Below are 72089 nucleotides of genomic sequence, written 5' to 3'. Positions count from 1 at the left end.
GAATTTCATTGTCTAAAGATATTTGTGCAATAATGCTTCAATAACTTTTCTTTTCTTGTTTATAAGATTTTTGTTATTTTATAATTGATCAAATGATTGACATTCAGTAAATTTCTTTGTTTCAATAAAATGCATTACATTGAGTTAGCTTCTTATAACCTTTGTCAAAGTTTTATCTTTTGAGTAAATTTATTTTCGCCAAAAAAAAAATTATAGAATAAAATGAACTTGAGTTTGTAAAAAACTTTAGCTTTTGGATAAAGTTGTTTTTGGTAGTAAGTAATTGATATTGTTTAGATGCAATCATTTGGAAAACATTAAAAAGCATACCATAATACCCAATAAACAATTACTTTAAAATAAAAGGAAGTTCAATAAATTGAAAAAAAAAAAACAATTTTAATTTCCGATTATTATCGTTCATTCCAAATCTATATATATATGAAAAAGAGTAGCGTTACTGACTGATAGAATCATGAAATTTTGACAGTAGATGTGTTTTTGGTTATCTACTAAGGAGGGATTTTTGAAAATTTGTATATTTAGGGGTAAAAAAGGTGAAGAAATGGGTAAAACAGGCTTTCTTAATTATCTTACCTAATATTAGTGATACAAGAAAAATTTTAAATGCACCTGTATCTACTCTTGAAATAAGCAGATGGGTGTCTGGTACTTTTTTTAAATTCGTACTTTTAAGGGGTGAAAATGTGTAACAAATGTGATTTTGGTACCTTTATAACTTTTTAACTAATAAACAAAATAAAATGTTTTTAAATATTTTAAATATATCTGACAAAATTAGGAGACACCTATTTCGTACTTTTTTAAAATTCAGTCCTTTTTAGGTGTAAAAGGAAAAAAACTGTATTTTTGTTACTTTTTTTTTAGCACATTAAGAAAACTTTTTCGATTTATAGAAGTATTCCTATTGAATTGCGGACTAACTCTATAATATTTATTTCACTGTAGAAAAAAGTACCAAAAAGGGGGAAAACGGGAAATTTAATTTTATTCAAACTCATTGAGCCAATTTTTATAAAATTTAAAAAAGTATTGGTATATTATTTTGGAATTCGAGTACTAATGCCTATATAGGACCAAATTCGAGTATATTGTTTGGTACTTTTTGAAAGCACAATTTTTTGGGAACAAATAAATGCAGATTTGAATCGTTTGAGTTTTATCTGTGATATATAGATTTAAATACGGAACATTTTGCAAAATTAATTCTCAAAAAAGTATATTTCTAAGCGAAAGGGGGAAAAATTGTACTTCATATTTTTATTAGTACTTTCCACTAAGGTACAATTTATTCCACTTTTGGTACTATTTCTTTCTTCAAATGATACTCTTTGTATGTTCTATAATATGATTTCAAAACACATGATTATTAAACATACACTGTCCTCATTGAATAAGATTCTTTAATGGTACTTTTTGAATTTTTTAAAATATTCAACCTGGGAACATAAATTTTAACATACTGAATAATATTCTGTAAGTGGAAACTCATTGGTACTTTTCAATTCTTCAAATGGTACCTTTTGGATTCTCTATAATGGTTAACCGGAGCACATGACACACGGCCCTTATTAAATGAGAATTTAATTGTACTTTTTCGTTTTTCCGATGGTACTTTTTGATATTTTTACGATTTTGAACATAAAAATATAAAATTTAAAATGTAGGGACTTTAGTGAATTACAATCTACTAAAAGGAACTTTTGGTACTTTTTCATTCATCAAATTATATATTTTAAATTGTATATAATATTGAACACAGAATTTTTGATTAAATGAGATTGTATAAGAGATATTTTAGAGTAAATTTTTTTTAAATAGTATTTTCGAAATTTTCTATAATTTGGAAGCTAAACGAATGAAACTAAAAATACAAGCTTCTTCCTGAATTCGAATTTATTTATACTATATGTACATGAAATCTGCTAATCGAATTATATATACATAAATATTATCTACTATGGTTTACGAGTTATTTGACCAACCAAATATCTCCTGATTTTTTTTGAAACCTTGTCACGATCAAAAGATATGGGTATATTGATTCTCTCATTCTATTTATAACACATCGAAATATTGGTCATATACTTACGAAAGTATATACATATATAAAAGCTCTGAATCTTTTATTAGATTCTAATAAAATCTATTTAGGTCCGTCTGTCTGTTGAAAATACGATAAGTTTTATGTTGTAGAAGGTCCCCTTCAAAATATGACTTTAGCGTTCCTAACTGACTTAAACATACAAGTAAACTGATGAAATTTGATATGTACAAGTTTTTTATTATATGAACCAAAATCTCTCTAACATTTTATAAGGTTCGGCCCATAGGTTACCCTATTCGCGATATAACCACTCTTTCAGAAAACGACTTTATTGTCAATAAATCGTTTAAAAATCAAGATATTAAAGATAATTGGATAAAAAAATTGTTGTTATTAGGAATTTGTCACTTTCTCAAATTCCGAAGACTTTGGACCATAATTTTCCTAAGTCACTATAAAAGGACCTTCTTCTAAAAATTACCCTGATCCTTATCACAACAATCGCAACCTTAACTGGGTAAAACTTAATCTTTCTTTACTAATTGGACTATCGACTATCGCATATACATACATACATGTACATATGCAAACGTACATATGTATTTATATGGACAATTTCGTGTCAAGTGACCATACTTTTAAAATCGCTGTCTTTCGACTTTGATGATATTTGTACCAACGTTAGTACTATTGAATAGTAGGTCAGAAACAAGTTTTCAGCTCTATCGGTCAAGTACTGGCGGACTTAGAGGGGGTTAAATTTGGACATTTTGGTCATCCACGGTTTTATTGAAATTAGTTTAACTTTTCACCTATTGGTCCTACCGAAAGGCTGAATTTGTTTCTAGCCTACTATCCAATAGTACTAACCTTGGTGTATATTTCATCTAAATCGATTTTTTGAGTTGGGTCACATGACATTAAATTGCCCAAATGTATATTTAATTTTATAAAATACTGTATTTTAGCGGTTCGAAAATTTAATATAAAAGCTGGATTATGTTTCCTTCCATGATTTATACTTTATGACAGTATTGCAAAATAAGCAATATTATTTTGAAAAGAAAAAAAATAATATTTCCATAATTTTTCCTGTTTACTTAAAAAAATTCTAAAACTTCATCTACATATGCCAGACACACAGATATGAAAGTTTGCTCCCAGCCATTCTACTATCATGACTTTTATAATCTTGACCAACAATAACAACAATAGTAAATGCATTAGTGTGCACTTTCACCCAAAATCTAAGGAAACTAATAAAAAAAAGAAATTGAATGGAAAGTTTTGAAAATAAACAGTCAATATTTATTTCAGTGATCAGCACTGTTAGCCAGCAGAAGTTCTTTAATTTCACACTACAGAAATGTCCTAAAATCAAAATTATGTCTGCAGCATGTACTCTTTATGCCGTCCATTACTTCAACTCCTTATACATACATACAGTCACATGTGCTTAGAACTTTTGTTATGGACATTAATGAATTTTCAATAAAGTTTATTTTCGTATAGAAGGAAGTTTTGTTTGTTGTTCTTTTGTGCTGAAACTAGAAAACAAACAACAGCTTCGAAATAGTTCCCAGACTAATTTTATTTACAAATTATGATTTATTGGCTTTTAATTTACTTACTGCTGGTTGTTGATTGTATAGAAAATAAAGGAAAGAAAGTAAAATTTAAATAATTTAATTGAAAATAGAATTATAATTTAATGTAAAATAGAATAAAAAAGAATTTCACTGGAAGAATTAATTGGTTGGTTAGTTAGTAAGTTAATTTAAAGTTAAAGTTAGTTAATAAAAACAAACAAACAACTAACTAACTAACTAACTAACTAACTAACTAACTAACTAACTAACTAACTAACTACTAACTAACTAACTACTAACTAACTAACTAACTAACTAACTAACTACTAACTAACTAACTAACTAACTAACTAACTAACTAACTAACTAACTAACTAACTAACTAACTAACTAACTAACTAACTAACTAACTAACTAACTAACTAACTAACTAACTAACTAACTAACTAACTAACTAACTAACTAACTAACTAACTAACTAACTAACTAACTAACTAACTAACTAACTAACTAACTAACTAACTAACTAACTAACTAACTAACTAACTAACTAACTAACTAACTAACTAACTAACTAACTAACTAACTAACTAACTAACTAACTAACTAACTAACTAACTAACTAACTAACTAACTACTAACTAACTAACTAACTAACTAACTAACTAACTAACTAACTAACTAACTAACTAACTAACTAACTAACTAACTAACTAACTAACTAACTAACTAACTAACTAACTAACTAACTAACTAACTAACTAACTAACTAACTAACTAACTAACTAACTAACTAACTAACTAACTAACTAACTAACTAACTAACTAACTAACTAACTAACTAACTAACTAACTAACTAACTAACTAACTAACTAACTAACTAACTAACTAACTAACTAACTAACTAACTAACTAACTAACTAACTAACTAACTAACTAACTAACTAACTAACTAACTAACTAACTAACTAACTAACTAACTACTAACTAACTAACTAACTAACTAACTAACTAACTAACTAACTAACTAACTAACTAACTAACTAACTAACTAACTAACTAACTAACTAACTAACTAACTACTAACTAACTAACTAACTAACTAACTACTAACTAACTAACTAACTAACTAACTAACTAACTAACTAACTAACTAACTAACTAACTAACTAACTAACTAACTAACTAACTAACTAACTAACTAACTAACTAACTAACTAACTAACTAACTAACTAACTAACTAACTACTAACTAACTAACTAACTAACTAACTAACTAACTAACTAACTAACTAACTAACTAACTAACTAACTAACTAACTAACTAACTAACTAACTAACTAACTAACTAACTAACTAACTAACTACTAACTAACTAACTAACTAACTAACTAACTAACTAACTAACTAACTAACTAACTAACTAACTACTAACTAACTAACTAACTAACTAACTAACTAACTAACTAACTAACTAACTAACTAACTAACTAACTAACTAACTAACTAACTAACTAACTAACTAACTAACTACTAACTAACTAACTAACTAACTAACTAACTAACTAACTAACTAACTAACTAACTAACTAACTAACTAACTAACTAACTAACTAACTAACTAACTAACTAACTAACTAACTAACTACTAACTAACTAACTAACTAACTAACTAACTAACTAACTAACTAACTAACTAACTAACTAACTAACTAACTAACTAACTAACTAACTAACTAACTAACTAACTAACTAACTAACTACTAACTAACTACTAACTAACTAACTAACTAACTAACTAACTAACTAACTAACTAACTAACTAACTAACTAACTAACTAACTAACTAACTAACTAACTAACTAACTAACTAACTAACTAACTAACTAACTAACTAACTAACTAACTAACTAACTAACTAACTAACTAACTAACTAACTAACTAACTAACTACTAACTAACTAACTAACTAACTAACTATACTAACTAACTAACTAACTACTAACTAACTAACTAACTAACTAACTAACTAACTAACTAACTAACTAACTAACTAACTAACTAACTACTAACTAACTAACTACTAACTAACTAACAACTAAACTACTACTTAACTAACTAACTAACTACGAAGTCTATAGTCTATAGTCAGTGTATGTGTAGTCTATATAGTTCTAGCTATAGTCAATTCTAAGTCTAGTCTTATAGTCTATCTATAGTCTAGTCTATATCGAGTCTATAGTCTAGTCTATAGTCAGTCCATAGTCTAGTCTAGAGTCTAGTTAGGGGTAGTCTAGTCTATGTCTATCTATAGTCCTAGTCTATAGTCTAGTCTATAGTCTAGTCTATAGTCTAGTCTATAGTCTAGTCTATAGTCTAGTCTATAGTCTAGTCTATAGTCTAGTCTATAGTCTAGTCTATAGTCTAGTCAGTAGTCTAGTCTATAGTCTAGTCTATAGTCTAGTCTATAGTCTAGTCTATAGTCTAACTATCTAACTAACTAACTAACTAACTACTAACTAACTACTAACTAACTAACTAACTAACTAACTAACTAACTAACTAACTACTAACTAACTAACTAACTAACTAACTAACTAACTAACTAACTAACTAACTAACTAACTAACTAACTAACTAACTAACTAACTAACTAACTACTAACTAACTAACTAACTAACTACACTAACTAACTAACTAACTAACTAACTAACTAACTAACTAACTACTAACTAACTAACTAACTAACTACTAACTAACTAACTAACTAACTAACTAACTAACTAACTAACTAACTAACTAACTAACTAACTAACTAACTAACTAACTAACTAACTAACTAACTAACTAACTAACTAACTAACGAACTAACTAACTAACTAACTAACTAACTAACTAACTAACTAACTAACTAACTAACTAACTAACTAACTAACTAACTAACTAACTAACTAACTAACTAACTAACTACTAAATACTAACTAACTAACTAACTAACTAACTACTAACTAACTAACTAACTAACTAACTAACTAACCAACTAACTAACTACCTAACTAACCACTAACTAACTAACTACTAACTAACTAACTAACTAACTAACTAACTAACTAACTAACTAACTAACTAAACTAACTAACTAACTAACTAACTAACTAACTAACTAACTAACTAACTAACTAACTAACTAACTAACTAACTAACTAAACTAACTAACTAACTAACTAACTAACTAACTAACTAACTAACTAACTAACTACTAACTAACTAACTAACTAACTAACTAACTAACTAACTAACTAACTAACTAACTACTAACTAACTAACTAACTAACTAACACTAACTAACTAACTAACTAACTAACTAACTAACTAACTAACTAACTAACTAACTAACTAACTAAGTCTAGTCTAGTCTATAGTCTAGTCTATAGTCTAGTCTATAGTCTAGTCTATAGTCCTAGTCTATAGTCTATCTATAGTCTAGTCTATAGTCTAGTCTATAGTCTAGTCTATAGTCTAGTCTATAGTCTAGTCTATAGTCTAGTCTATAGTCTAGTCTATAGTCTAGTCTGTATCTAGTCTATGTCTAGTCTATAGTCTAGTCTATAGTCTAGTCTATAGTCTAGTCTATAGTCTAGTCTATAGTCTAGTCTATAGTCTAGTCTACTAACTAACTAACTAACTAACTAACTAACTACTAACTAACTAACTAACTACTAACTAACTAACTAACTAACTAACTAACTAACTAACTAACTAACTAACTAACTAACTAACTAACTAACTAACTAACTAACTAACTAACTAACTAACTAACTAACTAACTAACTACTACTAACTAACTAACTAACTCCTAACTACTAACTAACTACTAACTACTAACTAACTAACTAACTAACTAACTACTCTACTACTAAACTAACTAACTAACTAACTAACTAACTAACTACTAACTACTAACTACTAACTAACTAACTAACTAACTAACTAACTCACTAACTAACTAACTAACTAACTACTAACTAACTAACTAACTACTAACTACTAACTAACTAATACTAACTAACTAACTAACTACTAACTAACTAACTAACTAACTACACACTAACTAACTCTAACTACTAACTAACTAACTAACAACTAACTAACTAACTAACTAACTAACTAACGACTAACTAACTAACTAACTAACTAACTCACTAACTAACTAACTAACTAACTAACTAACTACAAACTAACTAACTAACTAACTAACTAACTAACATAACTAACTAACTAACTAACACTAACTACTAACTAACTAACTAACTAACTACTAACTAACTAACTAACTAACTAACTAACTAACTACTAACTAACTAACTAACTAATCTATATCTAGTCTATAGTGTAGTCTATATAGTCTAGTCTATAGTCTAGTCTATAGTCTATCTATATAGTCTAGTCTATAGTCTAGTCTATAGTCTAGTCTATAGTCTAGTCTATAGTCTAGTCTATAGTCTAGTCTATAGTCTAGTCTATAGTCTAGTCTATAGTCTAGTCTATAGTCTAGTCTATAGTCTAGTCTATAGTCTAGTCTATAGTCTAGTCTATAGTCTAGTCTATAGTTTAGTCTATAGTCTAGTCTATAGTCTAGTCTATAGTCTAGGGTATAGTCTAGGGTATAGTCTAGTCTATAGTCTAGGGTATAGTCTAGGGTATCTATAGTCTAGTCTATAGTCTAGTCTATAGTCTAGTCTATAGTCTAGTCTATAGTCTAGTCTATAGTCTAGTCTATAGTCTAGTCTATAGTCTAGTCTATAGTCTAGTCTATAGTCTAGTCTATAGTCTAGTCTATAGTCTAGTCTATAGTCTAGTCTATAGTCTAGTCTATAGTCTAGTCTATAGTCTAGTCTATAGTCTGTCTATAGTCTAGTCTATGTCTAGTCTATATCTAGTCTATAGTCTAGTCTATAGTCTAGTCTATAGTTCTAGTCTATAGTCTAGTCCATAGTCTAGTCTATAGTCTAGTCTATAGTCTAGTCTATAGTCTAGTCTATAGTCTAGTCTAATAGTCTAGTCTATAGTCTAGTATATAGTCTAGTCTATAGTCCTAGTCTATAGACTAGTCTATATCCAGTCTATAGTCTAGTCTATAGTCTAGTCTATAGTCTATCTATAGTCTAGTCTATAGTCTAGTCCTATAGTCTAGTCTATAGTCTAGTCTATAGTCTAGTCTATAGTCTAGTCTATAGTCTAGTCTATAGTCTAGTCTATATTCTAACTAACTAACTAACTAACTACTAACTAACTACTAACTAACTAACTAACTAACTAACTAACTAACTAACTAACTAACTAACTAACTAACTAACTAACTACTACTAACTAACTACTAACTAACTAACTAACTAACTAACAACTAACTAACTAACTAACTAACTAACTAACTACTAACTAACTAACTAACTAACTACTACTAACTAACTAACTAACTACTAACTAACTAACTAACTAACTAACTAACTAACTAACTACTAACTAACTACTAACTAACTAACTAACTACTAACTAACTAACCTAACTAACTACTAACTACTAACTACTACTAACTAACTACTACTAACTAACTAACTAACTAACTAACAACTACTAACTATAACTAACTAACTAACTAACTAACTACTAACTAACTAACTAACTAACTACTAACTAACTAACTAACTAACTACTACTAACTACTAACTCTAACTAACTAACTAACTAACTAACGAACTACTACTAACTAACTAACTAACTACTAACTAACTACTAACTAACTAACTACCTAACTAACTAACTACTAACACTAACTAAACTAACTACTAACTAACTAACTAACTACTAACTAACTAACTAACTAACTAACTAACTAACTAACTACTAACTAACTAACTACTAACTAACTAACTAACTAACTAACTAACTACTACTACTAACTACTAAACTAACTAACTAACTACTCAACTCACTAACTAACTAACTACTAACTAACTAACTAATACTAACTACTACTAACTAACTACTAACTAACTAACTACTAACTAACTACGAACTAACTACTAACTAACTACTAACTACTAACTAACTAACTAACTAACTAACTAAACTAACTACTAACTACTAACTAACTAACTAACTAACTACTAACTAACTAACTAACTACTACTAACTAACTACTACTAACTAACTAACTAACTAACTAACTAACTAACTAACTAACTAACTAACTACTAACTAACTAACTAACTACTACTAACTAACTACTAACTCTAACTACTACTAACTAACTAACTAACTAACTAACTAACTAACTAAGTCTATAGTTCTAGTCTATAGTCTAGTCTATCTAGTCTATAGTCCTAGTCTATAGTCTAGTCTAGTCTAGTCTATAGTCTCTATAGTCTAGTCTATAGTCTAGTCTATAGTCTAGTCTATAGTCTAGTCTATAGTCTAGTCTATAGTCTAGTCTACAGTCTAGTCTATAGTCTAGTCTATAGTCTAGTCTATAGTCTAGTCTATAGTCTAGTCTATAGTCTCTAGTCTATAGTCTAGTCTATAGTCTAGTCTATAGTCTAGTCTATAGTCTAGTCTATAGTCTAGTCTATAGTCTAGTCTATAGTCTAGTCTATAGTCTAGTCTATAGTCTAGTCTATAGTCTAGTCTATAGTGTAGCCTATAGTCTAGTCTATAGTCTAGTCTATAGTCTAGTCTATAGTCTAGTCTATAGACTAGTCTATAGTCTAGTCTATAGTGTAGCCTATAGTCTAGTCTATAGTCTAGTCTATAGTCTAGTCTATAGTCTAGTCTATAGTCTAGTCTATAGTCTAGTCTATAGTCTAGTCTATAGTCTAGTCTATAGTCTAGTCTATAGTCTAGTCTATAGTCTAGTCTATAGTCTAGTCTATAGTCTAGTCTATAGTCTATCTATAGTCTAGTCTATAGTCTAATCTATAGTCTAGTCTATAGTCTAGTCTATAGTCTAGTCTATAGTCTAGTCTATAGTCTAGTCTAAAGTCTAGTCTATAGTCTAGTCTATAGTCTAGTCTATAGTCCAGTCTATAGTCTAGTCTATAGTCTAGTCTATAGTCTAGTCTATAGTCTAGTCTATAGTCTAGTCTATAGTCTAGTCTATAGTCCAGTCTATAGTCTAGTCTATAGTCTAGTCTATATAGTCTAGTCTATAGTCTAGCCTATAGTCTAGTCTATAGTCTAGTCTATAGTCTAGTCTATAGTCTAGTCTATAGTCCAGTCTATAGTCTAGTCTATAGTCTAGTCTATATAGTCTAGTCTATAGTCTAGTCTATAGTCTAGTCTATAGTCTAGTCTATATAGTCTAGTCTATAGTCTAGTCTATAGTCTAGTCTATAGTCCTAGTCCTATAGTCTAGTCTATAGTATCTAGTCTATAGTCTAGTCTATAGTCCTAGTCTATAGTCTAGCCTATAGTCTAGTCTATAGTCTAGTCTATAGTCTAGTTCTATCGTCCTAGTCTACAGTCTAGTCTATAGTCTAGTCATATGTCTAGTCTATAGTTCTAGTCTATAGTCTAGGTCTATAGTCCTTAAGAGTCTTAGTCCTATAGTCTAGTCCTATAGCTAGTCTAAGTCGAGTCTATCTAGTCTATAGTCTATCTATAGGTCTAGTCTATAGTCTAGGACTATAGGTCTAGTCTATCTAGTCTATGTCTAGTCTATAGTCTAGTCTAAAGTCTAGTCTATAGTCTAGTCTATAGTCTAGTCTATAGTCCAGTCTATAGTCTCCAGTTCTATAGTCTAGTCTATAGTCTTAGTCTATAGTCTAGTCTATAGGTCTAGTCTATAGTCTAGTCTATAGTCCAGTCTATAGTCTAGTCTATAGTCTAGTCTATATAGTTAGTCTATAGTCTAGCCTATAGTCTAGTCTATAAGTCTAGTCCTATAGTCCTACGTCCTATAGGTCCTAGTCTATAGTCCAGTCTATAGTCTAGTCTATAGTCTAGTCTATATAGTCTAGTCTATAGTCTAGTCTATAGTCTAGTCTATAGTCTAGTCTATAGTCTAGTCTATAGTCTAGTCTATAGTCTAGTATATTAGTCTAGTAGCTCATAGTCTATATTAGTCTATAGTCTAGTCTATAGTCTAGTCTATAGTCTAGTCTATAGTCTAGTCTATAGTCTAGTCTATAGTCTAGTCTATAGTCTAGTCTATAGTCTAGTCTTTAGTCTAGTCTTAGTCTAGTCTAGTCTAGTATCGTCTAGTCTATAGTCTAGGGTATAGTCTAGTCTATAGTCTAGGGTATAGTCTAGGGTATAGTCTAGGGTATAGTCTAGTCTATAGTCTAGTCTATAGTCTAGTCTATAGTCTAGTCTATAGTCTAGTCTATAGTCTAGTCTATAGTCTAGTCTATAGTCTAGTCTATAGTCTAGTCTATAGTCTAGTCTATAGTCTAGTCTATAGTCTAGTCTATAGGTCTAGTCTATAGATCTAGTCTATAGTCTAGTCTATAGTATAGTCTATAGTCTAGTCTATAGTCTAGTCTTATAGTCTATAGTCTATAGTATAGTCTATAGTCTAGTCTATAATCTAGTCTATAGTCTAGTCTATAGGTCTAGTCTATAGGTTCTAGTCTATAGTCTAGTCATAGTCTAATCTATAGTCTAGTCTATAGTCTAGTCTATAGTCTAGTCTATAGTCTAGTCTATAGTTAGTCTATAGTCTAGTCTATAGTCTAGTCTCGTCTATAGTCTAGTCTATAGTCTAGTCTATAGTCTAGTCTATAGTCTAGTCTGTAGTCTAATCTATAGTCTAGTCTATTAGTCTAGTCTATAGTCTAGTCTATAGTCAGTCTATAGTCTAGTCTATAGTCTAGTCTATAGTCTAGTCTATAGTCTAGTCTATGTCTAGTCTATAGTCTAGTCATAGTCTAGTCTATAGTCTGTCTAAGTCTGTCTATAGTCTAGTCTAGTCTAGTCTATAGTCTAGTCTATAGTCTAGTCTATAGTCTAGTCTATAGTCTAGTCTATAGTCTAGTCTATAGTCTAGTCTATAGTCTAGTCTATAGTCTAGTCTATAGTCTAGTCTATAGTCCTAGTCTATAGTCTAGTCTAGTCTATAGTCATAGTCTAGTAGTCTAGTCTATAGTCTAGTCTATAGTCTAGTCTATAGTCTAGTCTATAGTCTAGTCTATAGTCTAGTCTATAGTCCTAGTCTATAGTCTAGTCTATAGTCTAGTCTAGAGTCCTAGTCTAGAGTCTAGTCTATAGTCTAGTCTAGAGTCTAGTCTATAGTCTAGTCTATAGTCTAGTCTAGAGTCTAGTCTATAGTCTAGTCTATAGTCTAGTCTATAGTCTAGTCTATAGTCTAGTCTATAGTCCTAGTCTATAGTCTAGTCTATAGTCTAGTCTATAGTCTAGTCTATAGTCTAGTCTATAGTCTAGTCTATAGTCTAGTCTATAGTCTAGTCTATAGTCTAGCTATAGTTTAGTCTATAGTCTATTGTATAAAAAAATAATAAAAATTGTATATAGTAACGTACTTTGATTTATGAGTTGGTTGGTAACTAGTGGATACCAATGTTCTGTTATAATTTTTTGTCTAAAAGATTTAATTCAAAATTCTACTTTTGGATTTCTTACGCAGTTTTAAGTTTAAGCGTAAAGGAGTATTTATTGTTAACCTAACTCCTGTGGATCGAAGAGAACGACACTGAAGTTGATGGACCGATAGAAGAACGGTTGTTTAAAGCCTACAGTGAACGAAACTATACACAGTAACATATGCTTTAATTCATTGTATAGTTGCTTAAAGAAAGTACATAGAAGTATGAGTAAATGAATATAAAGGTGGTGGCATTTGTCTGAAATTTCTATCGATACAAAAGTACAGTTATGTGTTATGTATACAGAGAGATTGTGATGCCTCCTGTTGCCATATAGATAAAAGTTGAATGAAGAAGATGGAAAAAAAACAATCCTTGCAACTTCCGCATGACCAAAAATTGACCAAATATCAAAAATTCAAAAAACACACACGTATAGCAGGGTTAAAGTCATTGCAAAAAATAAATCAGACAAAAAGTATGCAAATATATTTGTGCAGCAATTGTTTCGTGTTCTAGAGAAGAATAGGGGTTGTTTTTTATTCAATTTCCAGGAGGTTTACGTAAAACAAGTGACCAACATTTGTGTTAAGGGTTTAATTTTTGCAATGTTTGCAACTGATGTTTAGAATTTTAAAATTTAAAGTGCAAATTTTTTTTGTTTGTTTCCAAACTTGTTGTTTGCTTATTGACCTTGAAAAGCGGCTTATCTGAAAAAAAAAACACAGAAACAAAAGTACCGGAAATAACTTAAAAACATCCCTGTTATACATTTATTTGGCTAAATTCAATTTAATGGCTGTATTTTGCATGCCACTCAAGTCCTTTAAAACTAAATCCAGTTGGCAAATAAAAAAATAAAAAAAAAATAAAGGACTTAACCCTTCTTATAATTTGGCAAATCTCACATTTGCAAATCATATTTATCCCTTTTCTCTTCTTTTGGCCACCGCACCATTTTGCTTTTGTTGCAAATAATAAATTTTTAAATTTTGTAATTTAAAGAAACAAATGTTTATATTTTGCTGTGCTATAAACTCCTCATACACTTGAGAATGTGTTTTTGGTTTAAAAGATTTATCTGCAGATTACTCTGTTTTTATTATTTTACCTCCTCAACAATTGTTGTCATACATTAAGCCTATTTTAGCGATTTATTTTGTGATATAAATCCTAAACCTATTTGCTAAATATTGTTTGACTTATGGGCCGATTTTATTTTTTCTTTTTTTAGTTTCCAATTGTTTATTTTTTGTTACGGTATTGATTTCATTGATTTTTATTTGTAGTTGAATGAAAGAATTGAAAAATTAAAAGGAAATTTGCATATTTGATTGATTGCTGTTTGATATGTTCACATGGCAGCAATATCTAGTTCATTTAAAGTTAATTTTAAAAACATTATTTGTTTTCAAAACCATATGTATGCATTTGTTAGCAATTTGATATAAGATCTGCAAGTATATGGTGGATATATTGGTCGTAAATAAGTGCTCATGAAAGTATAACTAACTAACTACTAACTAACTAACTAACTAACTACTAACTAACTAACTAACTAACTAACTAACTACTAACTAACTAACTAACTAACTAACTAACTAACTAACTAACTAACTAACTAACTAACTAACTAACTAACTAACTAACTAACTAACTAACTACTAACTAACTAACTAACTAACTAACTACTAACTAACTAACTAACTAACTAACTAACTAACTAACTAACTAACTAACTAACTAACTAACTACTAACTAACTAAAACTAACTAACTAACTAACTAACTACTAACTACTAACTAACTAACTACTAACTAACTAACTATAACTAACTAACTAACTAACTAACTAACTAACTAACTAACTAACTAACTAACTAACTAACTAACTAACTAACTACTAACTAACTAACTAACTAACTAACTAACTAACTACTAACTAACTAACTAACTACTAACTAACTAACTAACTAACTAACTAACTAACTAACTAACTAACTAACTAACTAACTAACTAACTAACTAACTAACTAACTAACTAACTAACTAACTAACTAACTAACTAACTAACTAACTAACTAACTAACTAACTAACTAACTAACTAACTAACTACTAACTAACTAACTAACTAACTAACTAACTAACTAACTAACTAACTAACTACTAACTAACTACTAACTAACTAACTAACTAACTAACTAACTAACTACTAACTAACTAACTAACTAACTAACTACTAACTAACTAACTAACTAACTAACTAACTAACTAACTAACTAACTAACTAACTAACTAACTAACTAACTAACTAACTAACTAACTAACTAACTAACTAACTAACTAAACTAACTAACTAACTAACTAACTAACTAACTAACTACTACTAACTAACTAACTAACTAACTAACTAACTACTAACTAACTAACTAACTAACTAACTAACTAACTAACTAACTAACTAACTAACTAACTAACTAACTAACTAACTAACTAACTAACTAACTACTAACTAACTAACTAACTAACTAACTAACTAACTAACTAACTAACTAACTAACTAACTAACTAACTAACTAACTAACTAACTAACTAACTACTAACTAACTAACTAACTAACTAACTAACTAACTAACTACTAACTAACTAACTAACTAACTAACTAACTAACTAACTAACTAACTAACTAACTACTAACTAACTAACTAACTAACTAACTAACTAACTAACTAACTAACTAACTAACTAACTAACTAACTAACTACTACTAACTAACTAACTAACTAACTAACTAACTAACTAACTAACTAACTACTACTAACTAACTACTAACTAACTAACTAACTAACTAACTAACTAACTAACTAACTAACTAACTACTAACTAACTAACTAACTAACTAACTAACTAACTAACTAACTAACTAACTAACTAACTAACTAACTAACTAACTAACTAACTAACTAACTAACTAACTAAACTAACTAACTAACTAACTAACTAACTAACTAACTAACTACTAACTAACTAACTAACTAACTAACTAACTAACTAACTAACTAACTAACTAACTAACTACTAACTAACTAACTAACTAACTAACTAACTAACTAACTAACTACTAACTAACTAACTAACTAACTACTAACTAACTAACTAACTAACTAACTAACTAACTAACTAACTAACTAACTAACTAACTAACTAACTAACTAACTAACTAACTAACTAACTAACTAACTAACTAACTAACTAACTAACTAACTAACTAACTAACTAACTAACTAACTAACTAACTAACTAACTAACTAACTACTAACTAACTAACTAACTAACTAACTAACTAACTAACTACTAACTAACTAACTAACTAACTACTAACTAACTAACTAACTAACTAACTAACTAACTAACTAACTAACTAACTAACTAACTAACTAACTAACTAACTAACTAACTAACTACTAACTAACTAACTAACTAACTAACTAACTAACTAACTAACTAACTAACTAACTAACTAACTACCTAACTAACTAACTAACTAACTAACTAACTAACTAACTAACTCCTAACTAACTAACTAACTACTAACTAACTAACTAACTAACTAACTAACTAACTAACTAACTACTAACTAACTAACTCTAACTAACTACTAACTAACTAACTAACTAACTACTAACTAACTAACTAACTAACTACTAACTAACTAACTAACTAACTACTAACTAACTAACTAACTAACTAACACTAACTAATACTAACTAACTAACTAACTAACTAACTAACTAACTAACTAACTAACTAACTAACTAACCTAACTACTAACTAACTAACTAACTAACTACTAACTAACTAACTACTAACTAACTAACTAACTAACTAACTAACTAACTAACTACGAACTAACTAATAAGCAACTAACTAAATAACTAACTAACTAACTAACTACTAACTAACTAACTACTACTAACTAACTAACTAACTAACTAACTAACTACTAACTAACTACTAACACTAACTAAACTAACTAACTAACTAACTAACTAACTACTAACTAACTAACTACGAACTAACTAACTAAACTAACTAACAACTAACTAACTAACTACTAACTAACTAACTAACTAACTACTAACTAACTAACTAACTAACTAACTAACTAAACTAACTAACTAACTAACTAACTACCTAACTAACTAACTAAACTAACTAACTAACTAACTAACTAACTAACTAACTACTAACGAACTAACTAACAACTAACTAACTAAGCTAAACTAACTAACTAACTCACTTACTAGGGTAATTATGAAAATAGACTACTTTATCCATGGAAATTCGACACAAATAGTAGATTTTTCAATACCGGTCATCGATTTCAATTCACATAAGAAACTACTTATTTGGACTTGGATTTCATAAATGGCTTAAAAAATAATAGTATTGGAAAGATTGGTACAGACAAGTTTTATCAGAACCAAAATATACTATCTATCAAATCACGTCTGTAATTACCCCTATTCTCTCTGACGAAAATTAGTTTCGTTATTAGTTTTTCAGAAATGAATTACTAATTTAAATTCTGATGAGCTCAGTCCACGCTTGATTCAATTACAAAAATTCATAAATTTACGACAAATGTTTTGATGATGGCTTTATAAAAGTTTTGTATTCCCAAAATATCATTTAAAGTACAAGTGAAGGTATACGATAGTTATAGGTATGCTGATTTGAATATAAATGCATTGATAAAGAAGGTTGTTTAAGGCGGAATTGTGATACATTTTCAGAAGACTGTTAGATAAATACGGATTCCACCTAAATGTAGAATTTTAATAGTAAAAAAAATTAAATTATCATATGTACATATTTTAAATAATATTTTTCTATTTTTCTTTTCAGTTTTAAACTAAAACCTAGAAGACACGTAAGTTGAATTAATTTATTATCTAATTTTGTAATTTAAATAATACAAACTCAAATATCTCAACCGACACTTAACTTAAAAAGCTGTTATACCTTTTTAAATGGTGCAGACGTCATATATATTATATATTATATCATACAGAAAAGAAAATACCTATTAGGGTCAATCTTATGAATAAATTTTTTAAATATAACAAATATTAAAATAGGCCAGATCCTATAATGAATGACTCAATATGAAAATTACGTTAGTATACTTCTATTTATATTGCCAGACAGACCAATTGATCTATTTGAATAGTGTAACTAAGGATGTACTTATTGTCACTTTATTAAAAACAATTTGTATGTTTGTTATTTTCTCAATTATTTAATACTCTTTAAACAACTCTATTGAATAATAGTCGCACTCTTATGGTTTTCATCTTATCAATTTCAAACAAAAACAAAATAATAATGCACACGGCTTTCGTTTTATTATTTTTTTCACCCATTCCCGTCTGCTAAACAAAAATATTTGCCATTAATATTCAATATGGCAAATATATGGTTAATCAATAGAAAAAATAAACATACCGCCATGTTACTGTGATTTTTAATTATTTATAATTTTGTTTGCCATATTTGTATTTCTTTTTATTTGTGTTAAAAAGTACCTACTTGTAAAAACATTATTCTTATAAAAAGTAGGTACACACATGTCTTAATACTTTGAAGATACTGTCATTGAATTTTGATTACGAAATGTTTGCTATAAGTGATAATAAAGATTTCTTATCTGGAAATTTTGCGGTTCAATGCAAAAATATGGTGTATTATAAATAAATTGAAACTAGTAAGATTTTTTTTAAACGGCTATGCCGAATTAAATATACCCAACATTTAGATATTTACCTTAATTTCAAAGTATATGACAGTTTTTATACAAAAATATTTCTTTTCCATAGTCTAGTCTACACTATAGTCTAGTCTACACTATAGTCTAGTCTACACTATAGTCTAGTCTACACTATAGTCTAGTCTACACTATAGTCTAGTCTACACTATAGTCTAGTCTACACTATAGTCTAGTCTACACTATAGTCTAGTCTATAGTCTAGTCTACACTATAGTCTAGTCTACACTATAGTCTAGTCTACACTATAGTCTAGTCTACACTATAGTAGTCTAGTCTATAGTCTAGTCTATAGTCTAGTCTATAGTCTAGTCTATAGTCTAGTCTAAGTCTAGTCTATAGTCTAGTCTATAGTCTAGTCTATAGTCTAGTCTATAGTCTAGTCTATAGTCTAGTCTATAGTCTAGTCTATAGTCTAGTCTATAGTCTAGTCTATAGTCTAGTCTATAGTCTAGTCTATAGTCTAGTCTATAGTCTAGTCTATAGTCTAGTCTATAGTCTAGTCTATAGTCTAGTCTATAGTCTAGTCTATAGTCTAGTCTATAGTCTAGTCTATAGTCTAGTCTATAGTCTAGTCTATAGTCTAGTCTATAGTCTAGTCTATAGTCTAGTCTATAGTCTAGTCTATAGTCTAGTCTATAGTCTAGTCTATAGTCTAGTCTATAGTCTAGTCTATAGTCTAGTCTATAGTCTAGTCTATAGTCTAGTCTATAGTCTAGTCTATAGTCTAGTCTATAGTCTAGTCTATAGTCTAGTCTATAGTCTAGTCTACAGTCTAGTCTATAGTCTAGTCTATAGTCTAGTCTATAGTCTAGTCTATAGTCTAGTCTATAGTCTAGTCTATAGTCTAGTCTATAGTCTAGTCTATAGTCTAGTCTATATCTAGTCTATAGTCTCTATAGTCTAGTCTATAGTCTAGTCTATAGTCTGGTCTATAGTCTAGTCTATAGTCTAGTCTATAGTCTAGTCTATAGTCTAGTCTATAGTCTAGTCTATAGTCTAGTCTATAGTCTAGTCAATAGTCTAGTCAATAGTCTAGTCTATAGTCTAGTCTATAGTCTGGTCTATAGTCTAGTCTATAGTCTGGTCTATAGTCTAGTCTATAGTCTAGTCTATAGTCTAGTCTATAGTCTAGTCTATAGTCTAGTCTATAGTCTAGTCTATAGTCTAGTCTATAGTCTAGTCTATAATCTAGTCTATAGTCTAGTCTATAGTCTAGTCTATAGTCTAGTCTATAGTCTAGTCTATAGTCTAGTCTATAGTCTAGTCTATAGTCTAGTCTATAGTCTAGTCTATAGTCTAGTATATAGTCTAGTATATAGTCTAGTCTATAGTCTAGTATATAGTCTAGTCTATAGTCTAGTATATAGTCTAGTCTAGTAGTCTAGTATATAGTCTAGTCTATAGTCTAGTCTATAGTCTAGTCTATAGTCTAGTCTATAGTCTAGTCTATAGTCTAGTCTATAGTCTAGTCTATAGTCTAGTCTATAGTCTAGTCTATAGTCTAGTCTATAGTCTAGTCTATAGTCTAGTCTATAGTCTAGTCTATAGTCTAGTCTATAGTCTAGTCTATAGTCTAGTCTATAGTCTAGTCTATAGTCTAGTCTATAGTCTAGTCTATAGTCTAGTCTATAGTCTAGTCTATAGTCTAGTCTATAGTCTAGTCTACAGTCTAGTCTATAGTCTTGTCTATAATCTAGTCTATATTCTAGTCTATAGTCTAATCTATATTCTAGTCTATAGTCTAATCTAAGTCTAGTCTATAGTCTAATCTATAGTCTAGTCTATAGTCTAGTCTATAGTCTAGTCTATAGTCTAGTCTATAGTCTAGTCTATAGTCTAGTCTATAGTCTAGTCTATAGTCTAGTCTATAGTCTAGTCTAGTCTAGTCTATAGTCTAGTCAATAGTCTAGTCTATAGTCTAGTCTATAGTCTAGTCTATAGTCTAGTCAATAGTCTAGTCTATAGTCTAGTCTATAGTCTAGTCTATAGTCTAGTCTATAGTCTAATCTATAGTCTAGTCTATAGTCTAGTCTATAGTCTAGTCTATAGTCTAGTCAATAGTCTAGTCAATAGTCTAGTCTAGTCTAGTCTATAGTCTAGTCTATAGTCTAGTCTATAGTCTAGTCTATAGTCTAGTCTATAGTCTAGTCTATAGTCTAGTCTATAGTCTAGTCTATAGTCTAGTCTATAGTCTAGTCTATAGTCTAGTCTATAGTCTAGTCTATAGTCTAGTCTATAGTCTAGTCTATAGTCTAGTCTATAGTCTAGTCTATAGTCTAGTCTATAGTCTAATCTATAGTCTAGTCTATAGTCTAGTCTATAGTCTAGTCTATAGTCTAGTCTATAGTCTAGTCATAGTCTATTATAGTCTAGTCTATAGTCTAGTCTATAGTATAGTCTAATAGTATAGTCTAAGGGTCTAGTCTATAGTCTAGTCTATAGTCTAGTCTATAGTCTAGTCTATAGTCTAGTCTATAGTCTAGTCTATAGTCTAGTCTATAGTCGAGTCTATAGTCTAGTCTACAGTCTAGTCCTATAGTCCTAGTCTATAGTCTAGTCTATAGTCTAAGTCTATTAGTCTAGTCTATAGTCTAGTCTATAGTCCTAGTCCATTAGTCTAGTCTATAGTCCTAGTCTATAGTCTAGTCTATAGTCTAGTCTATAGTCTAGTCCAATAGTCTAGTCTATAATCTAGTCTATAGTCTAGTCCATAGTCAAGTCTATAGTCTAGTCTATAGTCCAGTATTTACATTGATCTTGTCACTTATAACCGGCCTTGATCGCTCAAAGATAAAGTATTAAAGTTTTTTATTTGATCTGCTTTTCTTATGTTTTTTCAAAGTGTTACACGTCAAGTTTTAAATCAATATATCATATCAGTTAATTGTAGGTCTCTATTCATTCAAAATGAGTTACTAAAACCCGTGTATTTTTTTTTTTGTTAACAAAATGTATATATGTACTTTGTTTTATGAGTTGGTTGGTGACTAGTGAATATCAATCTTCTGTTATCATTTTCTGTTTAAAAGATTTAATTCAAAATTTAATATTTAGGTCGGGTTTATTCCAAAATTTATTACTTTAGGATTTCTTACGCAGTTTTAACATTGAGCGTAAAAGAGTATTTATTGTTATCCTAACTCCAGTTGATCGGAGAGAACGACATTGAAGTTGAAGTTCCGCCAGGTTTATTACAGAATTTATTACATTAGGATGTTTTAGGCTGGGATCATAAAAGAGAATGTTTACCTAACTGCTGCCTATTGGAAGAAAAAGACCAATTGTCTTCTGAGTCAAAGAATAAGACTAATAAAAGTAGCACACTATAATTTGCCATAGTAGTTTAACCAGCATATTCATAAATGAGTTATTAAGGGTTTATTGAAGGAATTTTGTATGTAAAAACTGTTTAATAAATCAATAATAAGCTATTGATAACTTTTTTAGTCTTTTGCTATTTTAATAACTTTATAATACACTTTGTTGAAAGACTTAATTGTCTTATCTGACCTATCGATGTAATCGTCTTTGGATAATGGGGATTTTGTCTTAGTTCGTACTCGTTTCCCAACTTTGAAATCGTATAAGTTCCTAAATTGTGATAAAATTGGAGGGGAAATTAAGGTCACTTCATGAATTCAGGGATTATTTTTGGTTATAGAACAGATCCACTTCTAACATTTTAAGCTAGGATTGGTGGAATGATTAGTTAAACAAATTTTAAGTTTCCGGCTTCCCGGCCAAATCAGTTTAAATATACTCACATTAAATCTGCTGCCTTAAAAACCAGCTACTAAGCATAAAATAACTAATAAAAGAAACTAAGCAGTCATCATAAATGTTAACCCTTATTTAATGGAAATTTACCTTAATTTTCTGCTTCAAATTGTGATTATTTTTCATTGAATTGCATACAATTCTTGAACACGTCGTAGTAGTACTTTTGTACTATACTATTCATTACATGATTATTTAACAATTAGTTATGGTAATTAAGGAAATGTGTGCCTCAAGTTTTTCTTCAATAACAAATAGAATTTATAGCGCAATGAAATTATTTCATAATCATTAAATGAAATTTATATTTTACGGTTTAATTTTCGTTTTATAAAATTTCCAAAATACACGTAAAACATACATTACATATGGAATGTAAAGATAATATTATGACGCAATGTATTCTTTTCTTATACAAATAATAATTATAATTTTGTAATTATTTTATTGTTATTTTGAGTAGTGGCAGTAGAACAGGACAGGACAGGAAAATCATATGAACACCATCAGAATCACCAAATCTCCGTAATAAGACTGTGTGATGTGTGTGACGTAATTGGCAAATAGAGACTAATATTGAGCAGAAATGGGCAACTTTAGAATTTTCAGAAGGCGACATTATATGGGTACTAGGTTAGATTACACAGGCTGCGTACTACTAAGAGTACAGCTATGTATACCTTTGAATTGCCTGTAAGAGAATAATGAAAATGTAATGAGGAAGAACAAAGATTATAGGAATAGTGAATATTATGATATATATATATATATATATATATATATATATATATATATATAGTTGCATTATAAAAGTTATAAGAAACAGAGAATCAGTGCAAATACTGAATTCACACCTATTTCGACAAATTTAGAAATGCAATTAATCGCTCTAAATAAAAATTATACAGATCAGATAGTTCGGAAAAAAAGTCGATCCTAAAGTCTGGTAACGACCCAAATTTACAATGACCAGTAATAAGTGATAAAAGAGCGCTCATAAGTAATATGAGAACAGTTCGATGTGGATCCATGTGGAGACCACAGCTCCCTTGCAATTGAGCAAGCGCACTCAAGTGACCATCAGACTTGAGCTGAACTGTAATGTAATGGACGATAGGGGGAACACCACAGAAAATGTTGATTCTGTTTCTTTGTACGATGTTGTTAATATACATGAATATTTTAAAAGTTCAAAAAAACAGGGACCATTTTAAAGTCAGAGTTCCTTCCAGGAACTGATGGTGTAGGGGTAACTTACCGAGCGAATATACCTCTAGGATCTTTTCAGATTGTTCTAAAATGAACTGCGGTGTTGGTTCTGATGTCTTCTGTGAAGAAGCTGGTATAATTATCTTCCATCGTTTTCCTAACAACTGTAGAGTTTTTCCTGTAGGTTACTATGTATATGTCGTCAATATTCATGGCAAGCAGCACTTCTTTCCTTAACTCTTACACTACCACTTCCGTATTAGTAAGACAATTCAAGAAAGATCTGTCAAGGCTGAGTCGCCTGTTTGACATTACCCTGGTTTGGGTCCCTACGCATGGGGGGACTACTATTGAATTGAAGAGTCAGATGACCTAGCCAAAACGGGATTTTCTCTGAATTTCCCCAAAGCCGATTCTGGAGCAACTCTGCTAGATCAAAAGCAGTATCCTCAAGTTCTTCCTTCAAATTATCTCTTTTTAGATTAGAGGGTCCAAGTTATTGTAGTCTTTTTTTAACGCGAAACGCTTAAAACAACTTATAACCCGAGACAAACGGGATATATCGAGGTTGTTAGCAATATTAACTTGACAATGGTTTCTAGGCAGACATGCAAGTCGACTTGGGCTCCACTTCAATGAATACTGTTGCAGTTGCTAAGAGAAAAAGACAGTCATCCATCTTCTCTATCCACAAAGTGAAACAGTTTCCTTGGCAATTTTTTCATTTCCTACCTTGGTGACATATCTGGTTCAAAAGTTAATGACCACCTGAGATTTCTTATAGCTACAGGCTTGATCTAATACTATACAATACTACATCTGACGAGTGGTGTGGAGTAGTGTACCTTCAACTCTACTTGACTGTTCGCACGATAACCCACTAAGGGCCTTTTATCGTACACCTCTGTTTGTCATACACGTTAATAAACAATAATCACAATAACAATTAAATAAAAGAGAAATTTAAACAACACAATATTTGCAAATACAGAGAAAGAACATCATAGAAATAATACCTAAAATCTGAAATGTCCCTCTAGTAATGTTTGACATACATAGATAGAGATGCAGACAATAAGTATGAAATTAAGGTAGATGAAATGAGATAAATGGATGGGTTAATGAGTCCTAAAAGACAGTTGGTACTTGTACAAATGTATTGGGTCATAATATTATAATCCACTTAATATTAATTGGGATACTTAAAACATGTTCTGCTACCCACAACAAAGTCCTTTTTTTGATATGAACTCCAAGGAGTGTGTTGGCTGTTACTCTGCATTAAAAGTGGTAAAAACATAATTTTATTGCCCATACATTCATACGAGCACAAGTGGTTATTGTCTGCTGCCAAAGAGGAGGGGGATGGTTTATATATTGTTTCCCTTCGTATTATACTATAATGAAGTTCAGGGTCATAAATGTGGTCATTCATGATTCATTTGTTAAACCATAAAGAAATCCCATTTTTCTTTAAGTTCTAACAAAAAAAAAAAAAGAAAGGAAATTATATAGAAAATCTCTGTCATTAATGTGGTCTCATGTGTTGCTCTTTATCCATAAATTGACTCCTTTATAACCCAAACTATTGAATGTCTTTTAATAACCACAGAAGGTGTTTTTCTTTAGAAATTATACCTCTACTCACTACATACGATTTAATGTTCCTTGAACTTCAACTGTAAGAAACATAAATTTTTGGTTTTAAATTAACCAAGAAAAGAAACAAGGAAGAAAAAGGTGTTTTAATGAAAGTTTGTTGGAAAACGAACAAATGAGTTTGGCATGTTTAAAATCTATTTGGGGTTTTTTCTATGCAATAAAAATTAATTTATGCATTTTAATAACAATAAAGGCAATTAAAATTTTCATCTTTCTATACTTTTGTATAAGAAAAAGTTCCGTTTTAAATATAAAACTACAAATTTATGTTTATTTCCACATATATATTTTTTAATAATAACTAGTTTAGGGAACAGATGTTGTCAGGAGTTTAAAGGGGTTAAAATTATTTGAATTTTAATAAAATTTTTTAATCATTTATAATAGTTTTTTAAACCAAATCAAAACAGTCCTTAGCGGCTAAATTATATTCAGAAAGATTCATCGTTTCCTCAGTGTACAGTGGTTGATTAAAATGGAGGCCTATTGTAGCCCCTTAAAGTTGATCACCTCGTGTATCACATTTTGATAAAAATTCGACAAAAGTCCATTTATGATCCGAATGAACTGAAATTTAAAATTTTACTACTCCTTCAGATGGAGTGGGATATCTCTTTTTTTCAAGAGATATTAGGTTGATAGGAGGATGTATACTACATCAAATCCGAAGAAATACACCTAGGCCGCTATCGGGCCTGTTGTCCTTTTCATGAAAAAAAAATTTGTTCACTGAGTATATTATTTTTCAATGTTCAGAAACTTAGTTTCCTGGACGTAATTCCTAAGAATTTTCCAATCAGTGTTATTCAAGAATGTTATTTCCGGAATAACATCACTTCCAAGATACTTGGATCTAACTGCGACCAATGCCTGACAGTGGCAAAGAAAGTGCTCCATAGTTTCACTGTCCTCTCCACATGCTCTACATTCGTCTGAATCCGCACGGCCAATTTTGTATAGATGTGCTCGTGTCCACTCAGAATACGTGCCACCATACTAACTTCAGACTTGCTCATTTTAAGGAGATTTTTCGTCTTGTTCTTATCAGGGTCACCCTATAGGATCTTTGTGGTTCTACCCACCGTTTCATTATTCCAAGAGGCCTTATGGGATTCTCTCATCCATATTTTTAATTCAGCTTTTGTTGCGTCGAATGGTTTTGCGTTTGTCAGGTTAACTACCTCGAGCCCCCTTCCCTTTAAAGATATTACATTCGCCCATTTGTTGCCGACTACTCCCGAGTGTCCAGGTACCCATATGATGTAAACCTTACCTCTGGGAGAGTACTCAGTTAAAGCTTTCTTACAATCCAAAAAGGTCTTAGATTTAATTCTATCACTTGATATTGCCCTAATTGCCTTCTGGCTTTCATAAATATATTAAGGGTTGTGGGCGCCATATTTATTCTAATCCAATTTACACATTACGTTATTGCTCGGATTTCTGCCAGGAAGCTTGTGTTATGATTAGGTAAACAGTGGTATATTTCTGTTTCTACGTCTTCAATATAGAATACCAGGCCCACTTTATCCCCCAATTTAAAGCCATACGTGTAACAACGGATTCCTACTGGTATTTGATCTAGTTTTCCGTTTGAACAAAAAATGCTATCTGTGATCAGCGTTTCAAAGTTTCCGACATATTCTGTGTCTGGTATGCGATCAAGCACGTCCGATGATTGTGTATAATCTTCCAATGTGTCCAGTATACAGTGATGACGTGTTCTATAACCGCTTTTGGCCAGTTCGCCTAAAGTAAAGATCCGTTCGGCTGTAATCGCCGCCTCATATCTTAAATATGTTTCAATGGGTATAATATCTAGCAGCGTTTCCAGAGCTTTGGTTTAAGTAGTACACATGGTACCACTTATACCCAAGTGTAATATCAAGAGATATTACATAGTTTTTGTGATAAAATGTAAATGTTATAAGGATCGTAGTTTTAAGGTTTTTTTTTTAGAAAAAGAAAATAAATTTTTATATACAATTTTCATATGATTCGGGAATTTTTGTACACCTTCTGAAGGAGTAGTTATATTTTAAATTTCAGGTCATTCGGATCATAAATGGATTTTTGGCGATTTTTTTTAAATGTGATACCCAAGATTACCAATTTTAAGAGGCTCCCATTATGATCATCTATAACTCGTAAACACCTCAGCATTAACAGCGTGAAATTTTATTACGATATCTTTAATAGTTTCAGAGATACCAAATTACTTCCGATCTGAACCACAATTCATATTACCTTATATCTTCTAAACCGAAGCTCGTGACATGATGGCATTGATCGATTGAGCGATCAATGCCAAATTTAAATTTTGGGAAGAATACGCAGCAATACCTTAAGTTTCAAAGAACTTTTTTAAACTTAAATCAAATTCCTTTCCTTAGAGTGCACTATAAAACCGGCTCTTGGGCCTTTTATTCCAAATCAAGTGATCTTATTTAAGAAAGAATGAACTGCTAAAACATCCATTTAAATTTGTATAAGAACTCTTCATTATTTATATTTTTGCAGTCCGCTGCCCTCATTCGTATTAAGTACGTTTTCACATTATTTTAACAAATCATCGTATAGTTTCGTCATAGACAAAGAACAACAAATAAACAAATGACGTCGTATTGTTTGTTTTATACTATTCTAGAAAAAACAAGAACAGTTTGTATGTATTCGACAAACAAATTTAGTGTAGACAAAAATAAACAAAAAACACGAACAAAAATAAAAACAAAAAATGTAAACAACCTTAGAAAAAAACCATAACAACATGATAAAGCTAAAAATTATTGATAAAAACAGAGAGGGAGAGTTAATTTAACCATAATAATTTGTTTATAATGAAACAATATTGCCATTATGTTCACTTTTAGGTAGAGGGTATTTTGGGTAAATTTTATTTGAAAACTTGAAGAGACATAGAATAAAAACAATATTAAACAAGTAAGAAAGTATAGTCGGGCGTGGCCGACCATATGATACCCTACACCAGTTATGAATATTAAATGTGATTTATTTTTCATAATAAAGCATTTATCTTCAATATTCCCTTGTTCCGATACATTTAAGCAATTTATGGATGAAAAACTAATTTTCTGAAAGAGGCTTTATATGGGGGCTAGGGGCAAATATGGACCAAGCCCAATAAAATTTTGGGAATATATTTATATTTACATAATATTTTATTGTGCTGAATTTCATCGCGATATTTGTGTTTATAAATTAATTTGGGACATTTAAATAATTTTCTGATGGGGACTTTGTATGGGAGCTAGGGTCAAATGGGGCCCGATCTTTATGAAATTTGGCAGGGTCATCAAGACTTCTATAAAACTTAGTTGTGCCGTATTTTATCGATATATCTGTATATTTAACATAATTATGAGCTCAGGAGCCCTTTTCGGGGGGTTCTGTTCTATGGGGGCTAGGTGAAATAATGGACCGATTTTAACCATTTTCGTCCTTGGGTCAAATAAAACGTGCGTGCCAAATTTCATCCAATTATCTTGAAAATTGCGACCTGTACCTTGCGCACAAGGTTTATATGGACAGCCAGCCAGCCAGACGGACGGACGGACATAGCTTAATCGACTCAGAAAACGATTCTAAGCCGATTGGTATACTTTAAGGTGGGTCTAGGACGAATATTTTTGTATGTTACAAACATCAGCACAAATCCAATATACCCTCCCCACTAAAGTGGTGTAGGGTATAATTATTATTAATAGAAATATGATAGAGAAAAACCATATTAGAAAATATTTTTTTTGCACTAATTGCGGTTTTAGTTAATTCTGAAAATATGTATAATAGATTAAATGGGATTCTGAGTAATCATATGAATATAATTTAATAGTGTAAATCTAGTTTATAAAAATGTTATTGATGATTAACCACCTTATTCATAAAGACAATTTTATTTTATAAACGATTTATAAATCAAATTTCGTATGGAAATTTTGTTTTATAAACCTTTTATAAAATAAAATGTTGTTTATGAATAAGGGGGTAAATCTTTAATACTTTTTATAAAGACGTCAAATACCTATATATAGAAATTTATATTTTATAAATTTTGAAATATTATATTTGGTTTCTGTAACGACAACTGAATTCTGTACATTGAAGTGTTTTTCGGAAATGGACTTCATTTTGTTCTGATGTCGTTGTTTAGTAAAGAGTTATTTCGCAAAATGAGAACATATATATTTGTGTCCAATTTTATCCTGATATCATTATTAGTTCATAAGTGATTTTTGGAATTATTGGAATTTTTGGACAATTATGGGCCAATACGAAAAAAAAAATACCAAAATGATTTGTATATGTATTCAGAACATATTTGTGTCGAATGTTATACCGATATTGATTCAGTAATAAGTTATTTTCGATTAATAACCTTCGCAGAATGATGCTGGTGTCATGAGTACTACTTGAATCAAGGCTCTGGTAACCTTACCCATTAAAACATATTTAAGATATGCGGCACTTATAACCGAACGGCTTAGAACTTTAGGCGATCTGGCCAAAAGAGGTTATAGGACACGTCATCCATCTATACTGGACACATTGGAAAGCTACACGCAGAGAAAAAACATGGTTCGAAATGGTTACTATAACTACACCATGTTTACTGTAACAATATATTGTTTTCAAAAACATGTTATTATTATTTTAATTAGATTTTAACAATATTTTAGTTACTGTAAACATTTTCATGTTCAAGGAACTATATTCAGTATAGTCCCTCGATATTATGTTTTTGTGAAGCAAATTGTAAGTATAATATTGTAAGTATAATCTATTCATTTATATATATTTTTTTAGAAACTGTAATTTTACTAATTCAGTAAAATTTATTTTGATTTCGATACATATTTTTAAACGAAATTTTGATCACATTGGATACGATCCAATGTGATCAAGTATAACAATATTATGATAAATAGAAAAATATTATGATAAAATATTTCCACGGTATTTAATCATAATATGATATTTTAAAATTGTTACAATAACGATAATATGTTTAGACTACAATCATAATTTAACCATAATATGTTGCCCTTAGAACATGGTTACCACAACCATGTTTTTCCTCTGCGTGTATACACAATCAGCGAATGTGCCTGTGCCAGACACAGAAGATGTCGGAAACTTTGAAATCCCAGATAGAATGTCTTGGTCAAGCGGAACATTAGAGCAAATGCACGCAGTAATCCATTGATACACGGATGCCTCGAGGCCCACAAGCTTGATGCCCACAGAGCTTAACATATTTATCGACTGCAAAAGGCAATTAGGGCGATATCAGATGATAAAGTTAAATCTAAGACCGTATTAGATTGTAAAAAAAACTCTAACCAAATACTATCCCAGAGGTAAGGTTGACATCATATGGGTACCAGGACACTCGAGAGTAGTCGACAACGAAAGAGGGAATGTAATAGCTTTAAAGGAAAGGGAGCTCGAGATAGTTAACCTGACGAACGTTGCATTTGATGCAACGGGGGCAAGATAAAAATAATGGGCAAGACGAGAAGCCTCCTCAAAATGAGCAAATCTGAGGTTAGTATGAGCGTACGTATTCTGAGTGGACACACGGGATTCAGACGAATGTTGAGCATGTAGAGAGGACAGTGAAATTCTGGAGCACTTTCTTTGACTTTGTCAGGCTTTCGCCGAAATTAGATTCAAATATCCCCCTCACCTCAACCCTCACGAACACTGATTGGAAAATTCTTTGAATTTCGAATATAACACCCAGACTTGATATTTAATGTCATATTTATTATAGCGCTTAAGTTTCAAAAATTTAGATATTACAATTAATGTTTATAATTTAGAATAAAATCCTAATAACAATAGTAAATTCAGATCTTTTTGTTAAAGTAATACAATTGTTTCAAAATATATGGATATTATTTACGATTACGTAATTAATTTATTGCTTTCCTAAATATATATCAAAATAATAGACGGCCAAAGAAGGATCTTGATGGCTCATCAATTTCGACAAATCGTTGGCATAACCAGACAATTTTCGTACAGTTTCGGCTTGTTTGCTTAAGAAATTTTCCTCTATGTACTGAGCCATTTCAGGGTCACGCTCACTAGCATGAAGAGAACGGGTGTGGATATGAATAGCACCGTTGAACAATTGTTTCTCAGTATCCAAGGCCATAGCCAAAGAATGCAATTCATCGGTTTCCAAATTTAGAGATTTTTGACCAATACTAGCGGGACTTTCGTGGACAACACTGAAGTCGACCTTTCCACCGCGGCGGGACAATTGTTTGATCATTTCAATAGCGTCATCGAATGAACGATCGGAAAGTCGTTGGTAGAGTTTGTGAAAACCGGGTCTATTCTTTTCGTAAGAATTGAAGTGAGTGGCCAACATCAAGTATTCAAAAGATTTTATAAAATGGGAGTTGATATATGCCTGCACTTCTGGTTCGATGTGATCAATACCACCATTACGGGAGTTACAAACAAACCCTATTGTTATTAGAAAGAAAAATTATAGATATCGTTGTTCAGATGAAAAACACTACTTATTGTTTTTCTAATAATATTTTAATAATCATTTAACATTAAATTCTCACCTGTGTGACTATCGCTAGCACAAGCTCTCATTACATTATAATGACAAACATCTTCAGTTTTTGTCACGACACAAATAGCCGCCAACATAGCAACAACAATAAAAGATTTCATTCTTTCTTTCGCGTTTTCTGTACAAGTTATTTCGTTCAATTATTTGAAACGATTAATTTATAATTTCTTGAGCTAAATCATGTCTTTAAGAAATAATGAAGACTCATTGTGGTTTTAGTTTTTTTTATCGGTTACTAGATTCTAATGTGAAAAATATTAAGATTCTGATTAATCATATAAATATGTATATATATTTGTTCTGTAACTTCGATAGTGTAAAGGTAGCTTTGGAAAATCATACTTTTCTATTTTGATGAAAATAAATCTAGTAAATCAAAGTTTTTGATGTTATTTCCAACTGCTCCAATAATTAGTTTCGAAGCTACTATGCGTTCCATTGAATTAGTATGAATGTACAACTAAAAAAACTGGTTCCTTAAAAACTCCTTAGAAGTACTCCAGATGTAATGACTATATCATTAGTTCCAAAAATTTGGACTAAGAATCTGTAGTGATTCTATTGACATAAGTTCGGAACTTGACGTAAGAAATATTGAAACATGATCCGTACTGCTTTTTATAAATTTTCAAACCATTGTAAAATTTATAATTTAAGTCTTTAGTAATCTTCCTTGGTATTTTGAACATGTGTTTATCTTAGTGCAGAAAGCCAGTGGGAGCCGATCTAAAACTCTATTACATTACATAGACCGACAAAATTTGAAAAAAGTCGAAACCTTTAGACCAAGTTATACTCTTGTAAAAGATTGAGCAACGCTAAATACGAATCTGATCTGGAATTTGGGATATCGTGAAGTTTGAAAAAACGTAATTTTTGGCGGTTTTTGAGACGTTATAACAGCGACAAGACAACTTTATGTATAAAATGTTTTATGCCATCTGAAAGTTCATTCTGCCAGCTTTAAAGCTTAACATCTGACATATCTTCTTTATCCTTCGAGATATCTTCACCTCAAGCTTAAAAACTCACGGTATTCGCTATATTCATGGTATTTATACACTACACTACTGTAGTGCGGAGGGTATGTATTATGCTTTGCAAGGGATGATATCTCAGTAACTACAGCAGATTTGTAAACAATTAAAAACATATTGTTGTATCAACGTTATTGTGTTATAACGTCTCAAAAGGAATTATTTCCAACTTCAGGACAAGATATCTCGAATCGCAGTTGTAACGGAGAAATTCTGAGGCTCGGATTTAGCACAGCTCAATCCTTCAGTAAAGTACACTGTGGCCTCTGGGTTAAAAATTGTTTGGCCTGTGTTGAGGCATAAGTTCGATTTGTCTGTTTTATATAGTTAGTAAGTTAGTTAGTTATTTAGTTAGTTAGTTAGTTAGTTAGTTAGTTAGTTAGTTAGTAGTTAGTTAGTTAGTTAGTTAGTTAGTAGTTAGTTAGTTAGTTAGTTAGTTAGTTAGTTAGTAGTTAGTTAGTTAGTTAGTAGTTAGTTAGTTAGTTAGTTAGTTAGTTAGTTAGTAGTTAGTTAGTTAGTTAGTTAGTTAGTTAGTTAGTAGTAGTTAGTTAGTTAGTAGTTAGTTAGTTAGTTAGTTAGTTAGTTAGTTAGTTAGTTAGTTAGTTAGTTAGCTAGTAAGTAAGTAAGTAAGTTAGTTAGTAAGTTAGTTAGTAAGTTAGTTAGTTAGTTAGTTAGTTAGTTAGTTAGTTAGTTAGTTAGTTAGTTAGTTAGTTAGTTAGTTAGTAGTTAGTTAGTTAGTTAGTTAGTTAGTTAGTTAGTAGTTAGTTAGTTAGTTAGTTAGTTAGTTAGTTAGTTAGTAGTTAGTTAGTTAGTTAGTAGTTAGTTAGTTAGTTAGTAGTAGTTAGTTAGTTAGTAGTTAGTTAGTAGTAGTTAGTTAGTTAGTTAGTTAGTAGTTAGTTAGTTTAGTAGTTAGTAGTTAGTTTAGTTAGTTAGGTAGTTAGTTAGTTAATTAATTAGTTAGTTAGGTTAGTTAGTAGTTAGTTAGTAGTTAGTTAGTTAGTTAGTTAGTTAGTTAGTTAGTTAGTTAGTTAGTTAGTTAGTTAGTAGTTAGTTAGTTAGTTAGTTAGTTAGTTAGTTAGTTAGTTAGTAGTAGTTAGTTAGTTAGTTAGTTAGTTAGTTAGTTAGTTAGTAGTTAGTTAGTTAGTTAGTTAGTTAGTTAGTTAGTTAGTTAGTTAGTTAGTTAGTAGTAGTTAGTTAGTAGTTAGTTAGTTAGTAGTTAGTTAGTTAGTTAGTTAGTTAGTTAGTTAGTTAGTTAGTTAGTTAGTTAGTTAGTTAGTTAGTTAGTTAGTTAGTTAGTAGTTAGTTAGTTAGTTAGTTAGTTAGTTAGTTAGTTAGTTAGTTAGTTAGTAGTTAGTTAGTTAGTAGTTAGTTAGTTAGTTAGTTAGTAGTTAGTTAGTTAGTTAGTTAGTAGTTAGTTAGTTAGTTAGTTAGTTAGTTAGTTAGTTAGTTAGTTAGTTAGTTAGTTAGTTAGTTAGTAGTTAGAGTTAGTTAGTTAGTTAGTAGTTAGTTAGTTAGTTAGTTAGTTAGTTAGTTAGTTAGTTAGTTAGTTAGTTAGTTAGTTAGTTAGTTAGTTAGTTAGTTAGTTAGTTAGTTAGTTAGTTAGTTAGTTAGTTAGTGTAGTTAGTTAGTTAGTTAGTTAGTTAGTTAGTAGTTAGTTAGTTAGTTAGTTAGTTAGTTAGTAGTTAGTTAGTTAGTTAGTTAGTTAGTTAGTTAGTTAGTTAGTTAGTTAGTTAGTTAGTTAGTTAGTTAGTTAGTTAGTTAGTTAGTTAGTTAGTTAGTTAGTTAGTTAGTTAGTTAGTTAGTTAGTTAGTTAGTTAGTTAGTTAGTTAGTTAGTTAGTTAGTTAGTTAGTTAGTTAGTTAGTTAGTTAGTTAGTTAGTTAGTTAGTTAGTAGTTAGTTAGTTAGTTAGTTAGTTAGTAGTTAGTTAGTTAGTTAGTTAGTTAGTTAGTTAGTTAGGTAGTAGTTAGTTAGTTAGTAGTTAGTTAGTTAGTTAGTTAGTTAGTTAGTTAGTTAGTTAGTTAGTTAGTTAGTTAGTTAGTTAGTTAGTTAGTTAGTAGTTAGTTAGTTAGTTAGTTAGTTAGTTAGTTAGTTAGTTAGTTAGTTAGTTAGTTAGTTAGTTAGTTAGTTAGTTAGTTAGTTAGTTAGTTAGTTAGTTAGTTAGTTAGTTAGTTAGTTAGTTAGTTAGTTAGTTAGTTAGTTAGTTAGTTAGTTAGTTAGTTAGTTAGTTAGTTAGTAGTTAGTTAGTTAGTTAGTTAGTTAGTTAGTTAGTAGTTAGTTAGTTAGTTAGTTAGTTAGTTAGTTAGTTAGTTAGTTAGTTAGTTAGTTAGTTAGTTAGTTAGTTAGTTAGTTAGTTAGTTAGTTAGTTAGTTAGTAGTTAGTTAGTTAGTTAGTTAGTTAGTTAGTTAGTTAGTTAGTTAGTTAGTAGTTAGTAGTTAGTTAGTTAGTTAGTTAGTTAGTTAGTTAGTTAGTTAGTTAGTTAGTTAGTTAGTTAGTTAGTTAGTTAGTTAGTTAGTTAGTTCGTTAGTTAGTTAGTTAGTTAGTTAGTTAGTTAGTAGTTAGTTAGTTAGTAGTTAGTTAGTTAGTTAGTTAGTTAGTTAGTTAGTTAGTTAGTTAGTTAGTTAGTTAGTTAGTTAGTTAGTTAGTTAGTTAGTTAGTTAGTTAGTTAGTTAGTTAGTTAGTTAGTTAGTTAGTTAGTTAGTTAGTTAGTTAGTTAGTAGTTAGTTAGTTAGTTAGTTAGTTAGTTAGTAAGTAAGTAAGTAGTTAGTTAGTAAGTAGTTAGTTAGTTAGTTAGTTAGTTAGTTAGTTAGTAGTTAGTTAGTTAGTAGTAGTTAGTTAGTTAGTTAGTAGTTAGTTAGTTAGTTAGTTAGTTAGTTAGTTAGTTAGTTAGTTAGTTAGTTAGTTAGTAGTTAGTTAGTTAGTTAGTTAGTTAGTTAGTTAGTGTTAGTTAGTTAGTTAGTTAGTTAGTTAGTTAGTTAGTTAGTTAGTTAGTAGTTAGTTAGTTAGTTAGTTAGTTAGTTAGTTAGTTAGTTAGTTAGTTAGTTAGTAGTTAGTTAGTAGTTAGTTAGTTAGTAGTTAGTTAGTTAGTTAGTTAGTTAGTTAGTTAGTTAGTTAGTTAGTTAGTTAGTTAGTTAGTTAGTTAGTTAGTTAGTTAGCTAGTTAGTTAGCTAGTTAGTTAGCTAGTTAGTTAGTTAGTTAGTTACTGATTTCTAGTTCTCAGATTGTAGCCGATTCTACTGGATCTGTATCGGCGTTATTATATGTTTATTGGTTAATGATTTCTAGTATTTAGACTGTAGCCGATTCTATTGGATCATATACATATATACAAAAAAATAATACATTACATTTAATCGCTTGATCACTCACTGCAGCCGATTTACATCTGCATTTCGTAAATATTTACTTTTTAACATCTCCCGATAGCGCCATACGTTAAGCGTACGCTACGGCTATACTATTTTCGCTTGAAAATCCATATGGAATATGATTTGGTGTTATCACAACCCAAAACCAAACTTTTAAACATTTCGCAAATTTCCCTTAGGAAAACATAAACAAAATTTACAATAGTTTTTACAAAAGATCACAGCTATTAAAGATGTCGCAAAATGATAATGAAAACAAATGCGCATTTGAAATTGGAAATGCTGACGAGTTGAATATAAACAAGTTATTTGTAAACAATTTTGAAGACAAACTAATGGACTTTTTTAATCAATTTATGAAATAATCTTGAAAATTGCATTGATTTTTAACGGTTATTATTATTTTTTTTTTAAATTTAAACAAATCGTGAGATTAGTAGTTCCCCAGAAATTTTTACTTAAAATAGTCAGTCATCTCTTTTAAATACTCTAATCAAAATTTGACTTTAATTAGCGCGAGAGAGAGAGGGAGAATTAGTTTGCAATAAAACACTTTTTGTTTTGTTTTGAAGCTTTAAATTCTTTTTATTTAAAGATTTATTTATTGTTATTGTTCTTGTTTTTATAAGGTTAAAAACCAAGAACTTGGAAATTATCACAATTATATTAATGAAATAGTATATTAATTGGATTAAATTGAAGTGTGCTACATGTGTAATATTTAGATTTTATTTATTTATTTTATAATTTGTATAACATTGGTAAATCATAGATAAACGAAATGGGAAAAAAGAGAAAAATTATAATGTTTATAATACTCAAATAATTTTGCTGGCAAAATAAATAAAAAAAAAAAAAACGAAAAAACAAAAAATCTAATTGAAATGTAATAATAAAACTAAAAATGCGTTTTTATTTGAACAAAGAGTTAAATTTGGAAAATGTTTTATTAAGTTGATAATTTAGTTCGTGTTGTTGGTTACAACTAATATAATTTCTAGTTAATAGATGTTGTTGTTTCTGTTACTCTTTGCTGTTTGCTATTATTTCATGATAATTTATATTGAAGTAAATTTATTGCTTTTGCAAATATTCATCGAACAAATAGACGGCCAAAGAGGGATCTTGTTGGTTCATCAATTTGGACAAATCGTTGGCATAACCAGACAATTTACGTACGGTAGCAGCTTGTTTGGTCAAGAATTTCTCTTCCATGTATTGAGCCATTTCAGGGTCACGTTCACCGCTGTTAGCGTGAAGAGAACGGGTGTGGACATGGATAGCACCGTTGGACAATTGTTTCTCAGTATCCAAAGCCATGGCCAAAGAGTGCAATTCATCGACTTCCAAATGTAAAGCGCTCTTGCTGACAGTAGCAGGACTTTCGTGGACAACATTGAAGTTAGCCTTGCCACCACGACGGGTCACTTGTTTAATCATATCAATAGTATCATCGAATGAACGATCAGAGAGACTTTGATACAGTTTTTGGAAACCGGGACGATTCTTTTGGTAGGAATTGAAGTGGGTGGCCAACAACAAGTATTCATAGGATTTAGTCAAATGGGAGTTGATGTAAGCCTGAACTTCAGGTTCGATGTGTTCAATGCCACCATAGCGGGAGTTACAAATAGAAGTGCCTATTGTTTACACAAAAGTAAATAATTTTGAGGGTTATTAAAGAGAGTGATAATAAAGTTTGTTATTAAAGAGGAAAAACAAAATAACTACTATTTGCTGGGCGTTTTGCTTTTAAACAAAACGCTTAGGCTGATAGTAAAAGTAATATTTAGTGGCTTAATTGTTAACTAATCAAACAAAATCTTGTTAAATATTAAATTTAAATTCTTACTTTCACTAGCAAACATTCCGGTTATAGCTTGTTAAGGTTTTTTTTTTTTGTTATTTAGGAAAAAAAGAATAAAAAGCATCCGGAAATTATTAACAAATTATCATGGCTATTAATTGAACCTTAACATTAAACACTTAATATTAACATTACTTTACATGTTCACTGTTAACTGTAACATAGCTAATGTTACTTTGTTAAACGGTAAACCATAAAAGAGAAATGTTAAAATTATTTTGCTTAATGTTAACATTACATCAACATACTACTACATAAAATATTATTTTCTTTACATTTATCACATTATTAAGAAAACATTGTATACTCACCAGAGAGTGTGGAAGAGGCACAAGCGCTCACTACATTGGAGTGGCAAACTTCCTCGGTTTTTACTACGGCGCAAATAGCAGCCAACAAAGCAACAACAATAAAAGATTTCATCTTTGTTTTTCGATTTTTCTTTCTTGTTTCTAAAAAAAAATATGTAAAAAGAAAAAAAAAACACAATTATTATGAAAAATTTTTTCATCCAAAACTTCAAAATTATTTTTTAAATTAAAATTTTGTTTTTCTATTAAACACAAGTAATTTTTTTCTTTTTAAATTTATATTTTTTCTTCACACCTCAAAAACAATCAATATTTTTATAAAATTATACTGCGTTTTTCTGTGCGTGTGTGATTTCGTTGAATTATTTGAAACGAATACTTTATATTCTCTCGAGTTAATTGGTTTTTAAATAGAAATTTCTTGATTTTCAGTTTACTCTTTTTCACTACTCTAGAAAACCGTTATCTAATGCAATTTTTTGTTGTTTTAATTAAAACCCTACTTACAATTTTTTGATTCCTTAATTCACAAATTCTTTATGAATATATGATGTTTTAATATTCTTTAATTGTTTTTGTCTTTTTTCGGTTTCTTTTTTGGGGTCTTGCTTGTTTAATAGACACTTTGGAACTGCTGTTTATAGTGCTGTTTGGGTCGATACTTGTATACACACCATATTCCCAAAAAGTTCATTGGTATGTGTGTTTGTTATTATTATTGTTATTATTTGCACTCACTCTCTGTGAGGGAATTCTCTCTATTTTGATTTTGTTTTCGTGCATATGTCAAATATGGCTTAACCAACATGGCGGCTGACTTTTTCAACTACTAGAAACCAGCACTACACCAAAATTATCTTCTGTGGTGGGGTGTGTTGTGCATGAATCATCCTACTGCGTTACAAAGTAATACTATAATTCATGTCTTCCAAAACGAAATTTCATTCAGAGTTATCGTGTACACATTTGGGTACTTAGCGAGATATTTTATTGTCAATCAATTGGCATAAGATAATGATGAACTAGATTAAACGTTATGTACAATGTGTATTTATTTGGGTTAGCAACAAATATTTGCATATTTAAATTACAAAACTAAAGATACATATTTATGTACAACAGTGTTGCATTTATTTAGTTAGATTAGAGATTTCAAAGTTCATATTTCTTAGAAGATCTTTATGAAAATCCATTTCATTATAGATTATAAAAACGATCTAATCCAGCATATTTGCTGGTCTTCTTTATATCGTTTCTTAGGAGTCTCACTGGGGTCAAACCGGACTATACCTATAATACATCAGAAGCAAATGCGAATGACTTCTTGGAAGCTGGCCTTGTTTCCATTATGGTCCGAACCAGGCATGTCAAATTTAAATTTTAACATAGTATTAACTTTTAACAACAGAGAACTTTTTTAGGTTTTAATGTACTTAACATATATTCCTCTATATAGACTATAGACTAGACTATAGACTAGAATATAGACTAGACTATAGACTAGACTATAGACTAGACTATAGACTAGACTATAGACTAGACTATAGACTAGACTATAGACTAGACTATAGACTAGACTATAGACTAGACTATAGACTAGACTATAGACTAGACTATAGACTAGACTATAGACTAGACTATAGACTAGACTATAGACTAGACTATAGACTACACTATAGACTAGACTATAGACTAGACTATAGACTAGACTATAGACTAGACTATAGACTAGACTATAGACTAGACTATAGACTAGACTATAGACTAGACTATAGACTAGACTATAGACTAGACTATAGACTAGACTATAGACTAGACTATAGACTAGACTATAGACTAGACTATAGACTAGACTATAGACTAGACTATAGACTAGACTATAGACTAGACTATAGACTAGACTATAGACTAGACCTATAGACTAGACTATAGACTAGACTATAGACTAGACTATAGACTAGACTATAGACTAGACTATAGACTAGACTATAGACTAGACTATAGACTAGACTATAGACTAGACTATAGACTAGACTATAGACTAGACTATAGACTAGACTATAGACTAGACTATAGACTAGACTATAGACTAGACTATAGACTAGACTATAGACTAGACTATAGACTAGACTATAGACTAGACTATAGACTAGACTAGACTAGACTAGACTAGACTATAGACTAGACTATAGACTAGACTATAGAGTAGGCTATAGACTAGACTATAGAGTAGGCTATAGACTAGACTATAGAGTAGGCTATAGACTAGACTATAGAGTAGGCTATAGACTAGACTATAGACTTGACTAGACTAGACCGTAGACTAGGCTATAGACTAGACTATAGACTAGACCGTAGACTAGGCTATAGACTAGACCGTAGACTAGGCTATAGACTAGACCGTAGACTAGACTATAGACTAGACCGCAGACTTGGCTATAGACTAGACTGTAGACTATTTATCAAAAGTCTATAAATTGGAAAAAGTTCCGAAAATGTCGTTGGGGTACCGGTTCCTATATAAAACATAAATATATTGAATTTTGATGTACATATACTATATGGATCGACGAGCAATTGATATGTTGACACAATCAATATAACTTAATTGAGAACTGTATTTAGCTCTTTATAAGGTCTGTATTTGTAACCGTTTTGAATTGCCTTGTTATCCAATTTACAATCCTAAATTAATAGTTTTACGATGTGTATGGTCCAAAAAAGTATAAATTATTTAACTCCCTTCATAAAGTTGTTCCACAACTGGCTGTCTACAATATTTATAGTTTGGAATTGAGGCCAAGGAATCCTGTTTGATAATGTCACCATCAGATCTGGTTCTGTGGAAGTAGTCGACCTTTGTAGAACAATTTTTTTAACAATACTTTTTGTTTCAAAATTTTATCTTCTGGAACTGAAGTTTAACAAAATCCTTCTACAATATACATTAATCTAGAACTACTTAGTAGCTTTTTTAAGAAATAATTGAAGAATTAAAAAAAATTCATATACATTTTTAATGAATCATTCCATGAATAATTTAAAAATAAGGAAATCATCCGAATAAAACGTGCTTTTGAAAAAAAAAAAAAATACACGTAAATATATAAAAAACTTTCTTTGAATATAATGAAAAACTTATGATTATGTCATGGAAAATTCTGGATAATTTCCGAATTATCTCGCTAATATAGGGGTAATCACGAAATTTTCTTTGTATGAAAAATGCCCTGGAAAACATTTTTATGCAGCCGTTTAACAAATCAATTTCTATAAAATTATTCCCGGCTTACGCAAGTTCCATATTCTTAGTGTCTTTGAACCAATACAGAATGTCGATGTTACTAGCTAAGTTAGAGAACCATAGACCAGTTCTAACCTACGTTTCAATAAGCTGGTTTAACACTTTTGATAAAAAACAATACCGGAATTTCCAATCAAAACGCATATAAGAAATGAGGCTGCATTCACAGTCGAGAGGCTCCTATATTTAGGGGAATTGAGCAAACAACACATCACACAGTGGTATAGGAAAAAAAAAGAGGGAAATAATTCGGTAACTTCTAAACGGTTAATCCGATTTTGATGAAATTTGGTATGCACAAAGAGGAGGTGTTGTCGAGTTTAGGTTTTGAATTTGGGCCTTATAGGCCAACCAGGGGCCCGGCGGGGGGTCCTCAAATTAGGACACCTCGGCTATGTTAAATTTTTAAAACGATCCTATTTCTTCATTTGAGTTCCGATTGGCCTATAAGGTCCAAATTCAAAACCTAAACTTGACAACACCTCCTCTTTGTGCATACCAAATTTCATTAAAATCGAATTAACCGTTTAGAAGTTACCGAATTATTTCCCTCTTTTTTTTTCCTATACCACTGTGCATCATCAATGTGTACTGGGCATGTTGAAAGGCAATACACTAAATTCAGACGTTCCTTTTTGCATACCAGAAAAATAAATTGTTGGGGACTGATAGGAGATCGTGGTCAAGCGGATGACTCAGAAATACAAAATGGGTCTAGCGATCTACATTAAAAACTCGGACACTGTTATATTGGATTGAATGTGGCATTAAACTTTGGTTAACATATATTCCAACAGCCAGTAGCAATTGGGGCGATATCACTGATAAGGTAAAAACTCTGACTGTATTGGATTATAAGAGAGCTGTAACCGAATACTTTTCCGATGGAAAGATCTAAATCATTTGGGCACTAGGACATTCGGAAATGAAAGAGTGAAACTTGCGGAAGCTAATGTAACGAGTGCAATGGAAAGGTATATAGGATCATGGGGGTAACCCAACTCAGAATGAATAAGTCCAAGATTAGTAAAATGGTGCGTATTCTTATTGGACACAACTTACGATATTATATCGACATGAGATTCTAATATCTGTATTTCAAAAGTGTTTTAATTAAATCACAAGAGTTTCTAATTAATTCCAATTGAATTTTGAATGTTTCAGTTTATATTTCAAAAAATTCCAATTGTATTTTCGAAATTTTTTCAGATAGATCGATAAAAATTATTTTGTTTATTAGTTCCTCCTCTTAATGACTCCTTAACATTGATATAGTATAAGTAAAATTTCATTTTCCGTTTAACCGAATAGGTAATTGCAGCATATTCGAATCTTAGAATGTATGATAATGGTTTTGGTAATGCAAAATATTTCATTAGGTATATCAAAAAGTTTCAGTTCATTCCTAGTTAAGGCGATTTTGTTTTGGTTTTAAGAAATTCATTTCGGTTGGAAAATTCTAAATGATTTCGGATATTAGCAGGATATTAGCAGGTATTCGGGGAAAATATTTAATGAATTTTAAAGCAGATATTGATATTAAAATATTACATTTTATATTCGAAATATTACAATAACGTTGGGGAAGTGTAAAATATTTAAAAACAAATATTTCGGGAATAGATAGTACGCATTTCGGTTTCGGTTGGAATCTTGAAATGTTTGTTTTTGACTCATTCTGTTTTTCGCTAAGGACCTTGAAATCTGTCAATCAATAAATACATTTGCTTAATTGTCAAATATGGTGAAATAGTAAACTTAGTGTTCTAGACGTTTCTAAAATGGCAAATGTTTTTCACGGTTTTTAAGATTTTCATAAGCAGTTGCTAAGGTGAAATAAAATTCTTCTACCTAAAAATTTCTTTAGTTCAATAACATCACGTCATTCAGTAAATTAAAGGCGCCTCAACATGTCAAACTAGTTTGACATAAAATACTACCTATAGCCTTTTTCTTGATGAAATTTATTTGAAAATAGTCACGTTCTAGACTAAAAAGTGACGTGGTGCTTGAAAATTAAATCCTTTAGTCGGCCATATTAGTTAAAGTATATTTATAATGTTATCAGTAGTTTTTTTTTTTTTTTTTGTTTGATAAAAAATAACAAAAAATAAGCATTAATCATTTTAACATGGCAACTCTATAGAAAATTTCCACTGAAAATATGATTGCAGAAATATGTAAAATGTTGTTTTTGTCAAGAAGAGGAGTGAGAGAAAGTCGAGGGGTTTGAGAAATAAACAAAAACAAAGAACAGCTGACTGTAAGGCAGCCATATTGCTTGCAGTTAAAACTAATTGAAAGTGCATTTTCATTGTTTTTTATTTATATTTATGTTAAATAAAGAAAAAAAAGATTAAATTTAGAACGTGTGTATTTAAATTATCAATTTATTTAGTTTTACATATCAAATGGACGACCATATTGAATACTCGGCAAAAGTACCAATACAAAAGATAAGCCATACATTTTAAAGGCAAAAGAGAGTAGAGTAATATAGAGTAGAGAGCTAGAAATGAGCAATTTGTTTTTTGCTGAGTGTAGTGTAGTGCAGTGTAGTAGAATTTAATATTTAAAATGGTTTAACACGACTCTAACAGCAGACAGTTCACATTTGTACGTTCCGTATATAACGCAAACAACAAAGAGAAATCGATATAGTAAGAATTAAAACCCTGCTACTAGTAGAGGTATTACTTATTCAAGAAAAAAAGATTTCAATTGTCAATCTATTAAGAAAAAAACTCAATTAACGTCGCCTTCTATGCCAGTGCGTATAAAGGTTTTTGACAATTTAAATAAATTATAATCCCTGGAAAAAAAAAATTATAAAAATTCATTTTGTGTGATTTTTTTTTGTAAATTTCTGCTTGCTGATAATTTGACCAGTGTGTCTTTTTTTTGTGAGTGTGTATATATTTAAAATTGTGGCACATTAACAATATAAATTCATTTTCTTTTGTGCATTTAGCAAAGTGAGACATAAACTCTCTAAACGAAAACAAACCAAAAAAAGATTTACAAATTAACTGTGATTTTATTGAAAACTTTTAAATTAAACGAAAAAAAAAAAGACAAAAAGCAACATGATGAAATTCTTAGTGGGATTCTGTATTTTGGCCGTAGTGGCTCCTACCGTTTTTGGTGAATTGAAATGTAAGTATTTTTATTTAATATTAAGACATATTTTTATTAGAAAATTCTGTGAATTTATTAATATGTAATGCGCATTTTAAAGCAGAAAAAGAAAAGTATCACACAAAGAAATTAATAAACAACAGAGTTGTATTTAGTATAAAAGAAAGAAAAATAGTAATGAGAATATTACTCTTTTCTCTCTGCTTTGTTTTGAAAATACTCTCTTGTGTGAAACATTTTGTTTATTTTTTTTTTCTTTTTCTATTAATAATCAAAACAAATCGCTATGTTTTTATTTTTGTTAAACTCTTTTCGTTTTTAAAGGTTGTTGTTATTGTTGTTATTTATAAAAACCAGTTATGTTTTAATATTTCTTTATTTGGTTGTATAATAAGTTGATGACATACCGTTATTATATTGATTTTTCCCTAATGTTTATTTCGTAATAGTTACTAGTGAAAGAGAGAGTTGTTTATCTTCAAATCAAGGTCTTTGATATAAAGATGTCAAACAAAAACAACAAATGTTTCTTTTTAAATGTAAATGTTATTTAACATATAATTTGTCTATTATGTAAAATTAACATAATTAAAAATTAACACAATTTCTGCTGTAAACATAATGGCAAACAGTTCTTTAACTTAACATTGTCTGTATACTGTTAACTTAACAGTAGACACTCATTTTACATAGAGTAAATTCAAGAACATTTGTTTACATTCTTAGAACAATTTTGCACACGACTTTAATTCAAGTCTGATTGCAGCAAAACCCATCTTTAGGGGGGTTTTGGGCCATTCTCTGGTAAATCACATGAGTCAAATATGACGATTTTTTATTTGTTTATGGAAATTAATTATCTATCCTTTGTTTAAGCTTTACACTTTATTAAAAATTTGTTTCTCACGACCTTTAAGCCTTCAATTTGCACACGGCGATTTTTTCTATTGATACCAAAATACACATGGCGTTTCTATGAAATCAAAACAAAACGAAACCACCATGTTTATGATAACAATAATACAACAAATACATACATAGATCTTACTACTCATAACAAAATTACTCCCTGTACTTGCTAATTACTCTCAGAAAATACAAACAAAACGGGAGAACAGCTAGTTTTGCACACGTTACCAACAAAAATTATAGAAGAGGGCAATTATTATTCTCTGTTTATAACAAAATAACAACAATAACAAAAAAAAGTACCTTGATTATCCACAACAACAACAAAAATAGAAAATGAGAGATCAGGAAATGATCTTAAAATTTAAGACTTAAATGATGAAATTGTACTTAGAACAAGCGGCATTTCTTTGTTCAATGATGATCAATGATACGATCCCTTAAAAAAAAAAAACAATTTCATCATATGTCGTCGTTAGTTTCTTATTTAGGCTTCCAGTAAAAAAAAAACATTTTCATTACTATATGACATTTTTTTTGTAGGTTCTTTGGGTAATCCTGAGTTGCCCACTGAATGGATTGATTTACGTGGTGACTGTTTGACAGCCATGCGTAATCAAATCCAAAAGGAAATTGATGCTTCCTATCAATATTTGGCCATGGGTGCTCACTTCTCTCGCGACACTGTCAATCGTCCCGGTTTTGCTGAAATGTTCTTCAAGTCAGCCAAGGAAGAGCGTGAACATGGTTCCAAATTGATTGAATACTTGTCCATGCGTGGTCAATTGACTGATGGTGTTACCGATTTGATTAGAACTCCCGTAAGTAGTTTAATTTTCTACAAAAAAATATAACCATTTCTTCATTATTCTTTTGTTTTCTTTATCATTTTTATTTCTTTAGAGTGTCCAAAAAGATGAATGGGAAAGTGGTGCAGAAGCTTTGGAAGATGCTTTGAAATTGGAAATCCAAGTTACCAAATCGATTCGTAAACTCATTGCCACCTGTGAAAAGAAACCCAACTACTATCATTTGGTCGATTACTTGACTGGTGTCTATTTGGAAGAACAATTGCATGGACAACGTGAATTGGCCGGTAAATTGAGCACTCTCAAGAAGATGATGACCAACCATGGTGCTTTGGGTGAATTCTTATTCGACAAAGAATTGTAAACAGCACTTCTCCATTCTACAGCTTAAACTACAAAACATCTAATATGAGATTTTTTTCTTAACAAAAACTCATTTATAACATTTAACAAAATATAGAACATTCTTTAGCTGTGCTTTTTATTTAATTATTAAACTTAGAAATCTACCATGTATAAAAAAAAAATCATTGTTAAATTTATCAAGTATTCTTTTTTGTTTTCATTAAAAAAAATTATTATAAAGTATCAGTAAAAAACTCTCTACTCTGTTTTAATTATTTTCAATTCAATAAATTTTAGTTTGATTATCCACTCCACATATTTCAAACTCAAAAAAGAGCACAGTGAATATTCTTGTTTTTTTTTTTTTTTTTAATTTTTTCCAATAAATTAAAACATAATTAAAACGTATGTTTTTTTTTTGTTCATTAATTAATACTCGCTGATTTCCTTATCTCCTCAAACATCAATAATTTTCCAAAAGAAATTTGATTTTTTAAAACAACCCGTCTTTTTGCTACATGTGATTTATTTAACTTAAGTTGTACATTTTGCCTTCTTTTTATCTCAGTGCTATAATGGTAGTAAACAATATCTGAACAAATAAATTACGAATATTTGAAGTAATTAAACTAATAAATCAAAACAACTAATAGCACACATAGAAGTAAAACAAAAAAACAATAAATACCTTCAAGAATAGTTATCTTATTATTTTTGTCAATTATGCAAATATTGAAATGAATTAAATGAATACATATAAATACATACATAACTTAATAAAAGATTAGTGTGTGTTTTATTTTAAACCATATCAACATAGAGAGGTTTGTGCTGATAGGTTTGACAACTTGGCGATTTCTTGAACAATTATTTCGCCAGGTAAACGCTATTAACAACATATGACCGATGGTTTTTCCCTTCATTACACAATCACTTTCTTATTCGACTTAGCAATGTCCATGCCTCAGTCTTTTATTCATGTAAATCTCCACACCCAGAGACTTGTGTTATCCCATACCACAGATCACTTTACAGGCCATTATAGTTATGTTATTGTTGTTGTAACATTTTGACTGTGACCGATAGTTGTTTTCTGGGGAAAAACCCCTTAAGGTTGATACATCTAATGCTCGGTTGACAATCTTTGGTGAAGATCAAAAACTACCTTTTGAAGAACTAAAAAAAGTACCAAAAAGTCCCCGTTTATAGGTTCTCATTTACTCCGGGCTCTACATGCTTTATTTCATATTTCTAGGTTTAATATTCAAATTAACTCAAAAACTACCTTTTGAAGAACGAAAAAGTACAAAAATAGTTCTTGGTCACTTACGAAATTAAAATTATATTCCACCCGAATATCCAACAAGTAAGAGTGTTATATTCGAATATGCCGAATCTTATATAGCCACCATCAATTATGGACACATCTCTTTCGGATTAACAAAATATTCACTAAAAAAAATATGTTTGTCCAACTTTTAAACCATGAACATATATGGGCGGTCAATCGGCGTCAATTATAAAATTCGGTAGAGAGAAACTTTCTTCTGTATAGAGATTTTCAAAGCTATACTCGTATTTTTATGCCAGTAATGTGCGTTAAAGTCATTTTCTGAAGGGGGCCATATATGGGGGATAGGGTCAATTATGGACCGATTCTCATAAATTTCAGTAGAGAGGTTTTTGCTCATAAGAAACTTACTTATGTCTAATTTCAGCGCTATACTCGTATTTTTAAGGCAGTAGTGAGCGTTAAAGTCATTTTCTGAGGGGCACCTTATATGAGGAGTAGAGTCAATTGGGGACCGATCCTCATAACATTTGGTAGAGAGATTCTAACTCATAAGAAACTTGCTTATTTATTTTATCGCTATATTCTTATTAAGGCAGTAATGAGCGTTAAAGTAATTTTCTGATGGGGAACTTAAACGTAGGGTAAATTATGGACCGATCCTCATAAAATTTGGTAGATAGATTTTTGATAGTGAGAAACTTACTTATATCGAATTTTAGCGCTAGACTCGTATTTTTAAGCTCGTAATGGGCGTTATGTCATTTTTTGGAGGGAACCATATATGAGGGGTAGGGTCATTTATGGACCGATCCTCATAAAATTTGGTAGAGAGAATTTTGTTCATATGAAACTTATGTCGAATTGCATTTTTAAAACAATTATGACTATTAAAGCAGTTTTTCGGGGGGCCACTTGTATGGGGGCTATGCGAAAATGTGGACCGATATTGCCCATTTTCAATACCAAACAAACTTTACCTATAAGAAATATTTGTGGAAAATTTCTCTAGCTCTTTCCGTTTGGACTCTATCGTGCTTTCAACAGACAGGCAGACGGACATACAGGCATGGCTCGATCGTCTTAGAATTTAATAAGGACCCAGAATATATGTACTTTTGTGGGTCTATGATCAATATTTCGATGTGTTACAAACGGAATGACAAAATCAATATACCTCCATCATTTTTGATTTTCATACAAAAAAATCTCTTCTATCAAACTTTGTTATAACGAATTCTCGGATAGAACGAACTTGGAACAGAAATCGACTTAGAAGATTAGTCTAGCGCTTTGCTCAAGTACCTATCTAATCTAATCTCGGAGCATTGCTGTTCCGTTGCTTAATTTCCGAGTTCCAGAATCATCACCGCCGTTCAACCACGCAGATGGAATGATGTCTAATGCATCTAGAGACGCAATCGGTAGACCGACTTATTTAATACATTCGTATTTCGGTCACTTCGTCCATTCCGTATCTTATTAATTTGACACCAACCCATTTCTATAGTCACTCCTCTCAGGGGTATCTGTTGTTTTTGCCGCAAAAGCATCGAACTTACACCCGAAATATAGATTTCACCGTTTGTCAGTCTTTTTATCAACATTCTCATCCCGCGATTTTGCGTTTAAACCACGTGCATCCTAAAAGGACCTCTCCTATAACCAGGATAAGATAAAGTCCGAAACTCTGGTACCAGATAAGCGTGGTTCTGTGATTCGACCCCAGATCAAATCAGACCTGGGGTTACTCGCTAACATCTTTTTTAACTCATACCTGAATTGTGAGTGTTCGATGTTCGTGTCTCAATATTTGTCCCTTTGTTATCCAGACCGCTTAGCTTATTCCCTTATCAACTTGTATTTTCAGATCGCTTAGTACTTAGCTTGGAAGATGATACATTCTTACGTATGTACGTTCCAAACTTTACTTAGGAATAACATCTTGGCGAAATAGACCAAGCAGACTAAAACTTTGTTAGAACAACGAATATTCATAGCTTTGGAGCAAAAAGTATTCAGTTTATCAAGTTTCATAACTTATTAACTATTAACGCTTACGATAGTGATGAAACAATAAATTTTCGATCCTAAACAACATTAACTATTTATTAATTTGTAATCATTTACAAATCTTGTTTCTTAAAAATACGTTTGGCATTGTTTATACGACTTAAAAATTAAAAAAAATAGTACCTAATTTTGAAATCTCCCATATCACTTCTTTTCTAAATCCTTATAGAGATTTAACTGTTTCAATTGTTCCTGAAATAGTTGTTGCAACTGCTGGGGAGTTTTTATTTCTTTTCTCAAACGTTCCTGTTCTTTTAATTCTTTTTTAATATTTTCTTCGTACATTTTTGGCATATTCGAAATACTATCCTTAAGTTCCTGCAGCTGTTCGCGTAGTTGTTCATTCAGTTCCTTTTGTATTTCAAGTTCTTGTCGAAGATTTTCTTGAGCTTGTAATTCTTTTTGAATATTTTGTTCAATTTTTTCTTGCCTTTTAAGCTTATTTTCTCTTAGCTGCTGCAACTTGTCTTGTAATTGTTGTTGCAAATCTAGTTCCTTTTGTAAGACTTCCTGCAAATCTGCACTTTTTCTAGATTCTATTTGCAATTGTTCTTCAAGTTTTTCACGCTTTTCCATTTCTATTTGTAATTGTTTTTCTTTTTGTTCAACTTCTTGCTCTAGATTTTGTTGCATTTGTTCGTGAGTTTGAGTTTCGTGTTGCAAGCTTTCTTTAATTGTTTGTATTTCTTGTTGCCATTGTTTTTGCTTTTCCTCTAATTGCTGGATTTTATTCTGTTCACACACAAAGCCAAACTTATTCAGACATCTGTTATCATTCCATTTCATATTTTCTTTCATCACGATTTGAGCACAAAACTCATTTTTGCCAACAAAGTTGGGATTGCCGCCATACCAATTGGTATAGTTAAATTTCTTGCCCGTTGTCAGCCAAACAAAATGTTTTTCCGGAAAACGACTCATAATACCACCAATCCAAAGTGTAACATTTTTGAATTTGTTTTCTTTACGAACATGTTGAATCAATGCACTAAGTTCTAGAGATTTGTCACTGTTATCAATTTCCACCAAAGTCATGTTCATTTTTAAACACACACCTTGACTTTCCATCCAATTGAACTGAAAAAAAATAAAAAAATATTAAACATTTTATATATTGTGTTAAAAATTTGCCTTAACTACCTTTTCCTCAAATTCTATATAATACTGATTATTTGCATCTGATGTATACATCTGACCACTGGCATAAATGTAATTTATTTTAAATATTATTAAAACTATAAAAACTTTTAAAGAATTTGCTAAGCTCATTTTAACTAGATGTTTCTTCTTAAACTTTAGATTAACAAATAAATTTGTTTCAATTATTTTAAGAATTTCTTATTTAAACTAAAAATAAATTATAAATACAAGTGACCCGGGTTAAATCAAAAAGATAAGCTTATGTGTTGCGAAAATAGTGGGATTGTCTGATTAATTTTTGTCCAAAATTACGATTCTGTATAACAGTGTGCGGCGCAAAAAGCATAATTAGTATAACTTTTTTCTAAAGCATAAGACATGATAAGCATTTAAGTTTTACTTCTACCTTGGCCACACATCCAACTAGAGTCCCGTCTATAGACAATTCTGGCTATAGTCCGTTCTGTCTATAGTCCAGACTATAGACTAGACTATAGGTAAGACTATAGCCAAGACACTAGATTATAGAGTAGACTGTACTCCAGACTGCAGAGTAGACTATAGTAAAGTCTATAGAGTGGACTATAGTCCAGATTATAGAGTATACTATAGATTAGACTATTGTCCAGACTCTAGACTAGACTACAGTCCAGATTATAGTTCAAACTACACTAGACTATCGAGTAGACTATAGTCCAGACTGTAGAGTAGACTATAGTCCAGACTGTAGAGCAGACTATAGTCCAGACTATAGACTAGAATAAAGTCCAGACTATAGACTGGAATATAGTCCAGACTATGGACTAGACTATAGTTCAGACTCTAGACTAGACTACAGTCCAGACTGTAGTTCAAACTATATAGTCCAGACTATAAAATAGACTATAGTCCAGACTATAGACTAGACTATAGTAAAGACTATATGCAAGACTATAGGCAAGACTATAGTCAAGACTATATGCAAGACTATAGGCAGGACTATAGCCATGACTATAGGCAAGACTATAGTCCAGACTATACACTAGACTATAGAGTAGACTATTGTCCAGACTATACAGTCGACTATAAAGTATACTATAGTCCAGACTATAGAGTACACTATAATCCACTATGTAGAGTAGAATATACTCGAGACTATAGACTATACTATAGATTAGACTATTGTCCAGACTATAGACTAGGCTATTGTCCAAACTATAGACTATAGTCCAGACTATAGACTAGACTATAGTCCAGACTATAGACTACAGACTATAGAGTACATTATTGTCCACACTATAGACTAGACTATAGTCCATACTATATATTAGACTATAAACCAGACTAAAGACTAGACTATAGTCCAGACTATAGACCAGATTATAGACTAGACTATTGTCCAGACTATAGAATAGACTATTGTCGAGACTTTAGACTAGACTATAGGCAACACAATAGTCCAGTCTATAAGCTATAATTCAAGTTATAGACTATAGTCCACGTTACAGACTAGACTATGGTCCAGATTATAGACTAGACTATTCTCCAGACTATAGGGTAGACTATATTCCAAACTATTGTTCAAACTATAGCCCAGACTATAGACTAGATTATAGCCAAGAATATAGGTAAGACTATAGTCAAGACTATAGGCAAGACTATAGTCCAGACTATTGGCTAAACTATAGTCCAGACTATAGTTCAGACCATAGTCCAGACTATAGTTCAGACTATAGTCCAGTTTATTGTTCAGACTATAGTCCAGACCATAGACTAGACTATAGCCCAGACTATAGTCCAAAGTATAGACAATACTATAATCCAGACTATAGACTAGACTATTGTCTAGACTATAGACTAGAAGGTTGTCCAGACTATAGGCAACACTATAGTCCAGATTATATACTATAATCCAGGCTATATACTATATTCCAGGTTATAGACTAGACTACAATCCTGATTATAGACTAGACTATATAGTAGACTATAGTCCAGACTATTAGACTAGACTATTGAACAGATTGTAGACTAGACTATAGTTCAGACTATAGACTAGGCTATAGTCCAGGCTAAACTATAATCCAGACTGGACTTTAGTCCAACGTTTTAGCAACGTTTTATTGCTATCACATAAGTAAATTTCAATAAAACTCTACACACTCCGTTATAAACTAAGTATAATTTAAATTTTTGTGTAAATTTATTAATATAAACAAAATTTTTTTTTGCCGAAAATATGAACATTACTTTTGCAATTTTTTTATATTTATTCAAAATTTTGTGTTTATGCATATTTTTTTATTCTTAAATGGAAATCATTGAATGCCTTATCTACACGTGGATCGTATTGTGGTTTAAGAGTGGGTTTAGCTTTAGTTATTAAATACAGTCAAACTTCGTTAAAACCGAGTTAGTTATAAGATATGTTTTTTTTTTGCAAGAAAATAGTTTTAAAATGTGGGTCTTTATAAATTTGTAGTTCGTTATAACCGAAAATACGTTATAACTGAGTTCGTTATAAACGGGTTTTACTGTACATACATTAGTATGTATAAGCAATTTTCAAAAATTGATTTAAAATTGCAAATTTTTAATAAAATTCTGCAAGAAAGTATAGTCGAGCTAGCCCAACCATGTGAAGAAACACGAAAATTACTGCCCCTTTTTTGGTTAGGACGATATCAGTGACCGAAAACGTTATATAGGGCCCTATTAAACACTGACACAAAACCTAATTAGATTCAACGTTTATGTTGCGTAGTGCCATGAGGACTACGTTGACCAGAGCTTCAAAAACATTGCTGGACATTACTCCGATCGAAAGGCCTGTAAGATACGAGGCGGCACTCACATCCGAGCGGCTCTTATCGTTATGTGAATTGACCAAAGGTGGTTACGAATGAGGGCTGGATTAAAAATATGGGCGGGAGAATTCCATAAGGCCACTTGGAATAATAGAACGTTGGACAACACCATGAAGTGACCACAACGAGAATCCTTCCCAAGAATAAATAAGTCCGAGATTAGTAGGATATCAATTTTTAGTGGATACCCGAGATACAAAATGATCGGCGGCGATGGCTCGACCATTTTTGGTCATATAATTCTCAAAACTGCAATGAAATATCTTCCCTATAGAACTACATATATATAATCCTGGTTTCTGAGGGATTTAATAAAAATCTTGAAGAACTAGATCCCAAGATTGGATATAATTTCGGCGAAAGCCTGATTTCTGAATATTGGACGATAATTTCTTTCGTAAATCGCTATATAACATTTGCAGGAAAGAGAGGGAACAACAGGACCTAAAGCGGCCTAAGTAGGTGTATATTTTTGGAGCTAATGTAATGTTCATCCTTCTAACAATCTAACCCATTCAGATCTAATTTATATAACCAAGAATTAAAATAATAAGTTAATTTATATATGAAAACTAAAAACTTTAAATTCAAAATTTTTAATATTATTATTTAATTAGACCCCAAAGGATACAATCGGTGTAATTATTAAAAGTATAAAATTTCTTTAAAAGTTATTCCAATATCTAATATAAGGATTGTTGATTATAATATTATAATGACCGCTATAGGAAATATCATCTTCTTGTAATTCTCTGGTTTCCTTAAATCCTCTTAACAAATACTTAAGATCTCCTTTAAGCAGTGGATGTTTAGAATTCTTCTCCAGTTTTGTGTATTTTTTCAATTTATTGTCTTTGGGTGCCAGCAATTTGTCCTTGATTTGATTTTGTAATTGTAAAGTTTCGAAAAGGTTTTCATGTTTATTCGTTTCTTTTTCAGTAGTTTGCTTCAATTGCTGTTGCAAATGTTCCTGTAAGTTTTGTTGCTTTTCCAGTTCTTGCTGTAGATTTTCTTGTTTTTTGATTTCCACTTGCAGTTTCTTCTCCAGACGTTCCTTGGTTTCTTTTTCTTGCTCTTTTAGCTGTTTTATTTGTTCATGTAGTTGATCTACCAAATTTTGTTGATTTTGTAATTCCTGTTTTAGTTCTTCCTGCTTTTGCAAATCCATTTTCAAATCATTTTCAAGTTTTGATTTGTCTTCTTTGAGTTGTTGTAATTGTAGTTGTAGCTGATGTTGTAGTTCTTGTTTTTCTTGTAGTTCGGCTTCCAAGTTCAATTGTTTTAGTATATCCTGACGGGTAATCGCCTCGTAATTTAGTTCTTGTTTGGCTTCTAGTTGTTGCCTCTTTTGAATTTCCTTTTTCAATTTTTGCTCACTTTTCAATTGCTGTTCCTCCACTTGTTGTAATTGTTCTTGTATTTGATGTTGTAATTTCTGTTGCTGTTGTAGGGTTTGATGTAAATCTTCTTTCTTTTTTATTTCGGTTTCTAAATTCTCCTTGAATTTCTCCTGGGCTTTTAGTTTTTGCTCTTTAAGTGTTTCCAATTCCTCTTGTAGCTGTAATTGCAATTCTTGTTGTTTTTGTAGTTCTTCTAGAACGCTCTGTTTCTTTTTTACTTCCGTTTGTAAATTTTCCTCCAGTACTTCTTGTTCTTTTAGTTCTTGTTCCTCAAATTGTTGCAACTGTTGTTGCAGTTCATGTTGATTGTCTTCCTGCTTTTTTAATTCTTGCCTTAAATGATTGTGCTTTTTTAATTCCAATTTTAAATCTTCCTCAAACTTTTCATTTTTTCCCATTTCCTGTTCAATTTGTGTCTTCTTCTTCTCCACTTCTAGTTGCAGTTGTTGCTGCACTTGTAAATAGTTTTGGGTTTCCAACTCTAAGGTCTTTTTGAAATTATTCAATTCCTGTTGCAATTTTTCTCTTTCTTCCAATTGTTCCTGCAGTTTTGCTCGCAACTCTTGTTGCTTGCTGTGTTCACACACATAACCAGAATAATTGATGCAAGATATATCATTCCACTGTAAATCTTGAGCCATTAAGATTTTAACACAAAATTCTTCCTTGTTGAGAAAATTTGGATTTTTGCCATACCAGTTGGTATAAGTAAATTGTTTGCCCGTTGATATCCATATAAAATGTTCCCTGGGATACTGAGACCTAAAGCCCCCAATCCAAAGTGTTGTATTTTTCAGATTATTTTCTTTGCGAACTTTTCTGATTAAGTTATGTAATTCCAGAGATTTGGCACTCGTATCAACCTCCAGTAAGGTCATGTTCATTTTAAAGCAGTCTATCTGACTTTCAAACCAATTAAACTGAAATAATTTAGAAAATTTTATAAAATTATAGAAAAATTCTTAAATTCTTCAATTAAATCATACCTTTTCTTCAAAATCTATATAATATTCATTTTTTGCATCTGAGGTATAGATTTGTCCTTTGGCCGAGATATGATTTATTTTTAAAATTATTAAAAATATAATTAACTTATACACGTTGCTTGAAATCATTTTAATTTGTTGTTTTCTCTGATGTTGCTTAAAAACTACTAATTTATATATTACTACTTCTATAATGGCAAATATTTTCAGAAAATTTCTGCCAAAATTATTTATTTTAAACTATAAGTAAATTTTTATGATAAAACATAAGTGAGAAGACTGATAAGCTGAGGTTTTAGAATAGAAAACTACTTAATTTTTTAGCTTACTTATATCATTATAAGATTTGTAACATATGGCTACGAATCGGACGTAGACCCATGACATATTAAAACATCGTCCGCTTAAAACTTTTAAGTGCATAAATCTATTAAAAATTTTAGTATTATTAGTATAATTTTCTGCTGATCGGTCATAACCAGTAGAATGCAGCATATATATGTGACCATACTTTATTCGTAAAATGTTGCAAATGACAGTTTTAAATTAAATATACCATTTATGATAAAGTAGTGTAAACATTTTCAAATATTTGCGGTTTCCTTTATTCAGCAGTTTAGATTACGTTAGATTTAATTTAACTAACAATAGTTTTCTCTTATATAAATCATTAGCTTAGTAGGTTCTCAGTAAAACAGCAAGTGAGATTGTAAAAAATATCGATATAAGGCCCACTATGGGGCCTCAAGTCAGTTTGTTACAAAAATTTACTTATGTCGAATATTATCGTAATACCGGCTTATTTATGCAATTTATTGAATGATTTTTCAAGAAGGCCTTATAAGGGAGACCCTTTTCAACAGGCATATGATCCGAAATAGGTTGATCTTCAACAAAATTCGTAAAGATTTGTAACACACAAACATCAGGCCAAACGTATGATACCACTCCACTATAGAGATCTAGTGCTTAACGTGAATACCTGCCTTGACGGCTTATTTCATGGTGGTCTTTTCCATCCACTGGGTAGACTTGAGACGGTCTACCACGCGACCCTGAATCCTCAGGTGGCAAATTTTGTACATGGCTGAGCCTGTCCATGTAACAGCACTTTGCTGAAGTACTTGAGTTATCTAATCTATTGCCATAGTAGCCCCGTTGCGGAATGACAGGCAACATGGGATCAATCCCAATGCAAACCCCGACATGGAAAAAGCAATCACCGATCTAAAGTCAATAGAAGGAGCGACAACCCCAACATCAGGTGATATCAATCTTCCGATATACCGAAAGGTGACCACCCTTATGATGTCATAAAAGATCGCATTATTTAAAATGCAATCCCCATCAACTAATGACCCATTCCAGTGCATTTCTTAACCACACTACTGAGATGGCTCTGTTGATTCGGCAACAGCACCTAGAGACGTATTTATAAGTCCGAAAGGCCCAGCCAATAAATCATCATCCCTCTGTATGTCAGATAATGTGACAAAGGATGTAGGAATTTCCAAAGTCAATTCGAACTCAATAATTGCCCCGACAAGTTGAGTGGTGGGCCTCAACCATAAGTCGCGTAGCATGAAACAATATGAATCCTGTTGAGATGGCAACAGCACCGAGAACTTCCCTGAAGTAAAAGGTCTACTAAATCAGTACTAGTCTCCTGTCGGGCATGGTCCATTCTCAGACCATAAAGAACGATCTACGGGATGACAGGTAACTACCAAGTGTCAACCTGAAAATTCCACACAGTTGCTTTGTCACATCACCCAGTGACATCTGCTGAGATGGCAACAGCACCGGAGAGAGAATCCAGACATATATGGCATTTGGATATATCAGTCCTTGAACCAACATTTTCTGCCCGCGAATTTGGGCATGAACCACAGCCACTGCGTGGATCCTGAAGGAACCTCAACCAATTGACCAGCCAGGACAAGTCCTGCGGGCAACTGGCCACCCGTAGTGCTAGATTATATGGTACTCTGGTTAGACCCCATGTCAAATCAACATGGAGATTTCACCAAGGTAACACGCCCCCGGCGGGAGCCACTATAGAGGTGTAGGATATATAATTAAGTATTTCTGGAATGAATATAATGGGAACGACTACTAAAGATCTCTATGAATATCGGTCCATTACACTAGCCAACAAGTTTTTAACCCAGAGAACATTGTATATTCTTCTAAACGATTGCGCTGCGCTGCATCTGACTCAGAATTTTTGAGATATTTCGAACATTTTGGAAAAAAACCCTGTTACGTGGATCCCGAAGGAACCTCAACAAACTGACCAGCCATGACAAGTCCTGCGGGCAACTGGCCACCCGTAGAGCCAGATTATATGTTACTCTGGTTAGACCCCGTGTCAAATCATTCCAAGGAAATGCCGAGGATTCATTTGATCATCATTAGTTTATAGTCCCGGCAGACTAGAGGCATTGGTAGCACCTATTTCCCCGGGATATTGCAATAACACCAAGATGGAGATTTCACCAACGTAACATGCCCCCGGGGGAGCCACTATAGAGGTGTAGGATATATAATTAAGTATTTCTGGAATGAATATAATGGAAACGACTGATTTCTATGAGTATCGGTCCATAACACTAGCCAACAAGTTTTTAACCCAGAGAACATTATTATACTCTTCTAAAGGATTGCGCAGCTCTGAATCCGAATCTGGACTCAGAATTTTTGAGATATCGTTTCGTAAATTTTGAATAAACCCTGTTATGTCAACGAAAGTCTGATCTGTCGATTTTATATATAACATTTGTTATATCTGTTTTCTTCTTCGATACATCTTAAAATGTTGTAAAATTATTAGGTTTCAGAAATCAAATATAATTAAATCTAAGACATTAATCATCTTGTCAAATTCAGTAGAGCACGGTTCGTAACTGATCCATGACCACATTAATGACACTATTTCGAAAATCACACTATTTCGAAATATAACGGAGAATAAATGTAACAAATAAGTAAAGCGTCCAACTTGTATCGAAATGCAATCATTGTGCGGAGAGAAATATAGGACTAACTTAAGAACGTTAACGCGGACCGGGTATATTTACATAATATGTATTACAAATACACATTTCAAATTCAAATCAAAGAAATTTAAATATTAAATTTTCGAAAAATACTCTTTTTCAAATGCATACACTTTATTGACATTGATGAAAATTCAAAATAATATCACGATATTTATTATCCTTATCATTAGAAAACACTTCTTGATCTTTTTCGTTGAGTTTCTGCAACTCCTCTTGTAGTAAATCCTTCAAGTTTTGTTGTATTTGTAACTCTTGCTGTAATTCTTGATACTCTGCTGTTGTATCATTTAAGTTTTCTTCAAGTTTTTCATATTTTATAGCACTTTGTTTTAATTTCTCTTCACATTCTACAATTTTTTGTTTTAGGTTTTGCTGTATTTCCAGATTTCTATGATTTTCCTGTTTCGATACTTCTTGAACACTGGTCAATTCTTGTTGCAATTTTTCTTGTTGCATTTGTTTTTCCTGCACTTGTGTCTGCAATTCTTGTAGGTTTTGCACTTTCTGCACTAATTGCTGTTGTAGTTTTATCTTAGCATTTTGCAATTCCTTTTGTATTTCCTTATTTTGATGTTCTTCTTGATTGTATTCACATATAAAACCCTGATGATTAGTGCAGGCAATATCATTCCATTGCAAATTATTGCCCCACCCAATGTGAGCACAATACTCATTATTGCCATAAAAGTCCGGATTATTACCCTGCCAATTGGTATATGAGAAAGGTTTACCGGTAGCTAGCCAAATAAAGTGTCGATTAGGATATCTTGACATGATGCCACCAATCCAAAGACGAACATTTCCAAAATTATTTCTGACCAGAGTATTAATTTCATTTGATTTCGTACTAGAGTCAATTGTCACCAACGTCATGTCCATTTCAATGCAAGCAATTAAGGCTTCAAACCAAGAGTACTAATAATGTGATTGATAGGTTTTTAATTCATTTTATGTTATTGTTATATTTATTTATGTAATGCTCACCTTCTGCTCTGAATCAATATAATAAACATTATTTTGATTCGTGGTAAATTTCTGCCCATAGGATTTCATTGGTTTGATTTTCAAAATCATTAGAATTATAATTACTGCATAAAAGATTTTTAAATCCATTGTAGTTGTTGCTTCTTTTGCACTTTATTATGAAATAATTAAATTTTTATTAATATTTGTTGGTTTTATACGAGCTAATGGAATTTCTAATACAAATGTAATTTCTTGTGGTAAATTGTTGATAACCAATGAAATGTGAATATATGATTTTAATTAAGTGTTGACAAACCGTAATGAATAACGGAAAGTTTTAACGAGTCCATACCCAGGAAAACTAACTAACTAACTAACTAACTAACTAACTAACTAACGAACAACGAAAACGAACGAACGAACGAACGAACGAACGAACGAACAGACGAAGAAAGAACGAACGAACGAAACGAACGAACGAACGAACTAACGAACGAACGAAACGAACGAACGAACGAACGAACAACGAAACGAACGAACGAACGAACGAACGAACGAACGAACGAACGAACGAACGAACGAACGAACGAACGAACGAACGAACGAACGAACGAACGAACGAAACGAACGAACGAAACGAACGAACGAACGAACGAACGAACGAACGAAAGAACGAAAAACGAAAACGAACGAACGAAAACGAACGAACGAACGAAACGAACGAACGAACGAACGAACGAACGAACGAACGAACGAACGAACGAACGAACGAACGAACGAACGAACGACGAAAACGAACGAACGAAACGAACGAAACGAACGAACGAACGAACGAACGAACGAAAGAACGAACGAACGAACGAAAACGAACGAACGAACGAACGAACGAACGAACGAACGAACGAAAACGAACGAACGAACGAACGAACGAACGAACGAACGAACGAACGAACGAACGAACGAACGAACGACGAACGAAACGAACGAAACGAACGAACGAACGAACGAAAAACGAAGAACGAACGAACGAACGAACGAACGAACGAAAGAACGAACGAACGAACGAACGAAACGAACGAACGAACGAACGAACGAACGAACGAACGAACGAACGAACGAACGAAGAACGAACGAACGAACGAACGAAAACGAACGAACGAACGAACGAACGAACGAACGAACGAAAACGAACGAACGAACAAACGAAGAACGAACGAACGAACGAAAACGAGCGAACGACCGAACGAGCGAACGACGAACGAACGAGCGAACGAACGAACGAACGAAAACGAACGAACGAACGAACGAACGAACGAACGAACGAACGAACGAAACGAACGAACGAACGAACGAACGAACGAACGAACGAACGAACGAACGAACGAACGAACGAACGAACGAACGAACGAACGAACGAACGAACGAACGAACGAACGAACGAACACGAAAAACGAACGAACGAACGAACGAACGAAACGAACGAACGAACGAACGAACGAACGAAAAACGAAACGAACGAACGAACGAACGAACGAACGAACGAACGAAACGAACGAACGAACGAACGAACGAACGAAAACGAACGAACGAAAAACGAACTAACTGAACGAAAACGAACGAACTAACTAACTAACGAACTAACTAACTAACACTAACGAAACTAACTAACTACTAACTAACTAACTAACTAACTAACTAACTAACTAACTAACTACTAACTAACTAACTAACTAACTAACTAACTAACTAACTAACTAACTAACTAACTAACTAACTAACTAACTAACTAACTAACTAACTTACTTACTTACTAACTAACTAAAGTTTAATGAATTATAAGGTTTACATGCAAGGTTTTCCTGAAGGTGGTTCCGTAGTACCTCTCGTTCAATTCCGTATTTTAAATACATACCATCACCTTATTCATTCTAAACAAGTTACTCATCTTCCTCACGTTGGGGACACCCTATAGTATGTTGATGGGCCTGGCCGGATTGTTGGGTGTAGAAAACATCAGCAAAGAAACATGTTACCCTACTATAGTGGTTTAACAATTAGCACGAATTTGTCCTAAAATTCTACGTAAATCAAGGGGCAAGTATACGGCGGTTGCATTTATAAACAATTACAAATACATATATTCAATTACCGGATATTGCAAAAGAATTAATTCGTAGTAAAAATTTGTATGTTATCCACACGCGTAGCAGTTTTAACGCAAAAAATTGTAGGTCAATGAACATTTAAAATTGCTTAAAATATATTTTTAATCATAATATATAGTTGTGAGCAAACAATTATGGGCAAGCAAGCAGCTAAACACCACAAAATATTTAAAATAATTCTCAAAAAAATAAAGATTTTATACTTTAAAAATTACATTTATTAGATTGTGCGGATTACATTGAAAAAATTAAAAGAAATTCCTATTTTAATTTTTAACGATTGTTTTCTATTTGTGCCCTTAATTAGATGTACACAGCTGTACCCAACCCCTTAAAATTTGGTTTTTTTCTTTATAATAAATGTTTTCATTTTGAAGACCTTGAGTACTAATATTTCTGAAACATAACATGATTTACAAAAACAAATAACTTCCGCTGGTATTTTTACTTTTACTATAAATTAATATGAGTTTTCAACTGCAAGGTCACTCCAACATAATATTATATAGATTGGACACTTTTATGCACGTTTTATGTGCGTTTTTAAACTAAGATACCAAGCCCTACTTGGTACCAAATTCGTTTGGGCTTTTTAGTGATATACAGCTGTAAACACTGAGTTTTTTTTGTGAGATCTTAATCTTGTAAAAGTGTATTCCTGAAAAATTATATTTTTTTCAAACTTTCCAATTTTTTTTACTTTTTGGGACACACGTATACAGTTAGGAATCATCATACTATGATACGTTGGGGATAAAAAGAAACATAGCATAGTTATGGTGGGCGTGGCAGCTCCCATATGGAAAATATGTTAAATTAGTATATCTTAGAAAAAAAAAAGTATTTAAGGAAAAAATGGGCGGACTTGAAATAGGGGACGTGGCACCTCCCATATGAATTAAACAGAAAAATGTATTTATTTTGGAAATTGAAAACTATTATTGCTAAAATCTTAAATTTTTGCACGACTTTTATTAGCGGGATTTAGAATCTCCCATATGAGTTAAAAACAAAACTTCGTATATATGAAATACTATTACAGCTGAAATCCTCAAATTTTGCACGAACAATTTTAACATCTATGTGAATATTTGCGGACACAGCAATAGGGGGCGTGATACCTCCCATTTGAATTATGTACAAAAATTCGTTTATCTGCAAAACTATTAGAACTAGAATTTTCAAATTTTCAACGAAGAACTTTAACATCCATCTGAACATTTTTGGGGAAATGGGGCGGACTTTCATTAGGAAATAATGAAACCTCCCATATAAAGTAAATACAGAAATTAGTATATCTGAGAAACTATTAGGGCTAAAATCGGCACCTCCCATATGAATTAAACAGAAAAATGTATTTATTTTGGAAATTGAAAACTATTATTGCTAAAATCTTAAATTTTTGCACGACTTTTATTAGCGGGATTTAGAATCTCCCATATGAGTTAAAAACAAAACTTCGTATATATGAAATACTATTACAGCTGAAATCCTCAAATTTTGCACGAACAATTTTAACATCTATGTGAATATTTGCGGACACAGCAATAGGGGGCGTGATACCTCCCATTTGAATTATGTACAAAAATTCGTTTATCTGCAAAACTATTAGAACTAGAATTTTCAAATTTTCAACGAAGAACTTTAACATCCATCTGAACATTTTTGGGGAAATGGGGCGGACTTTCATTAGGAAATAATGAAACCTCCCATATAAAGTAAATACAGAAATTAGTATATCTGAGAAACTATTAGGGCTAAAATCGTCAAATTTTGCACAAACTTTGACATCCATGTGAACATTTGGCGGCAGAGCAAAAAGGGGGCGTGGAACCTCCAATTGAATTAAATTCAAAATTTCATATATCTATGAAACTATTAGATTATTAAAATTTTTCCATAGGTTATATTTGAATTCAAATTAATGTTAGAAAAAATTGGCATGGCATCTCCCATATAATGTAAATACAAATACATAATCGTATATCTGGCAAACTACTAGAGCTATAATCTTTAAAATTTTAATATGGGTATTTTATTTATATTGTTTTTAGGGTAGCAAAGCACATTGTTTAAGGCTAGTCTTCTATAAAATTAAACCTAGAAACATACCTCTGATAATCTATAACAGGGAACTTTTTGGTAGTTTATCGTTGTTTAACTGGTACTTTTTGAATTTTCTATTATTGAAAATCCTTCTTAAAAAGGACAAAATCGATTTAATCATTAAAATGTTGTGGGTCGAAATATATGAACAATGGGTTTTCCAAATTTAAACAAGTAAGAAAGTATAGTCGGGCGTGACCGACCATATGATACCCTACACCAGTTATGAATATTAAATGTGTTTAATTTTTCATAATAAAGCATTTATCATAAATATTACCTTGATACAGATTTATTGAGGCAATTTATTGACGAAAAACTAATTTTCTAAAAGAGGCTTTATATGGGGGATAGGAGTAAATGTGGACCGATCCCGATAAAATTGGCTGGATAGATTTGTATTTATATAATATTTGTCTGTGCTAAATGTCATTGCAATAACAGTGTTAATAAATGAATTGCGGATATTCAACTCACTTTCTGAAGGGAGTTTTGTATGGGGGTTAGGGTCAAACGAAATCCGATCATTTCGGGGTCATCAAGGCTTGTTAAAAACTTAGTTGTGCGAACTTTCATCGAGATACATTTATATTATACGTAATTATGAGCTCAAAATCCCTTTTCGGAGGGTTCAGTTGTATGGGGGCTAGGTTAAATAACGCACCGATTTTAATAATTTTCAATAGACTTTGTCCTTGGGTCAAAACAAACGTGTATTCCAAATTTCATCAAATTTTCTTGATAATTGCGACCTGTACTTTGATAACTACGTTTACATGGACGGTCGGACGGACAACGGACGGTCGGACGGACATCGTTAAATTGACTCAGAAAGTGAATCTGAGTCGATCGGTATACTTTAAGGTGGGTATAATACTAATATTTTAATGCGTTACAAACATCAACACAAACGCATAATACCCTTCCCACTATATTGGTCAAGCTTTCGCCTTCAATAACATCAATTCCTAATTCGTATAATAAATATTTACTTATGTATGTATTGTGGGCAACATTATAAAAGTCAACGGATTGACAGTTTGACATAATTTATCATAATTCAATGCATGTTTTTTTAAGAAAAAAAAAATTTTAAAAATACGTGAGTTCATCTTAAAAGAAAATGTATAAAATGGAAACAAATTTAAACTTGAAAAATAAAGTGTATTATAAAGTATTCTCTTTGTTGCTGAGTGTCCAATAAAAAGGGTACAAATAAGATTAAGTCCTCTTATGCCTTATATATTTTTCAAATAAGCAACAAAAAAAGGACACAATTGTATCCTTAAGGTACAAAAAGGATTTTTTTGTAAAGAAATAAGCTTAAGAAACAAATGCAACAATTTGAAAGGGTTACAATACAACAAAAAAGCAATTCTTAAATTATGATTGACAATTTACACATATTGTGGTCAATATGTTCATACATATTTAAATTTTTTTAAATCTAACATTTTTTACAATTTCATGCTTAATATGTTGTAATTTTTATATATATTCAGTATTGTTGTTCAGATTATTTAAACATTTGTTTACAGCAAACAACAATTTATATTTAGTTTAACAAATAAACTTAAATGTGACCATTCAGTCAGTTATCTTTGGTTATTTTGTTTTGTTTGCCACAAATCCTTACTGGTGTTGCATGTATTGTTTTGGTGGTATATGTGAGTTTCTTTTTATTGTCCTCTTTGACAGTTGACATGTTGCATCATTAATCTTAACAAAATACATAAATATTATAGAGTGTCTGCATACACAGAGGCCAAGCAACAACGTGTGGCACTCATAAAATCACTTCTATCTGTTGTAAAACATATTACAAATTTCACTATTTTACAATAAACAATTTTCAACGCTTTTACGTGGTTTGTTGCTGTTGTCATCATCAGCATCCTGTTGATGTATTGTCGCATGAAATGGCCATTTGGTCGTCATCTAACATGTCACAGATAAAATGTTTCATAGTTAAATAAAAAATTCGTTACCCTTATTTGACCCTAGCCCCCATACAAACCCCCCATCAAAAAATGTCTTAAACGTCTAAAATTGACTTGTAACCATTTGTATCGCAATGAAACTCAACATAATTAACTATTATTTAACAATATATCCTTTTCCCAAATTTAATGAGGATCGGCCCATGTTTGACCTATACTCCTATATAAAGCCTCATTTAGAAAATTTGTTTTTTATCAATAAATTGCTTAAATACTTTGGAATTAAGGTAAAATTCAACATAAAAGTTTCTTTGTGAAAAATTGAAATTTTTAAAATATACTCATGGTGTAGGGTATTATATGGTCGGCCATGCCCGACTATACTTTCCTACTTGTTTTTAAATATTATGGTCCTTTTATCAGTGTTTTGTTTTTTTATAACAACATTATGCAAAAATTTTGCTCAAAAAAATTATTTTTACATATAATTTAATACGTCATCAAATTCATGATAAATTTATTTTAAGGGTTTTTTTCAGACATTAAATTGCTCTTATACATGAGTTTATATTTGAGCAGAATTGTTAGATGCGAGAAAAAATCTTTTCAGATGTTACTAATTCAATAAAGCTTTTTCGCAACATCTTAGAGTTATTACAATCGGTGGAAAATCTATCTGGTACCATGGTTTGTCTTATGCAAAAACGGTGGCTACTACATATACACTTTTTCCATATAAAACAAGTAAGAAGGTATAGTCAGACGTGGCCGACCATATAATACCCCAGACCAGATATGAATATTAAATGTGTTTAATTTTTCATTATAAAGGAAATAAATCGGAATCAAGGTAATATTAAACCTTGATTCCGATTTATTTAAGCAAGTTATTGAGGAAAAACTAATTTTCTGAAGGAGGCTTTATATGAGGTATAGGAGCAAATATGGACCGATCCCGGTAAAATGAGCCGAAGAGATGTATATTTATATAATAAATTTCATTGCAATAATAATGTTAATAAGTGAATTGCGGATATTAAAGTCATTTTCTGAAGGGGACTTTGTATGGGGACTAGGGTTAAATGAGGTCCGAACATTTCGAAATTCGGCTAAGTCATCAAAGCTTGTATAAAACTTAGCTGTGCGACCTTTTATCGAGATACAACTATATTATACATAATTATGAGCTCAAAAGTCATTTTCGGGGATTCAGTTGTATGGATGCTAGATGAAAAAATGGACCGATTTAAACCATTTTTAATAGGCTTCGTCCTTGTGTATGCCAAATTTCATCAAATTATCTTGAAAATCTGTTCTTGGATAACAATGTTTACATGGACACTCGAACAGACTTACGCACATCGTTAAATCGACTCAGAAAGTGATTCTTAGTCACCACTTTATGGTGGGTATAGTACTAATATTTTAGTACGTTACAAACATCCGCATAAACGCATAATACAGTTCCCACAATAGTGGTGTAGGGTTAAAATTGGTTTTAATAACCATTATTAACTTAATCGTTTTTGCATTAGGCTGTTGGACTTTGTCTTGTACTGGTTATTGGAAAGGTCCCATCGGGGAGCACGTGTTGGCTGTTGTTGGTCGCGGGAAGAGAGGTTTAAATATTGATGCACGGTCAAATCAATATATCGACATAAGTTCGGTGATATTGCCACAAATATAAGAGAGAACCCCAACGGAAAGACTGTTCGGATCAATGTTGGAACGTTGTCCATATCTATATATATAAAAATGTGTGTTTATTTGTTTGTGGGTTTGTTTGTTTGAAGTCGGCTAAACGGCTGGACCGATTTTCTTGAAATTTTAACCGTACCTTCCTTTATATCTGGAAGGAACTATAGGCTACTTTTTATTTTAAAATTTCAAGTAGGCGAGGTGCCACGCCTACTTATTAAATAAATATTAAAAGTCATATATCTTGGAAACTAATTGTACCAATTAGAGTCCTCCAATTTTGCACGGACAACCTTGCCATCCATAAGAATATTTTTGGACAAAATGGGCGGAATGACTATAGTGGGCGTGGCACCTTCCATATTGAGAAAATATTGAATCAGTATATCTCGGAAAATGTAACAGTTAGAGCCCGCAAATTTGGTCGGAGCCACATAAGTCTCAATATAATTAGTTAGGATAAAAAGTGGCCGAACTAGCAGCAGGGGGCGTGGCACCTCCCATATTAATTAAATACACAAATTCATTTATCTTGGAAACTATTAGAGTTAAAAGCTTCAAATTTTGCACGAAGAACTTTAGTATCCATGTAAATATTTTGGGTAATAAATTGGCGGACTACCAATGGGGGGAGCGGTACCTCCCATATGAATTAAATACAAAAAAATATTTTATCTAAGAAACTAATAGAACTAGATTCCTTAAATTTTGCAAAAAGGACTTTCATATTCATCTGAAACTTTTGGGGAAAAAAAAGTGGACTTTCATCATGGGGTGGCTTGGAAACCCCATATGAATTATATAGAAAAATTTGTATATCTGAGATACTGTAGAAGCTAGAATCTTGAAATTTTACATGAACATTCATGTGAACATTTAGAGAAAAATGGGCGGACTTTGAATGAGGGGATTGGCCCCTGTGTATGTATGTATCTATGTTTATTTTGAATAAATTTTACAATAATTTTAAATCTAAATTGCAGTATTACCTAATAAAGAATTATTAAAAAACACAATATAAGGAGAATAATTTATAACAATATTATTTTGACCTTGGCTATTTTCATCAGTTCTACGAATACTTGTAATCTTTATTTCTTTTAAATTATTCTCGCCATTTAGCTCTTTAATGTCATTCTCCAGTTTTGACATTACAATAATGTTTTTGGTTTTTTTTGTGTCCTCCTCATCTTGTCGCCTCTCTTCCGATCCTTCACTTTTTTCTTTTATTAGCTCTTTTAGTTGTTTTAATTGATCATTCAGTTGTAGCACTACCTGTTTCATCTCGTTCCGCTTTGTTATTTGCCTTCCTAGAGTTTTTTCAAGTTTTTGCTTTTCCTCTTTGAGATCTTGGTAATTTTGCATTTCTTGTTTAAGATCATTCTGCTTTGATATTTCCATTTCCAGATCCTTTTCAAGTTTTAGCTTTTGTTCTTTGAATTTTTGCAAATGTTGGATTTCTTGTCTTAATTCATTATGCTTTGATATTTCCTTTTCAAGATAATTTTCAAGTTTTACCATTTCTTCTTTAAGATCATTCTGCTTATATATTTCGATTTGTAAATGTTTTTCAAGTTTTAGATTTTCTTCTTTTAGATTTTCTAATTGATGCAGATGTTGATGTTGTAAATTCTGTTGGCTTTTTAATTCTACTTCTTTAGCGTCAATATTTGCTTGTTTTTGCTGCAGCAACTGTTTTACATTTTGTAATTCCTTTTGCAAAGCTTCATTCTTTTTTAATTCCGTTTGTATATTTCCTTGAAGCTTTTCAAGGGCTTCTAATTCGAGCTTTTTAAGTTGTTGTAATTGCTCTTGGTGTAGATCATGTTGTTTTTTTAGATCTTGCTGTAAGCTCTTAATATCGTCTGTTAAATTTTCTTCTCTTTCTTGAGATTTACACATTTGGTCTTCGTATTCTTGCAATTTTTGTTCGCATTCATAATGTAAATCTTGTCGTCTGTCTATTTCGTTTTGCAGAATCTTCTGCACTTGCAGATGAGTGTGAGTTTCTTGTGTTAAAGTGTGTTTAATAGCATTTAATTCTTCTCTTTCCTTTTTATACTCACAAATAAAGCCATTTTCTGCTGAACACTTATCATCATTCCATTTCCAATTTTCCGACTTTGCCATTTCAACACAATATTCACAATTTTCAAAGAAATCTGGATTGTCGCCAAACCAATTGCTGTATGTAAATTGTTCACCGGTTGAAAGCCAAACAAAGTTTTGTTGTGGAACTTGTGTCAGAATACCACCAATCCATAGAAAAGCCTCCTCAATAGTATTCTGTTCTTGAGCATTTTTAAGCAACAAATTTAATTCTAGAAATTTTTCTTTCGTATATATCTCCACTAAAGTCATGTTCATTGTAGAGCAGGTTAATTGTCCATCAAACCAAGTGAACTGGAATATAGTAATACATATATAATTAGAAAATTTATCTGGTCTATTTCGTACAATATTTTAGTACTTTTTGATCAAAATCTATATAATATGTTTTATTATTATTTGAGGTATAAAGATGCCCCACGGCATTGATTTGGTTAATTTTAAAAATTAATAAATTCGTAGTCACTATAAAAACTAATCCAAAATACATTTTAGTTGTTTCGTCTTGTGCTGAATATAAACAATTAATGCTGTTTATTTAAATTTTGTTTAAATCTGAAAAATTATCGCAAAAAAGAGAGGGAGAGAGAGGAATTAAAATTAAAATATGTTGAACCAGGAATGGAAAAATTTAATTTATAAATAACATAACAAAAAATAGCACTTCTTTAGGTTTTAAAGTACTAAACTAATTTACGTATAGACTGGACCATAACCTAAACTCGAATATAGACTAGACTATAGATTTAACTATAGACTACATTGTAGATTTGACCATAGACTAGATTGTAGAAAAGTAGACTATAAGCTATACTATTGACTAAACTAGACCAGACTATAGACTTGAATATAGACTAGACTGTAGAATAGA

At 31.1% G+C, this 72089-nt stretch overlaps 6 protein-coding genes across 11 annotated transcripts in view; 1 reads left to right on the top strand and 5 right to left on the bottom strand.

The window, feature by feature from the left end:
- Positions 1-31483: 31483 nt before the first annotated feature.
- LOC119605765 (soma ferritin-like) lies at positions 31484-32515 on the bottom strand. Its single transcript, XM_037959054.1, has 2 exons — positions 32344-32515; positions 31484-32236 (listed from the first exon to the last, which is right to left on the bottom strand). Exons 1-2 carry the CDS (start codon positions 32453-32455, stop codon positions 31680-31682), a joined length of 669 nt encoding a protein of 222 aa, XP_037814982.1. The 5' UTR covers positions 32456-32515; the 3' UTR covers positions 31484-31679.
- A 4956-nt stretch (positions 32516-37471) lies between these two features.
- Positions 37472-39695, bottom strand: LOC119605767 (soma ferritin). 4 transcript variants are annotated; one of them, XM_037959056.1, is made up of 4 exons: positions 39442-39695; positions 38935-39075; positions 38609-38635; positions 37472-38396 (listed from the first exon to the last, which is right to left on the bottom strand). In XM_037959056.1, exons 2-4 carry the CDS (start codon positions 39044-39046, stop codon positions 37831-37833), a joined length of 705 nt encoding a protein of 234 aa, XP_037814984.1. In that variant the 5' UTR covers positions 39047-39075; positions 39442-39695; the 3' UTR covers positions 37472-37830. The 4 variants fall into 4 exon arrangements, with proteins under 4 accessions (XP_037814984.1, XP_037814985.1, XP_037814986.1 ...); XM_037959057.1 differs by having other exon boundaries at positions 39230-39588; XM_037959058.1 differs by lacking the exon at positions 38609-38635.
- A 4960-nt stretch (positions 39696-44655) lies between these two features.
- LOC119605763 (ferritin subunit) lies at positions 44656-47785 on the top strand. Of its 3 annotated transcripts, none has more exons than XM_037959051.1 (4): positions 44656-44898; positions 45210-45394; positions 46829-47106; positions 47189-47785. In XM_037959051.1, exons 2-4 carry the CDS (start codon positions 45325-45327, stop codon positions 47456-47458), a joined length of 618 nt encoding a protein of 205 aa, XP_037814979.1. In that variant the 5' UTR covers positions 44656-44898; positions 45210-45324; the 3' UTR covers positions 47459-47785. The 3 variants fall into 3 exon arrangements, with proteins under 3 accessions (XP_037814979.1, XP_037814978.1, XP_037814977.1); XM_037959050.1 differs by having other exon boundaries at positions 44661-44928; XM_037959049.1 differs by having other exon boundaries at positions 44829-45141.
- A 3026-nt stretch (positions 47786-50811) lies between these two features.
- LOC119605768 (lectin subunit alpha-like) lies at positions 50812-52110 on the bottom strand. The gene is made up of 2 exons (XM_037959060.1): positions 51944-52110; positions 50812-51880 (listed from the first exon to the last, which is right to left on the bottom strand). Exons 1-2 carry the CDS (start codon positions 52070-52072, stop codon positions 50948-50950), a joined length of 1062 nt encoding a protein of 353 aa, XP_037814988.1. The 5' UTR covers positions 52073-52110; the 3' UTR covers positions 50812-50947.
- Positions 52111-55418: 3308 nt separating this feature from the next.
- On the bottom strand, positions 55419-61364 carry LOC119605761 (golgin subfamily A member 6-like protein 22). The gene is made up of 4 exons (XM_037959048.1): positions 61219-61364; positions 60354-61149; positions 57173-57336; positions 55419-57106 (listed from the first exon to the last, which is right to left on the bottom strand). Exons 1-4 carry the CDS (start codon positions 61345-61347, stop codon positions 55451-55453), a joined length of 2745 nt encoding a protein of 914 aa, XP_037814976.1. The 5' UTR covers positions 61348-61364; the 3' UTR covers positions 55419-55450.
- An 8717-nt stretch (positions 61365-70081) lies between these two features.
- LOC119605760 (trichohyalin-like) overlaps positions 70082-72089 on the bottom strand; it is a 5972-nt gene continuing 3964 nt past the window's right edge. The window contains exon 3 of the mRNA XM_037959047.1: positions 70082-71400. Coding sequence (XP_037814975.1) covers positions 70082-71400 — 1319 coding nt within the window. The remainder of the gene's footprint in view (positions 71401-72089) is intronic.

This window comes from Lucilia sericata, unplaced genomic scaffold (assembly GCF_015586225.1).
Source record: "Lucilia sericata isolate MDLA Ls3-8-SP2 unplaced genomic scaffold, ASM1558622v1 Contig000516F_arrow, whole genome shotgun sequence".
Classification (NCBI taxonomy): domain Eukaryota; kingdom Metazoa; phylum Arthropoda; class Insecta; order Diptera; family Calliphoridae; genus Lucilia; species Lucilia sericata.
This window is presented reverse-complemented; position numbering and strand designations above follow the sequence as displayed.

Excerpts from the sequence above, each read along its gene's own strand:
- LOC119605761 (XM_037959048.1), bottom strand. The coding sequence starts at position 61,347 with ATGGATTTAAAAATCTTTTATGCAGTAATTATAATTCTAATGATTTTG. Across the intron at positions 61,150-61,218 it reads ATATTGATTCAGAGCAGAAG|TACTCTTGGTTTGAAGCCTT; the intron begins GTGAGCATTACA and ends TCACATTATTAG. Across the intron at positions 57,337-60,353 it reads TATTTTGAATTTTCATCAAT|TTTTTAAGCAACATCAGAGA; the intron begins GTCAATAAAGTG and ends ATAAATTAGTAG.
- LOC119605765 (XM_037959054.1), bottom strand. The coding sequence starts at position 32,455 with ATGAAATCTTTTATTGTTGTTGCTATGTTGGCGGCTATTTGTGTCGTG. Across the intron at positions 32,237-32,343 it reads TGCTAGCGATAGTCACACAG|GGTTTGTTTGTAACTCCCGT; the intron begins GTGAGAATTTAA and ends TAATAACAATAG.
- LOC119605768 (XM_037959060.1), bottom strand. The coding sequence starts at position 52,072 with ATGAGCTTAGCAAATTCTTTAAAAGTTTTTATAGTTTTAATAATATTT. Across the intron at positions 51,881-51,943 it reads ATATAGAATTTGAGGAAAAG|TTCAATTGGATGGAAAGTCA; the intron begins GTAGTTAAGGCA and ends ATTTTTTTTCAG.
- LOC119605763 (XM_037959051.1), top strand. The coding sequence starts at position 45,325 with ATGATGAAATTCTTAGTGGGATTCTGTATTTTGGCCGTAGTGGCTCCT. Across the intron at positions 45,395-46,828 it reads CGTTTTTGGTGAATTGAAAT|GTTCTTTGGGTAATCCTGAG; the intron begins GTAAGTATTTTT and ends TTTTTTTTGTAG. Across the intron at positions 47,107-47,188 it reads CCGATTTGATTAGAACTCCC|AGTGTCCAAAAAGATGAATG; the intron begins GTAAGTAGTTTA and ends TTATTTCTTTAG.
- LOC119605767 (XM_037959056.1), bottom strand. The coding sequence starts at position 39,046 with ATGAAATCTTTTATTGTTGTTGCTTTGTTGGCTGCTATTTGCGCCGTA. Across the intron at positions 38,636-38,934 it reads TGCCTCTTCCACACTCTCTG|CTATAACCGGAATGTTTGCT; the intron begins GTGAGTATACAA and ends AACCTTAACAAG. Across the intron at positions 38,397-38,608 it reads CGGAATGTTTGCTAGTGAAA|GCACTTCTATTTGTAACTCC; the intron begins GTAAGAATTTAA and ends TGTAAACAATAG.